The sequence below is a fragment of the Aegilops tauschii genome, chromosome 2, assembly GCF_002575655.3.
Source record: "Aegilops tauschii subsp. strangulata cultivar AL8/78 chromosome 2, Aet v6.0, whole genome shotgun sequence".
Taxonomy (NCBI): domain Eukaryota; kingdom Viridiplantae; phylum Streptophyta; class Magnoliopsida; order Poales; family Poaceae; genus Aegilops; species Aegilops tauschii.
The window spans coordinates 617,562,296-617,621,973 of record NC_053036.3 but is presented as its reverse complement, the minus strand read 5'-3'; the positions used below and the strand labels follow the sequence as shown (position 1 = coordinate 617,621,973).

The following is a 59,678-nucleotide window of genomic DNA, read 5'->3' as shown; positions in this document are numbered from 1 at the left end:
CACCAATTGAAGTGGAAGCTTATGATGGTGATCATGAAACTTCGGATCAAGTCACTACCAAACCTCGTAGGACGACGAGGATGCGCACTACTTCAGAGTAATGCGTGATCCTGTCTTGGAAGTCATGTTGCTAGACAAAAATGAACCTATGAGCTATGGAGAAGCGATGGTGGGCCCATATTCCGACGAATGGCTCGAGGCCATGAAATCCGAGATAGAATCCATGTATCAGAACAAAGCATGGACTTTGGTGAACTTGCCCGATGATCGGCAAGCCATTAAGATAAATGGATCTTTAAGAAGAAGACGGACATGGACGGTAAAGTTACTGTCTATGAAGCTCGACTTGTGGCAAAGAGTATTTTCACAAGTTCAAGGAGTTGACTACGATGAGTTTTTCTCATCCATAGCGATGCTTAGGTCCGTCGGAATCATGTTAGCATTAGCTACATTTATGAAATCTGGCAGATGGATGTCAAAACAAGTTTCCTTACCAGTTTTCGTAAGGAAAGGTTGTATGTGATACAATCAGAAAGGTTTTGTCGATCCTAAGGATGCTAAAAGGTATGCTAGCTCCAGCGATCCTTCCATGGATTGGGGCAAGCATCTCGGAGTCAGAATATACGCTTTGATGGGGTGATCAAAGTTTTTGGGTTTATACAAAGTTTGTTAGAAACTTGTATTTACAATAAAGTGAGTGGGAGCGCTACAACATTTCTGATAAGTATATGTGAATGACATATTGTTGATCCGAAATGATGTAAAATTTCTGGAAAGCATAAAGGGTTGTTTGAAAGGAGTTTTTCAAAGGAAGACCTGGATAAAGCTACTTACATATTGGGCATCAAGATCCATAGAGATAGATCAAGACGCCTGATGATACTTTCAAAAGACAGCACACCTTGACATGATTTTGAAAGAGTTCAAAATAGATCAGCAAAGAAGGAGTTCTTGGCTGTGTTACAAGGTGTGAGTATTGAGTAAGACTCAAGACCTGACCACAGCGGAAGATAGAGAAAGGACGAAGGTCGTCCCCTATGCTTTAGACATAGGCTCTATAGTATGCTATGCTGTGTACCGCACATGTAGTGTGCCTTGAGTTGGTCAAGAGGGTACAATGGTGATCCGGGAAAGGATCTCATGACAGCGGTCGAACTTATCCTTAGTACCTAGTGGATTAAGGAATTTTTCTCGATTATGGAGGTGGAAAGGAGTTCGTCGTAAAGGGTTACGTCGATGCGAACTTTGACACTAATCCGGATAACTCTGAGTAGTAAACCGGATTCGTATAGTAGAGCAATTATTTGAAATGGCTCCAAATAGCGCGTGGTAGCATCCACAAGATGACATAGATATTCGTAAAGCACACGGTTCTGAAAGGTTCAGACCCGTTGACTAATAACCTCTCTCACAAGCATAACATGACCAAACCAGAACACATTGAGTGATAATCACATAATGATGTGAACTAGATTGATGACTCTAGTAAACTCTTTAGATGTTGGTCACATGGTGATGTGACCAGTGAGTGTTAATCACATGGTGATGTGAACTAGATTATTGACTCTAGTGCAAGTGGGAGACTGTTGGAAATATGCCCTAGAGGCAATAATAAGTGGTTATTATTATATTTCTTTGTTCATGGTAATTGTCTATTATTCATGCTATAATTGTATTGTCCGGAAATCATAATACATGTGTGAATACATAGACCACAACCTGTCCCTAGTAAGCCTCTAGTTGACTAGCTCGTTGATCAACAGATAGTCATGGTTTCCTGACTATGGACATTGGATGTCATTGATAACGGGATCACATCATTAGGAGAATGATGTGATGGACAAGACCCAACTTAAGCATAGCATAAAAGATCGTGTAGTTTCGTTTGCTAGAGCTTTTCCAATGTCAAGTATCTTTTCCTTAGACCATGAGATCGTGCAACTCCCGGATACCGTAGGAGTGCTTTGGGTGTGCCAAACGTCACAACGTAACTGGGTGACTATAAAGGTGCATTACGGGTATCTCCGAAAGTGTCTGTTGGGTTGGCACGGATCGAGACTGGGATTTGTCACTCCGTGTAAACGGAGAGGTATCTCTGGGCCCACTCGGTAATGCATCATCATAATGAGCTCAATGTGACTAAGGCGTTAGTCACGGGATCATGCATTGCGGTACGAGTAAAGAGACTTGCCGGTAACGAGATTGAACAAGGTATTGGGATACCGACGATCGAATCTCGGGCAAGTAACATACCGATTGACAAAGGGAATTGCATACGGATTGATTGAATCCTCGACACCGTGGTTCATCCGATGATATCATCGTGGAACATGTGGGAGCCAACATGGGTATCCAGATCCCGCTGTTGGTTATTGACCGGAGAGGCGTCTCGGTCATGTCTGCATGTCTCCCGAACCCGTAGGGTCTACACACTTAAGGTCCGGTGACGCTAGGGTTGTAGAGATATATGTATGCGGAAACCCGAAAGTTGTTCGGAGTCCCGGATGAGATCCCGGACGTCATGAGAGGTTCCCGAATGGTCCGGAGGTAAAGATTTATATATGGGAAGTCTTATTTTGGTCGCCGGAAAAGTTTCGCGCTTTATCGGTATTGTACCGGGAGTGCCGAAAGGGGTCCGGGGGTCCACCAAGGGGGTCCACCAGCCCCGGGGGGCCACATGGGCTGTAAGGGGTGCGCCTTGGCCTATATGGGCCAAGGGCACCAGCCCCAAGAGGCCCATGCGCAAGAGATAAGAAAAAAGGGAGAGTCCTAAAGGGGGAAGGCACCTCCGAGGTGCCTTGGGGGGGGGGGGGGGAAGGACCCCCCCTGGCCGCACCCTTCCTTGGAGGAAGGGGCAAGCTGCGCCCCCCTCTCCCTTGGCCCTATATATAGTGGGGGGAAGGGAGGGCAGCAACCTACAGCCTTGGGTGCCTCCCTCCTCCCCTGCAACACCTCTCTCTCTCTCTCGCAGAAGCTCGGCGAAGCCCTGCCGGAGACCCGCTACATCCATCACCACGCCGTCGTGCTGTTGGATCTCCATCAACCTCTACTCCCCCTTGTTGGATCAAGAAGGAGGAGACGTCGCTGCACCGTACGTGTGTTGAACGCGGAGGTGCCGTACGTTCGGCACTCGGTCATCGGTGATTTGGATCACGGCGAGTACGACTCCGTCATCCACGTTCATTGGAACGCTTCCGCTCGCGATCTACAAGGGTATGTAGATCCACTCCTTTCCCCTCGTTGCTAGTAGACTCCATAGATGCATCTTGGTGAGCGTAGGAAAATTTTAAATTATGCTGCGATACCCAACATGAACCTCGTAGGTCAACCAGAGTAAGATCTACACCAGAGTGGTACGGTAATCCTGTTCTGGAGGTCATGTTACTTGACCATGACAAACCTACGAACTATGAGGAAGCGATGATGAGCCCAGATTCTGTGAAATGGCTTGAGGCCATGAAATCTGAGATAGGATCCATGTATCAAAATAAAGTATGGATTTTGGTGGAATTGCCCGATGATCGGCAAGCCATTGAGAATAAATGGATCTTCAAGAGGAAGACGGATGCTGATGGTAGTGTTACTATCTACAAAGCTCGACTTGTCGCAAAAGGTTTCGACAAGTTCAAGGTGTTGACTACGATGAGATTTTCTCACTCGTAGCGATGCTTAAGTCTGTCCGAATCATGTTAGCAATTGCCGCATTTTATAAAATCTGGCAAATGGATAACAAAACTGCATTCTTTAATGGATTTATTAAGGAAGAGTTGTATATGATGCAGCCAGAAGGTTTTGTCAATCCTAAAGGTGCTAACAAAATGTGCAAGCTCCAGCGATCCATCTATGGACTGGTGCAAGCATCTCGGAGTTGGAATATACGCTTTGATAAGTTGATTAAATCATATAGTTTAATACAGACTTGCGGTGAAGCCTGTATTTACAAGAAAGTGAGTGGGACCACTACAGCTTTTCTGATAAGTATATGTGTGTGACATATTGTTGATCGGAAATGATGTAGAATTTTCTGGAAAGCATAAAGGAGTGTTTGAAAGGAGTTTTTCAAAGAAAGACCTCGGTGAAGCTGCTTACATATTGAGCATCAAAATCTATAGAGATAGATCAAGACGCTTGATAATTTTTTTCAATGAGTACATACCTTGACAAGATTTTGAAGTAGTTCAAAATGGAAGAGTCAAAGAAGGAGTTCTTGCCTGTGTTGCTAGGTGTGAAGTTAAGTAAGACTCAAAGCCCGACCACGGCAGAAGATAGAGAGAGAATGAAAGTCATTCCCTATGCCTCAGCCATAGGTTCGATAAAAGTATGCCATGCTATGTACCAGACCTATTGTATACCCTGCCCTGAGTTTGGCAAGGGAGTACAATAGTGATCTAGGCGTAGATCACTGGACATTGGTCAAAATTATCCTTAGAGGACTAAGGAAATATTTCTTGGTTATGGAGGTGATAAAGAGTTTGTCGTAAAGAGTTACGTCGATGCAAGCTTTGACACCGATCTGGATGACTCTGAGTCTCGATCTAGATACATATTGAAAGTGGGAGCATTTGGCTAGAGTAGCTCCGTGCAGAGCATTGTAGACATAGAAATTTGCAAAATACGTACGGATCTAAATGTGGCAGACCTATTGACTAAACCTCTCTCACAAGCAAAACATGATCACACCTTAGTACTCTTTGGGTGTTAACCACATAGGCGATGTGAACTAGATTATTGACTCTAGTAAACCCTTTCGGTATTGGTCACATGGTGATGTGAACTATAGAGTGTTAAATCACATGACGATGTGAACTATTGGTGTTAAATCACATGGCGATGTGAACTAGATTATTGACTCTAGTGCAAGTGGGAGACTGAAGGAAATATGTCCTAGAGGCAATAATAAATTTATTATTTATTTCCTTATATCATGATAAATGTCTATTATTCATGCTAGAATTGTATTAACAGGAAACTTAGTACATGTGTGAATACATGGACAAACAGAGTGTCACCAGTATGCCTCTACTTGACAAGCTCGTTAATCACATGGCGATGGTTAAGTTTGCTAGCCATGGACAAAGAGTTGTCATTAGATAAACGAGATCACATCATTAGAGAATGATGTGGTTGACTTGACCCATTCCGTTAGCTTAGCACTTGATCGTTTAGTATGTTGCTATTGCTTTCTTCATGACTTATACATGTTCCTATGACTATGAGATTATGCAACTCCCGAATACCGGAGGAACACTTTGTGTGCTATCAAACGTCACAACGTAACTGGGTGATTATAAAGATGCTCTACAGGTGTCTCCAATGGTGTTTGTTGAGTTGGCATAGATCGAGATTAGGATTTGTCACTCCGATTGTCGGAGAGGTATCTCTGGGCCCTCTCGGTAATGCACATCACTATAAGCCTTGCGAGCAATGTGACTAATGAGTTAGTTACGAGATGATGCATTACGGAACGAGTAAAGAGACTTGGCGGTAATGAGATTGAACTAGGTATTGAGATACCGACGATCGAATCTCGGGCAAGTAACATACCGATGACAAAGGGAACACCGTATGTTGTTATGCGGTTTGACCGATAAAGATCTTCGTAGAATATGTGGGAGCCAATATGAGCATCCAGGTTCCACTATTGGTTATTGACCGAAGACGTGTCTCGGTCATGTCTACATAGTTCTCGAACCCGTAGGGTCCGCACGCTTAACGCTCGTTGACGATCGGTAGTATGAGTTTATGTGTTTTGATGTACCGAAGGTAGTTCGGAGTCCCGAATATGATCACGGACATGAAGAGGAGTCTCAAAATGGTCGAGATATAAAGATCGATATATTGGATGACTATGTTTGGACATCGGAATGGTATCGGGTGAGTTCGGGCATTTACCGGAGTACCGGGAGGTTACCGGAACCCCCCGGGAAGTATATGGGCCTTATTAGACCATAGTGGGAGAGAGGAGAAGGGAGCCTAGGAGGGGGCGCGGCCCCCCAAGCCCAATCCGAATTGGGTGGGGGGCCGGCCCCCTTTCTTTCCTCCTTCCTCCCCCTTCCTTCCTCTCCTAATCCAACTAGGGAGGGGGGGGGAATCCTACTCCCGGTGGGAGTAGGACTCCTCCAGGGCGCGCCATAGAGGGCCGGCCCTCCCCCCTCCTCCACTCCTTTATATACGGGGAGGGGGGGCACCCCATAGACACACAAGTTGACATTGTTTAGCCGTGTGCGGTGCCCCCCTCCACAGATTTCCACCTCGGTCATATCGTTGTAATGCTTAGGCGAAGCCCTGCGTCGGTAACTTCATCAACACCGTCACCACGCCTTCGTGCTGACGGAACTCTCCCTCGACCTTAGCTGGATCAAGAGTTCGAGCGACGTCACCGAGCTGAACGTGTGCAGATCGCGGAGGTGCCGTACTTTCGGTGCTAGGATCGGTTGGATCGCGAAGACGTTCGACTACATCAACCGCGTCACTTGACGCTTCCGCTTACGGTCTACGAGGGTACGTGGACAACACTCTCCCGCTCGTTGCTATGCATCACATAGATATTGTGTGTGCGTAGGAAGTTTTTTTGAAATTACTGCGTTCCCCAACACCTTCTAGATCTGTCGTTGGCTGGCATGGCTTGCCACGACGCGGGTTTTGGGGTCGTGGAGGTTGGGCTCGGTGGTGGGTGCTCTGGCGGTTACTGTGTGTGCTGACATTATGGTCGGTGTCATTGTCGACATGTTCTGGACTTTTGGTTGTGGCGTTGTGGTGTCTCTGGCAAGGCTAGGCAGCATGTGTGGTGTCATGTTGAGGTGTCGGGCGGTAGCTGGCTCTTTGTTCTAGTTTGCGTGGTTTGCCATAACCACCCCAGACTTGGCTATCTTCGGCTAGTTTGGTGTTGTTGGTGACTGAGTTTCCTCTCAAGAGGCTCATCAAGGTGGAGGGCCATTGGCCTCTGGGTGAAATTTTCGGTCGGAGGCCGTACCGGTGGCGAAGGCGTCCACGACTATCATTTTTCTCCTTGGAGGCATCGTCGAAGAGTTCACCCCGACACCAGATCTTTGTTGACTGGTTCTATTTACCGGTGGTTGTTGGCAGGGTCGGATCCCTTTCCACGGGGTTTAGTGGGGTGGTGGTGTGCGGCGCTCTAGGCGGAAGCTTTGTCCCAATCGGTGTCGGTGACGTTGAAACCTATGGGTGCAATTTTCTTCTTGGAGAGGTCGCCGAAAAGCATCTTCATTTCTACCCTAGGTCTTTTTGGCTCTCGGTCATTGGTTTGCGCTTCGTGATGGTGCCTAGTTTTGTCTGGGTTTTGGCATGGTTGTCCTCTAATCAATCATGCAGTTGTGTGGTTTTCGGCCTTTTTTCCCTTATAAACCGGGGTAATTCTTTACTTCTTAGTGAAATCGCGAAGCACCCAGCCCTCTGACGAGGTTACGTAAAAGTAAAAGATCAATGTAGTTTATATAGAATGGTATTTACGCTACTCAACGAGAAGGGTGTGTGGCAAGAATTAATTCAAACAAATATTTATATGGAAAACATTTATCGTGGTGTCCTGGAAGGCCAACAATTCTCTTGCTTGATTGGGCACTATGAAGGTTAAAATCCTTACTGTATCATCACAATTCAGACCTCTTTTGTTTCATATGGTAGGAATATTATAGAAATAGGAAAATCATAAGAAGTGAGATAGCGTGTATCTCAATTCCTATAGGAAAAGATATTTAATTTGATGCATAGGATAAAAAAAATTCAACGAGTCTAGGCTAATGTTTTTTTCCTTTGAAACGTGCAGGATTTATTCCTATCCTACGTAGGAATATGTATCCATCCCTACAAACCAAACGGCTCCAAAGGGATTTTTCCTACAGAATTTCTATCCTTTAGAATTCCTACCATATTCCTATAAACAAAGGAGACCTCATAGAATTTGAGATACATGACATCTCATTTCCTACAAATTTCCTATTCCTATGGCATTCCTATCGTATGAACCAAAGGAGGTCTTAGCTTGGTGAAGTGAAATATATGAAACATATGCAGAGCATGGTGAGCCATCTAGCCAGCCTATTCTTTACTTGCTTTTGGTAGTGCTCTGCCGACAACTTTCATATGATTGTTCGTCTCCTTGCTTCCTCCCAAGTTTTCTTCATGTCATGCTGCTTTCGCCATATTTATATGTATACCAAGTTGATCTTATTAGTCGTGACAATACCAAATTGATCATAATAGTGACAATTATCAGTTGCCACTTTCCGAGATCAAACTGACCAAGCTAGGCTGCTAGGTCAAGTGGTAGTTCACAGCTTAATTGGCATATTAGCTTGGCTAATTAAACTAAGATGCCACTACGTCAAGTGGTTCAACTTAACTCACATAGTAGCTTAATGTGTCTATGTTTTTTTCTCATCCTTTTTAAGGTACTGGTTGGAGGCCGAATAGAATATGATTTCTTTAGGTCTAGATATTTTTGGCAAAGGATAACATAAAACGGAAAATACGGTTTATTTGAATGGATATTCTTTGCACCCCAAGAGAACAAGGGGACTTCGTGTTTAATATTTCAGTAGTGAGATCAATGTATTTTAGATAAAAAGGATATTTACACCACTCAAAAGGAAGGAGGTGTGACAAGAATTAATCCAAACAAATATTTATGTGGCAAATATTTATTGGTGGTGTCCTCGAATGCCAATGATTCTCCTGTTTGATTAGGTCTTATGAAGGTAAAATCCTTATTTTATCATCACGACTCGTCTCGGGTTCAAAGTGGGGGAGGATACCTGGTTTTGGGAGGGCAAGTGGTTTGTGAACCCATTGTTAATTATTATTTTAGTTTCCACATCTTTTAAATGTTACCCTACATAAGCAAGTACTTATTGGAGAGGTGTTGGATGATGGGCATTATAAACTTGAATTTTCCCATCCTAATGTTGTTTCTAAAATAACGTCGTGGAATTCGTTGTCTGATGCTTTAGCATTAATTCAACTAAATGATGATAAACATGTCTTTAAATGGGATATTCATCGATTTAGGACTTTCACGGCTTGCGCGATGTACAAGGCAGTAATCACCCTTGGCATATTTGAGACCTCCATACACCTATCCAAGGTCAAGATTTCCCCTTGGTACCTGTTTCGAAGAATTGTTCTCAATAAACACAACTTAGTTGGGAAAACTAGATTGAGAACTAGTTTTGTTCATTTCGCAGATAGGAGAGACCATTCAACATATTTTCGCGATTGTAATTTCGCTCAAATTAATTGGTTACCCACTAGATTGCTTGTAAATTGAATTACCCTACTCATGAATATGTTCGGAAAATTGGTTAGAAGGGATCCTGGCTGGTGTTAGCGCTTTGTGTTTGCATATTTGTCTATATCGTAATGATGTTAATTTTTGATAAAAAGAATACCCTAACCTTTGGAGGTTATGTTGTTGTCTATAGTCTTGTAATGATCTTGGTAAATGTTGAAGTAAAGGAACAAACATGAATCGATGACAGAGGGCAACAACAAGTTGAATCAAGCTATCACAAGATTTACATTCTCACTTGAGTGGTGATTTAGCACTAAGCTTTGTAATGCACGGGTTCTCGGTGTCTCTTAATTATGCTCTGTTGGAAAAGGTGATGCCTAGGTGGTGCTTAGGCACACTTACGCGCTATGTGATGGTCGGGCGAGAAATCATTCCACATCACATCACATTGACAATCTAAATGGGCTATATTACAATGGACAGCAGGTACTAGTTTACCCATTTGCACACTCTAAGTTAATGTCTACATGCATATGATACCCCCAAATACACATTGATAGTTGAAATTGTACGACCACCTAAGTTGCACTTAGGCCACTTAAACGCCACGTAGGCACTTACTCCTAGCATTTTTTTTACCGTTTTTATCTTTTATTTCATTTGTGAGATTTGATAAACCGAATACTTGTGATAAATGATTGTGCGCATAGTGTAGGGACCGGGATAGTTACTCCTCCAATAAATAAATAAACACAATTTTGGATAAGTTGCACTCTGTGCCGTGCATCTAATTTTGACTAAATTTAATATTCAAGTTTCAGCAAAGTCAGCGTCTACGTCTGTACTGTTTAAAAAAAAAACTTTCAGCAAAGTCGTGATATTAACTATCCAAGTGAGCCCCCTCAACCCTCTCCGAAAACCCTAGATGCCATCGCTCTCACCGAGTAGGCCACGGGTCCACTCCTTCTTCACTGGAACTTGTGAAGTTATGTCTTCCCGGGTCTAGTCGGGTTTAAGGTTGTCGTCTAGCCCTCTTCATCGCCTTCTTCTTCGAAATGACGATATGTTTTTCAGATAATTGATTCCAGCAACTTCTGGCTTTGACAGATGACTTCTCGTCCGCTATGTCAATAACATGTACCTGGCTTCAATGTTTTTTAAGAGCTTCATAGGTGATATCAAGCTTCGCTCACTGCCTATGGCCGGTGACGTTGGACTGCAATCTAAGGGATCCTTCACCCATCAACTTATTGCATACATTTCACAAAGAAGTCCAAGTGCCTTGTGCAAAGTAATAACCAGTTCGTGCGGATGCTTGTATGCAAAAATGTGAGGTTCAATCAATAAACCATGTTTAAGTTTCCATGTTTCCATCGAGTTAATGGTTTCCACATTGATACTTTCTCGGAGGAAGATGACATCGTTTGGTTTGGAATTTAAAAAACTTAAAGAAACAAGTAAGAAAAAATATAGCATGAGGAATTGAGTGAAAAAAATATGACCGGATATTTCCTCTTCAACAATGAGTAACTAAAATTAAGTGATGACATGTGCTCTCGTTCTCCTCCCCTAACCCTAGATGTCTAGAGTAAACTCTCCCCTCCAGGCTTCACCCGCGAGCCTGTGAATTGCCTCCCCTCTGCCTGCCGCTCCGGTGGCCGGTGGCGAGGCGGGAATTCCGGTGCCTCTGTTGTGGTTAGTAGTTTAGGTCAGGTTTTTTTAGTCCTCACAGATGCGGCGCTCGGAAAGATGGCAACGTTTCTTCTTCGAATTTGTCTTCCGGGTTTCGATCCTCCTCAAGTTCGTCCGTCTGGACATAGTCGACGGAGCTCCGGAGTAGATTCTTTGTCGTCTCCTTTGGGCGGTGATGTTAGGGTTTCTCGTCATGTGGCGAGATTTGGTCTCAGTTGCTTCAGATCTATCCAAGGGTTCAATGGCGACGTGTGCGGCTCCAGGGCGCTGATCCATAGTGGCACATGTACGAAGACTTCCTGTCTGTCATCGACAAGGTCTAAGCTGGCCCGGTAGGGGAGCGACAACATCAACACGTTCTGACAACAATGCTGGCCGTTCAGTGGTCTTGGAATCTCGATGTAATTTTATTATGGTTGAGATGCTTTGTATTTCCGGTGAACTTTGACAATAGATATGATTTGTTTTCAAAAATAAAAACAACAACAAGTAACTAAACCTTTTTTTATTCCAAAAGAAAAAAACTAAACCTTTTTTTTAACCGGAAAAATGGGTAACTGAAGGTTGAGAGAAAACTCTGGCCTAACATCTTCACCCTGCCGGCCGCCGCCGCCGCCGTCGCAGGTTGGCGAGGGAACCCTACCCACGACTGCAAATTCTCCAACCATCAGGCAAGTAATCACCTCTCCCGATCAATCTACAGTTTTATCTGCACTCCCAGACTCAGCGTCCCAAATCAATCTGACGACGGCAGGCCATAAATCTCCCCCTGAATCGTACACAAACATGATGAACACCGAAAAGGGCGGGACGGGCAAAAGGGCAAGAACGACGACGACGGGAAAGAAGGGGAGCAAGGCCGGCCGATCGAAGCCCAAAAGGAATGGTCCGGCGATCAATGGCGTTGATCTCAGCCGGAAAACAAAACAGAGAAATGCAGCGGGACAGCGACGCCCACGAACGAGCAGCTTCGCTTCAATCAATAATAATTCCAGCGGCTGCCATCAGCGAGGGGCCCCCGTCTTAAGGTAATGTTTTCTTGTTAATTGGTTTTGGATGCACCGCAACGGAGACCGCATCGATCGTCACCGTCAGCTTAGCTTAATCACACCGCCACTAACCAATTCGATTGATTAACCGATGGATCCGCCATTGCTGCTGCTGCTGCTAGTGCTTTTATCTTATCTTCTTCTTCCTTTAGGTTGGCCGTCGAAAGGTTCCCCGTCTTTTGGCGCCTTTATGGCAAAGCGGGAATTCTTCGTCGTCACGCACCACCCTTACGCCATTCACAAAAGAGGTGGCGAGTAGGTGCATGCACGCCCCCACCACGCATCAACATAATCTATCTAATGTGTGCGTGTGTGCAGTGTGCACACACATATATTCCCTTCTTCGATCGTCTCCGTTTCTCAATCAGGGGTTTTTTCAGAGTCACCAGTGTATTCCCTTCTTGCTTTCGGGCAAAGATGATGATACGTGGAGACAATGATTGCCCGGCGACGGGGCGACTTCGAATGGGTCTACGAAAACTGGGCAAAATTTCGAACGAATTTCTGAAAAGGCTTACATGTGATTGCACTCTGACTGAATTTTACGGTGCCACTTTGCTTTGTGTTGATGTGATAGGCGTGGCTACCGCTCAATTATGCAGGGAAACAAGAGCTTCAAGATATCCAAAGACCGGTTAAGTGATTAGCATCATGTGTCCTTCCCGATGGAGAACGGAACCATCGAGATGACACGGGTGATCAAAAGAAGATGTCGATGCACCGGCAAATAATTAAGCAGCTATGGCTAGGAGAAATGACGAGAGGTAGCAGAGGAGGCAGGTTTCTTTTTTTAGGAGGCTTAGAGGTTTGGTGATCAGGAGGGGGATACCCCAGAAATGGCAAGTTCCGCCATGTACACAATTAGGTGAATCTCTAGTGATGATGTCCCTCAATTGCATCATGGAATCTAACATGACCCCCATTATAGGGTCATCACTCATCACGAGATGTGTGTATTACTTAAATCCTCCTTGCCTTAATCAGACCCCACCACACCACATCCAAAATCGCACCCTAACACAGATAGTTACTGATGGAAGTTCAGTTTATGGCAAACAATTCTGCTTGATAGTGCTGCAAGCTTGTATCTAGCACTCTCTGTCTGGATACCTGTGGGCTGTGGGTAAAACAGCCTATGACAATTTTAGGGGGTTTAGCCTGGGGGTCTCTTCTGCACAATCAGTAGTGAACTAGTGACAATGAATCTGGCGTAATATTTAACCATCTTTGCTCGGTGGTTTCGTAGTATAATGTTCTAGGAAGCTTCTTGATGCCATGCCTTTCCATGGCAGTTCCAATCACCCGCGCAACCTGAAATTATTGAGCCGCCAATGTGTCGATCCGTCCGGGCAACCAAGTGTGTATATATGTGTACCTGCGAGAAAAAAACACAGGCTTAAAAAAGCTCTCAAGCTTCTTTTTACACCTGAAAGTTACCATCTTTCCCCTCTGTCAGAATCATGAGCACACTTTCTCCTCCCTAGGCTGGCCGGTTAGGTGATCGATCGATGATGTGTGCGCTGAAGTAATCTAAGAGTCCCAGTGTGCAAGCAACTCTGCACAAAGCCAACTAGTTTACGGAAAGAATAATTAGTGCATCCTTAAGCATGAGAGAGGAGGCCCAGGTGATAATATTAGATACTCAAGGGCTCTTTATACTTTGGCTCCCCCTTTCCAACAGGAGGCAGCCGGCTCGGCTCTTTGCCTCTTTATATAACGCCGCATCACTCCATCTGCCCAACTTGGTGCCCTCTCGAGCTCGGCTAGACCACATCTGTGGAGGAGTCTGTCTCCCTCTTGTGTTCCGAAGCTCGCCGTTCGAGTTTTTCGCTGCGGGTTTGGAGGAAGCCATCCTCCTCTGTCGACGACGAGAAGACCGCAGCCGGGTACTGAATTTCTCAGCCTTCTTTGTCCGTTTATTTTGTTTGCTTGTTTGCTCCTTGAGTATGCTTCTGATATAGTCAAGATCAAGCTCAAGCTCAGTCCTACTTCTTGGCTGCTATTACTATGGGCTATGATTAATGATAAGCAAGGTCTTCTTATCCAAATAATGATAAGTAAGGTGATCAAAGGAAGATGTCGGAGTTACTACTATCTTAGTGGCAAGAAAAAACATCATAGTACAGCCTGCAAATACATGGCTTGTGTGTCTATCTAGTTCTTGCTGTAGTGGAAGAAAGGCATGATAGTCCTTGGTGCCCAGACAGATTTCATCTCCTCATCGACAGCCGTACCGCCTAAGTCATGCTTAATACTTATTTAAAGCCCTGTTAGTCTTGTCTAATTTGTTGCTTCTTTTGCTTACTCTGAAAGTCTGAATAGGACTGCAAATTGTTAGTACAATGGTACAGAAGTAACCATATTCGCTTCTCCAATAACTCTGGAATAGCTCTCCTAAGCCATGCGTTGGTGGGAATCTTTACATAGCCGGAATAAAGTGGCTCGAACAATTGCTCAAATTTCTATATGTTATCTCCGGAGGAACGTATCCTCGTCAGAGTATTTTTCTATGACCATATCTTCCTCCATGTTCCTGCAGCACTAGACAACCTTAGAGACCGCATAATAGCTTTCAGTACTCGTGAGTCACACAACTCGTATTCGACTTCCCCTTTTCGGTAAATGAATTCTTGTTCTCCATATGACAGATATGAGCTGGTGATCAATTCAGGTATATCATCTAAAAGGGAGATCAAACCAAGTAGCATGATATAAGGGCACAATGGAGCTCTACCCTGGGTACCTGGAAGACCACTTCAACATCCACAAGCTCAGGTGTGTATCTATCTCCCTCAATCCATTCCTTCCCCCCTTGATATGCTCTGAATTTCTCCATCTGATTGGATTCTCCTCTTTTTGAATTCATAAATAGTGTAGTCACAGCTGTTGCATTAATAGTGCGTCTGAACTCTGCAATAGAAAAAACAGGGTGGCAGGCAGAGGGGAGACTTAGCAACTAGTGTCGCTTAATAATTAATTAACGCGCACTTGCACCGCAATTTGCATTAGATTTGGCACTGGTTGATGATGATGCAAACTGATCAACGGTCTCCGGTGGGAGCTGGCAAGTGGGCTGGTGCATCCTCCAAAGTGAGATCATGTCAGTTTAATAATAGTGTTAACAAAGCGAAGCGAAGCAAATCATAGAGTAAGCACCGTCGAAAGGAAAGGAAAAAAGAATGGTAGGATCGAAATGGTGCATCAAGCTAGAGAGATACCTTGTGCCAATTCTTCTCTGAAAGGTATAATACAGGAGAAGGAGATGCCCTGCTTTGTTCCCCCGCCTAACAGCCGTTGAAACCCCGTGACGTGCCGCGCCATTTTCTGCAAAGGGCGCGTCAACGGTCGACCGACGATCGGTGCGAGCCCTGTTAGAGCCATTAGCTTGGCATCGGGTAAAGCGGTGAGCAGTGGTTCAGCGAGTGTTATGTGTTATAGCAAAGCAAAGCCCGCAGTGCCAAGTGCTAACCACCTTGGTTTGGGGGGCATTGAAAAGGAAAGAAGAAAGAAGAAGAAAGAATCACCATGTGTTAGGAACTTAGGATCGAAATGGCACATCGAAGTAGCAAGAGGGAGATACCCCTTGTGCGGATTCTCTGAAGGCATAAGGGGGAGGCGAGATGCTCCCTTGTGCTTTGTTCCTCCCTCGGCCCGACGACGACCGTAGAAACGAACGCTCGGGCAGAGCTTTCCTCCTTGAGCCCCCGGGTTACGCCGAATTCGCTTCGGCGGCGGAGTAGCTTGTCTCTCGACAGGACACGTCGCCGGCCGGTGATCTGAACTCTGCACTTGAGGCCATAGTATGTTGTTAGTCTGGAACTCTGAATCTGTGCTTTTTCTGAACTTGTGAAGAGTGATCGAGTGGCCTTGTGATGACTGGGAGCCATGGGATTGGCATCGGGTCTCTCTGGTGTGGTGGGGATGCTCATAGATAGTTGACTCTCGGACCCGACGGACGGATGACACGACACGACACGGCGAGGCCGGCCATGCATGGTGTCGTTGATTTCTGTCAAAATGGTGCGGGGTGCACTGGGAGAGGAGAGGAGAGGAGAAAGAGTCGTCCCGTCCCGCGTCATCACCAACCGAACCCAACCACAGCTAGGATATGTCAAGGCGGAGGTGATGGAGGCCACTCCGGCGGCACTGCTCCTTGCTCTGGATCCTAAAGCAGCGAGCAGCGAGCAGTCCCGGTGTGCGAGTGCGTCGCCATTCGATCAGCACCAACTCACCGACTACCCAATCACACATCCCCTTCCCGTCGTCTTCCCGGGACACGTGTTGCGGTTTGGCATCATATGCCGCAGGGAACCTAGGCTGCACGTGAGGACGGCGGTGAACCTGGACGCAACACCGGCCGGGGGTCTGCGTTCGTGCTCGTGCGCGGTGGCCGGTGGGGCTCGCCGGCCGGGCATGGAGATAGATAGATAGATAGATACGTTTGCGTCGTGCGCTGGAGTGGCGGATAGGCAGGCGGACAGGCCTAACTCGAGCCTCGGCTTTTGCCGCGAAAGCCAGGGGGTGGGGAAGAGGGCCCCGCTCCCGCTCCCGCTCCCGCGCCAATTATTGGAGCACCATTGTTGATTGATTCCTCCTCCTTTCTCTTTCCTTCTTTCTTTCTCCCGGTGTGTGCTGGCCCGGCCGGTAGTAGCAGCAGCAGTACTGTAAAAAATCCTCCACTACTCGTGGAGCTCCTGCATGCCAAGTAGTGGTAGACATCCCTCCACCGTGCATGCCTCGCCCCGGCCGCCGATGAATCATGGCAGCCTTGACTAGTACTACCTACCATCATCATCGACCCCATGGACTCGGGTTGGCGACCGGACTGGTGCTTTGTTTGGAACGACAGAACAAAAAATTCACCTACGTTCGGTTAACGGGAGATGCATTGATTTGTAGTGCCAGGACAAAGGGCTATGGCTGGTGTGCTTTTCCGCGACGTGACGTCAACGGCGATGAACGGACCGGACCGGTCGCCGTCGCCGTCGCCGCTCTGGGCACGTAAGTGAAGGGAACCCTCGGCAAGTGGCGTCGTTTTATTTGTCCCGGGGCGCACAGGGAAGAGGCCAAAGCCACCTCACGGCCGCCTTTGCAAGCGCCAAAAGCCAAGACAGAAACAAAAGGGCCGGGCCGGCCGGCCGCGGGGCGCGCCCACTCCCCGTCCGTCGCGCTGGCTCTCCTCCTGTCCACGCCACGCTACGCGCCCCCGGATTCCTTCCCCAGATTCCGCTCGGGCTCCATCCTCCACCACTCCAGCCCGCCGGTGGCCAGTGGCCACTCCTCAGCTCGGATTCCCTCGTGCGCGCATTCCCTCTCCTCCCTCCACCGACAGATCGGAGCATCGTCGTCAGGTCACCGGCCCAGCAGCATATATCATCTGTTGCGTACGCTGTCAGCTCGGCCGCACCGGCGGGCCGGCCGGCGCTGCTGCCTGTGTGTGCCGCTCGGCTCGGGTCAGCTCGCTCCGAGAGCATATCTATCTGCCGCTCTGCGCCTGCCACCTACCGGCCTAGCCCCCAGTTGTAGCTTAGAGCTGTAGTACCTAGTACCCACGCACATCCACCCCCAGTTCACCTGCTGTGCATCCAACTCCTGTGTCCCGATTCTTCTTCTTCTTCTGATTCTTATCTTGGTTGTTCAGCGGCACCGGCGGCGCGTCCCCGCCGGAGTACATGACCTCGGCGGCGGCGGCGCAGTACGCGCCGGCGCCCCTCCGGATGGCCATGTACGAGCGCGCCCCGCCGCAACAACACCAGCAGCAGCAGCAGCCCCAGCTGCAGCCGGCGCTGGGCATGTGGAGCAGCGAGCCCTACAAGGTGGACAGCGGCGGCCAGGCCACCAGCGGGTCCAGCATCATGGAGCCCGACGCCAAGTTCGACCACGCAGGGGTACGCGACAGATTCATATTCCCGCTGGCTCCTCCTCAGCTGCTGGTTCGCTCTTTCTCTCTACTCATTTAAGTCATTTTGGTGTGGTCTCTGCAGCTAGACGAGGATCCACAGATGGACGAACTGGAGACGGCGGGGGACGCCGATCAGGGAGCGAGCAAGCCCAAGGAAAAGGTAACCATCAATCACTCCATCACATCTTAAACTGCATGCTACTGTATGCTTGGACTTCCTTGAATGTGCTGGGCAATGGAGATTACTGTTCTCCAAAGTGCAATTCGCTTCAGCTGTCCATTTCCCAGCCTAATCTGATTGATTCTTGCTAGAGCAAAATGACACTGTTCCACCTATAAATTACTAATAAGAGATGATTTTGTTCAGGTCATGAGAAGACTTGCACAGAACAGAGAGGCTGCCCGGAAAAGTCGCCTCCGAAAAAAGGTACAGTACCTATAAGCATTCTGATCATCTTCAGTGTGCAAGATTAAACATCGGAAGCCTCACCAGTGACTGACTGACTGATTGACTGACGCCATTGTTGTGCTCCTTCCTTCGCCACAGGCCTACATCCAGCAGCTGGAGTCGAGCCGGATAAAGCTGGCGCAGCTGGAGCAGGAGCTGCAGCGCACCAGGCAGCAGCAAGGGGTGTACGGGGGGAGCAACCCGGGGACGAGCCTGCAGCGTCATCACGGCGGGGGCTCGGCCGGCCACTTCGGGTTCGCGGCCGCGGGGCAGATGATGGACCCCGGCGTGGCGGCGTTCGAGATCGACTACGGGCGCTGGGTGGACGAGCAGAAGCGGCACACGGAGGAGCTGCGGAACGCGCTACAGCCGGGGCAGGCCACGTCGGAGCTGGAGCTGGAGGTGATGGTGCAGACCGGGCTCGCCAACTACGACAACCTCTTCCAGATCAAGGGCGCCGCCGCGCAGGCCGACGTCTTCTGCGTCATGTCGGGGCTCTGGCGGTCCCCCGCCGAGCGCTTCTTCCTCTGGATCGGCGGCTTCCGGCCCTCCGAGGTCCTCAAGGTACGTGTTAGTATTCTTATTCAGTCAGTCAGAGGACGGAATGATGATCGCCGGCGTTGTCGACGGGGGTTTACCGGTTGAGTGATGTTGCGTGCGTGTGTGGCTGGCAGATCTTGAGCCCGCAGCTGGAGCCGATGACGGACCCGCAGTCGGTGGCGGTGTACGCGCTGCAGCTGACGTCGGCGCAGGCGGAGGACGCGCTGTCGCAGGGCATGCAGAAGCTGCAGCAGACGCTGGCCGAGTCCCTCACGGACCCCTTCGCCGCCCCCGACGCCTACATGGTCGGCGCCGTCGAGAAGCTCAAGGGCCTCGTCGGCTTCGTGCAGCAGGTACCCACCCACCCCACCCAGCCGATCAGCGCCGCGCCGGCGACCCATCCATGATCTGAAACTCTGAATGAAGATTTACTTACTCACCGCATGCATTGTCGTCGTGGGTGTTGCAGGCGGACCATCTCCGGCTGGAGACGCTGCAGAACATGCACAGGATCCTGACGACGCGGCAGGCGGCCAAGGGCCTGCTCGTGCTGGGGGACTACTTCCAGCGCCTTCGCGCGCTCAGCACGCTCTGGGCGGCCCGCCCGCGCGAGTCCGCCATAAGCTAAACTGTGCTCGATCACGTAGCAATGGCGGAAGCAGAGAGAGATCGATGATGGCGCAGAAGAAGTTAGTACGTACGTACGTAGTAATCCATCCATCTGCTGGCCAGCGGAGGACGAAGAGATCCATCTCGCTGGGTCCAAGGGAGAAGAGGTAGGCATTCAGAGCCGCGCCGTAGGTGCGTGCGTGCTTGCATGTTTTCCGGACGATGACAGAGTAAAACAGGGTAATTAAGGTCGATCAGGTGGCCGGGTCAAGGGATCAAGGATGTGTAAATACATGTTTTGGTGTGATGATGATGATGGTGTAGCGATGAAATTGCTATAAGAAAACAGGGAGAAATTGTAGCGCTGGTGATCCGGTATATATCATGTGTAATTGTTTGTGATTAGTGTTGATCGTATTGTGTATGAAGGAAATGTGTTGCTAAAGCACATCTAGATTTGCTCTAAGAATTGCACGTCTAAATCCTATGCCATTCAGTTTAGGTGAAGATTCATGCGGGTATTTTCTTCTTCCTTTTTATGTTTGATTGGGCCTTTTAGATGTAAAATAACTGAGGCACATCTAAATGTGCCTAAACATGCCCATGGAGGAAAGTGAACTAGCCGGTTCACTTTGTTTCCGAATAATGTAGGAGCTTGTACTCCCAATTTCATTTTGGTAGAGTCATGTTGTGTCCCCAATTTATATTGTAAGGAAAGGAGGGGGGAGGGCCGGAGGAGGAACCGTGCCCATGCTATAGCCAAGATTGTTGAAGTGATGGCCATGATACTGGTGCCTTTCATGAACAGCCTTCATCGAGACCCAAAAAGTGTTCATAATAACTTTATGTATGTCTGGAATTATGCAACGTGGTTGTGAAGAACAAACACCCCCCCCCCCCCCCCACTCTTTGAGAGTTGGATACTGAGAGAGCTTTTGACTCAGTTAGATGGGAGTATTTACTGGACCTAATGCATATAAGAGGGTTCCCACTAAGATTTATGGATTGGTTGGTGACTCTTTTTTCACACTTCATCCTCCCATACTCTGTTAGTGGGTTCCTGAAAACCCGATTTAACATGGCAGAGGGTCACATCAGGGAGAACACTTATCTTTTTTTTGCGTGAATACGCAAAGCTTGCATATCATTCATAGGAAGAAGAGAGTACAATTGTGAAAATAGGTGGCGCTAGGGCACAGTGTGTGCAAGGATGGTGCCATCCCTAGTGTGAGCAGAACAGAATGTTGGGTTGCTCAGCCCAACCACAGCAGCGAACTAGCTACGGAAGGAAATTTGTAAGCCCCTTGGCACCCGCGTTTGACCAAGTTTTGGCCTCCTCCTTGATCCCGTGCGAGAGGCGGTTGACTGACGGTTGTAGTCTGTTGAACACACATGCGTTTCGGTGGGTCCAGATGGACCAGGCGATGAGCAGGATCATCGAGGAGAGACCTTTCTTCTGAGAGCTTGCAGCGGACGAGATAGATGCAACCGACCAACCGAGGAAATCATCGTCTGGTGCTAGAGTGGTAGCAGAGGAGTTGCACCAGGAAGCAGATCGAACCAGAGTTGCCGGGAAAACGGGCAGCCAACAAGGAGGTGATGCATTGATTCGGGCGCCTGGTCGCAGAGCACGCAAAGGGCGTTGTGTGGCAGCCCGTGTCGAGCAAGACGAGCAGTGGGCCGGCAGCGATCCCGCAGGGCGAGCCAAGCGAAGAACTTAACGCGCAAGGGCGCCCAGGATCTCCAAGTTAGCTGCCAGTGGGAGGCCGCGGTCGATCCCTGGAAGAGTGTGATGTAGCACGATTTGGCCGAGTAGGTACCGCTGTCCGTCCAACGCCAACGCAAGCAGACAGGCTCGAAAGAGAGATCTGGCACCAGAGGTCGATGTATTCCACCATCGCGGTGGGGGACAAGGCGCCCTAGATGTCCCCGATCCAGGATCGCTGGTGGAGGCACTCGCCAACAGTTCGCTTTAAGCGGCGCCAGCGAGAGACGAGAGCAACGATGGTTGGAGCAAACTCCTGAATCGCCATGTCGTCCAGCCAATGATCTTCCCAAAACCGGCAGGAGCGGCCATCCCCAAACACCCAGGTAGTCGAGGCGCGAAAGATGGCCCGAGCTTCAGGGTCCGGCGGGATCTGCATGTGCCTCCAAGGGCGAGAAGGGTCAGTTCGTTGTAGCCAGCACCAGCGGGTGCAGAGAGCGATGCCAAAGCGGTGGAGATCAAGAATCCCCAGACCGCCAAGGGCGAGGGGCCGGCTAACCTTCTGCCAGTTTTTAGATTTCGGGACAACCAATGGGGATTTTCATAGATTGAGAGGTCTGAGTGTGAAAGTTCGCACCTCGCTCTATGTCGACGATGCGACGACCTTCATCACATCTATTAAAGAGGATATTAGTATGCTTGCAAACATTTTACAGAGCTTTGGCGATGTCATTCGTCTTGTTACCAACGTGCATAAGAGTTCATTGCCCCCCATCAAATGCTCTCATATTAACTTAGATGTCATCGTTTGTGTTCGGTTGACTTTCAACACTTTCTGGACAAATTGCGGGCAAGGTTATGTCTGGACATGGGAAATTTAAGACGATGGCAGAAAGGGGCACATTTACTAGACCGGTAATTACGTCTCTATCTATCTATCACCTCGCATCGCTTGTGTTACTTGAAGGTACCTTCAAGTCTATTACCAAATTACAATGAGCTCTCCTTTGGGTCGGATCCAATAAGGTGTTAGGAGCAAAATGTAAGTGGGACTTTGTATGCAAACGGATGGCTATGGGTGGTCTCGACATCCTGAACAGGTACAAATTTGAGTGAGCATTGCGACTCCGATTGTTGTGGCTTTCTAGGGGGGAGGGGGGTAAGGGGGTATGAGTAGAGCTTGGGGGAGAGGGGTCGGCCTCCCCGTTAACCTATTACTACCAATCATACTTTTCTGTCCTTGTGGATTCATGGTATTGCGATACTCTCCAACTCCATGAAAGAGAAGTGGTGTGTCTCGGTTATGATAAATTGATAATCTCCCGCTTCTCATTGAAAGAGCACAACTCTTGAATCTTCCAACTCTAAAGCGGCTTCAGTGGCTATGACCTTCGAGGCCATCCCCGCTAAACTCATTTTATGGCTTTATGCGGGATGAAGGTGACTAAATGCTTCCACCCCCACCCACCTCCACCATTATTCTTAGTTCTTTGGCCGCAACTTAGTCTTAGTTGTTACACCTTTGTATAGATTTTCTCTTAGCTTAATTACTACTCCCTCCGTATCGAAAAGGGATTAGATTTTTTTTTTCCTTCTCCACTCGGTCATCGTAAAAAAACACTAATGAATGAGCACAATGTTGCATCTCATAAAAGACACTGTACCAAAACTACCATCGATTTGGCCGTAGAAGTACAATGAAACAAATTTGGTTCACCCATAAAAAGAAAAAAGAAGCACTGCCGTTTCTTACCTATTTGTGGTTGGATGCATCAGTTGCATTGTTTTCCTTTTTTTGAGTGAAGCATCAGTTGCACTGTTGCAGTAATGACAGGGCTGCTGCTTGTAAGAAGAAAACAATTTAATAGATTGCTGAAATGAAAATTAAAAAAGAAACCGAATTTGTTCAGGGATTGAACCCTACGTGAATCGAACACGCAACCTTCTGATCTGGAGTCAGACGCGCTACCATTGCGCCAAGGATCCGGTTGGTGTTACTTTGAGTTCCATAACTTACTTATACAATGTTAAAAACGTTCTTCAATTGTTACTACAATGGCACGCCAAGCCTACTGGTACTCTTGCACGAGAATACTAGTACTAATCTACGGTGGCTTTGGGCATAGACATGTATACGAACCATTACTTTAATGTTCATTTTTATGAAGTTGATAAATATAATCTACATGCCCGATGATGTTACGATCTTCCTCAAGCGCGAGGAGGGCGAGCTCCAGCTGTGTCTATCTATCCTTGACACCTTCGGGTATATGCATCGGGATTGAGAGTGAATCTGGTTAAGACTATGGTCGTGCCAATAAGATGCTCCGAGGACCAGACCCGGATAATCACGGAAGCCGTGGGTTGCCCGATCGGGCGTTTCCCTAGAAATACCTTGGCCTCCCCTTGAGCGTCCGCAAGCTGTCGGCGGCCCAGCTACACGTTTGGTGCAGCAAGTAGCGAACAAGTTACCCACTGGAAGGGGGTCACCCTGCCGAAAATCCCTCCCAAGACGCTCAAGGCCATAGCCAAAAATTGTCGGGGATTCTTATGGTGTGGTAAAAGCGAGGCTAACGGTGGACAGGGCACGGTCGCCTGGAGCTTGGTATGCACACCGACCTGCGCCGGAGGCCTAGGCATCCCGGAGCTGTCGTGGCTGAACTTTGCACTTCAGGCCCGATGGCCGTGGCTGCAACGCACGGACGCCACAAGATCATGGGCAGGCTTTGATATACAGGTCCCAACTGAGCCTTGTAACATCTTCTAGGTGGCAACAGTGACACGCCTCGGCAATGGTCGATCAACACTGTTTTGGGAGGATTGGTGGATGCAGGGGCTCAGGGTCGAAGACATCGCTCTTAGCCTATATCATCGGGTCCGCAAAGGGATACACACCTCTCGATCGGTAGAGGGGGCACTACACAACAGGACTTGGGCCAGCGACGTTGAGCCCAACATTGACCAGACCCTACTTCTGGAGGTTTTTGAACTTTGGGACAGGACGGAGGCCATTGAACTTGAGCCTTATAGGGAGCACTTGACAAGGTGGGCGTGGGAGGAAAATGGTGCATACTCAGCGCGCTCGGCCTACGCAGCGAAATTTTGGGGCATGGAGGCAGCCCCGTACGCGGACATGGCATGGAAATCAAGGGCACCGCAGTAGTGCCGTTTTTTCTCTTGGCTTGCAGGCAGGAACGGATGCTGGACCTCGGATCGCTTGGCTCGCCGTGGGCTGCCCCATCAAAGCCTCATGCCCACTCTGCGACCAGGCGGAAGAGATGCCGAACCACATCCTTATTGAGTGTGTTATGGCGAGAACGGTTTGGCACCACGTACTCACGGCATTAGGCACGCCTGATTGGGCACCAACATCCGATCGAAAGTTGGATGATTGGTGCAATTTGTGCACCTCTACGGGTCTTAGAGGCAAGGATATACGGACAATTCTATCGCTTGTGATGTGGGAGCTTTGGAAGCACCGGAATGTGGTGGTTTTCGATAGTGTGGCACCTTCGGCTAACGCCGTGATCGACAGGGTGGCGAGCGAAGGCCGAGCGTGGAAGACCGTGGAACTCATCAAGATGGACCTTGGACCCTTCTTTGGATACTTGGCTAGGTGGGTAGTCGGGAATAGTTAGCGCCTTGTATTCTCTAGGTGGCCGGAGTGCCTTTGTGTAATCACATGTAAGCCACTCGTGGAAGGGGCTCTTTACCCTCTCTCTTTCTTTAATGCATGATACGCGCGCTCGTGCATATTCCCAAAAAAATCTACATAGTAAAAAAACAAGAATTTTTCAAGGAACCATGAAAGCCCCTGTTCTAGGTTTGGATATAATTTATTTCCACCTTGAGATATGCTCCATTCATATGCATTTGGTTAACCATCCTTAGTCACCTACGCAAAATATTTTAAATTCAAGGGGAGGTGAACTTTAGAGACTACAATGCAAAGGGAGACATATGCCCTCGCCTTGTCAAAAATAGTTTGCATATTTATTAGACTTGCTACTCGAGCTATTCTAAGATTTCAAAGCTCTGATCATGGACATGTCACTCTTGATGGTATTCCTTTTCGTTCACCTAGTTCACACATCAAACATAGATATAACTATGCTCCAACCCAGAGGTACCCCAACACCTAAGCTCTGGAGCAATTCCTCTCGCTTTGGAATACACTTCAAACTTTCCACTTCACCCCTTTGACCAGGCTTCTTATCATGGAAAATAACATCTCTAAGGCACCTACTCTAGTAGCTCAGCTCCCTCTTACAAATTGTAAGTTTAGTTCACCGCTCATTCCCAGAGATTAGTGGGAGATAAAAAATCATGTGACATGCCAATTCTTTTCATGGCTTGCTATCTGGGACAAATGCTTGACAACATAGCTAAGCGAGGCTCGCGTCATAATCCATCTGCCCCTTTTGCCACTTGCCACCTCATGGTTAACCGATCTTACTCCATTGATATCTAGTATCCAATCATCACAACCTCTCACATGTCGGCCTCTCCATGTGGATTCATGGTAATGCGCTACTACGAACTCTATGAAAGAGAAGTGGTGTGTCCGGTTATGATAACCCCCTGGTTCTCATTGGAAGAGCGCACAACTCTTGAATCTTCCAACTCTAAAGCGGCTTCCAACTCATTTTATGGCGTTACGCGGGATGAAGGTGACTAAATGGTTCGACCCCCCCCCCCCCCCCCCCCCCACCGCCATTATTCATAACTCTTTTAGTGTTAGTTGTTGCACATTTGTATAGATTTTCTTGTAGCTTAGTTACTAGGTATGTTGTTTTCTTCACTCGGTCATTGTAAAAAAAACACTAATGAATGAGCACAGTGTTGCATTTCATAATAAAAAAACGTACCGAAACTACCATCGATTAGCATTAGAACTACAAAAGGAAACAAATTGGTTCACCCATAAAAAGCAAAAATAAATAAAAATTAGAACTGTCGTTTCTTACCTCTTTATAGTTGGATGCATCAGTTGCAGGTTTTGAGAAATGGCAGGATTGTTGCTTGTAAGAAGAAAACAATTTAACAGGTTGCCGAAGTAAAAAAAAACATAAAAGAAATCCGGATTTGTTCAGGGATTGAACCCTACGTGAATCGAACACGCAACCTTCTGATCTGGAGTCAGACGCGCTACCATTGCGCCAAGGATCCGGTTGGTGTAGGAATGAGTACTATACCATACATATAAAGTATTGAAAACGTTCTTCAGTTGTACAAAGTACGTCAAGGCGACGGCACTCTTTGCACGAAAATCAGTAGGAGTAATCATGGGCGCCTTCATTTTTTTTACTCCTACTGATTACTAATAATCTACGGTGGTCTTCGGCATGCCCATGTATACGAGCCGATTAGTTGGGGCCGTCAGTTGGATTTCTGCGTGGGAAACCACGAAAACCTGAGATGCATCCATTTCCACTCTCGTCCTCCATGCCAAGAACTGAACCTGATTATTCCCTGCTTTTCTCATAACATAACAGTTAGCTGTTGTGGACCATCGCCCGGCGGCCAACACTTCACTCTCTCTACTCACGGATGGATAACCATATTAACTGATCCATCAGCAGGTCCTGTTCCACTCCAGTTGTAGCCAAAGCCTGTCCAGACGTACGCGCACAGTCTCTCTCAGAGCGCAGAGGACGGCAGGCAGAGCTCATGAGGGTCACGCGCGCGCGGTGGGTCGTCGACGGACACGGGGGCGCGGGCGAAAGCAGAGTAAATGAGCTCGGCTTCATTCAAGGCTCCCGCGCGGTCACGACGACGGTGGGCCGGCCGTCGACGCTGGCTAGAGGGCTCGCCGTGAAATGAAATTCAAACGAACGAGCACTCGGCGGTTTTCCCACCGCGCGCCGTGGCGGCGTGGCCATGCCCGTGCGCCATAAATGAAGGCGCTCTGCGCGTATCCGCGCCAGGAGGCGAACCGTTTAATGGCTTCTCTCTCTCTCTCTCTCTGACTGCCTCGCCCGCCTGCGAAATTGTCCCGGCGCAGCGGTGGCAGGCAGGGCAGCGGGTCACTGGATCCGTGTGATGGAATTCGAGCCGCCGGGGGCGTGCCGGGGATCATGTGACGCACAATCAAAGATCCCCGCGGCTGCCGCTGCGTGCATCCCGCATCAATGGCCGCACCCGACGCGGGTATATAGGTGCGCGGGGCGCGTCCTCCGTGTACTCCCCCGCAGCCTGCTCCTGCTCTAGAGTACGTCGCGTTGCACCGTGCCCTCCAAAGCAGACAGCTCTTGAGCGTCACCGTGCACCGGCGCAAGCTCTTCCTTGGTGCCTACGCGCGCATTCCTGGTCGTGATGATGAAGACGAGCGGTCTCGCCGCCCGAGTTCACCACGCTCGTCTTCTTCTCCTCCTCGCGGCCGTCTTGCTGCTCGCCGCCACGGCTGATGGCATCAGACCAGGCCCCCGTAAGTTCAACCTCATGATCTCTATGTGCAATGCCATCTTCTTCGCATGGGGATCTGACGCTAACTTCCATCTCCTCCTGGCAGATGACCATGCACGGCCGGGGCAGGCGCCTGGTGCGGCGACGGCGACGGAGGAGAAGGGGTTCCTGCAGGAGGAGGTGTACGGGACGGGGTCGAGCCTGCCGGACTGCACGCACGCGTGCGGCGCCTGCAAGCCGTGCAACCGCGTGATGGTCAGCTTCAAGTGCTCCATCGCCGAGCCCTGCCCCATGGTCTACCGCTGCATGTGCAAGGGCAAGTGCTACCCCGTGCCCTCCAGCTAGCTCATCTCAGCTCAGATGATTTCCCCCGCGCACGCACACACGGCTGATGCAGATCGATGGAGGGAGCAGACAGCAGAGTGATATGCGGATCTTGTTATGCGTGGATTTTGTATGCTGGTGTTCTATCACCATGGTATGATGCATCTCTTTTGTAAATTATTATGACTCGGGGGACTAGCTGGCTGGCTAGTCCGTGCACTGAGAAGGTTGATTTCTCAGCTAGTGGTTTTGGAGCACATGAAACACTTGTTATATCTACGAAATTTTTCGTTGATTGTTGGTTTTAAGATAGCTAACCCCTCACGCGAATCGGTTTATATCTAGCGCACGCTAAGTTGCAATTTTTGGAAATGTATGAAAAGAATATCAATCAACTCAAACATATAGATGAACCTAAAAATAGTTGTCTTCATATGTGGTTTTACTAAGTCTTTTCTTTTGGTTGACTGTAAGTTTCTGCAGGATAATACCAAAACACTGTCAGTAGTGGGTTAAGCCGAAAACCTGCACCTAACATTGCAAACCTAAAACTACCTTAGGCTATTTTTTTCTTCCAATAAACATAGTAGGGGTGAGGTTCGGACCCCAAACTTACGATAAAAATAATTGTTGATTCATGTGTTGTGGAAAGAGGATACCCTTTCTAACATAAAGTCTTATAAACCATACTCTTCCCACGAACTAAATATTTTTTCTCTCAAAACTTAGAATGTACGAACTTTGACGTGGGTCGTACATAAGCATGTGACTATTTATAACCTGGCTTGATTCTATATATGAAAGGAAAAAAGTACATTTTGGCCCTTCAAATATTGGCAGAGTCTAAGTTTGGTCTTTCTACTTCAACACTATAAATATTGGTCTCTCAAGTGTCAAACCATTTGGATGTGACCCTTTAAAGCAGTTTTGATGATGACAATCCCCTGATTTTACAAATGGTTTTTTAGTAATAAAGAAAATTGAAGCAAAATGAAAATTACAAAGCTCTCAAACTTTGTGGGGGGGGGGGGGGATATAAAATTCCAGTAAAGTTATTATGAACTTTGCAAATTCACGACAATCAGGAATATTCTAGAAAACCCATGGAATTCTATAAAACTGCTAACTATTTCTTGTTACACTAATCCTCCTACATGTTAGGTGTTTTGTGGTTTCTCTGTAATTTTCTTGTTATACTTTATATTGCCCTTCAAGCTCATTATTTGCCTTACGCTATATTTTTCCTTGTAAATATTCATTTACATTTTTATATTTATTTTCCTGAAATTCATTTTTGTATTCATTTCCTTTATTAACTTTTATCCCTTTTCCTTATAAAACTGACTTACATATAAAAACTATCTCCCCCTCTATTTTCTCGTCATTTTTTTATGTTGAACCGTCATTATGAAAACACTTTCAATTTGGGAAATGGGATCTAGATGGTTTTGACACTAAGTTATGAGACCAAATATGTTGGTAGACCAAAAATAACAATATCATATATTGGTCCAATATTAAAATAAGTTTGTCATTTTGTAGCGAAAGTGATGACTGTTTGGTGCTACTTATATATCTGCCAACAATTGGTATGGCATTTCAAGTCATCGGTGATGCCTATACATTTTTCGCTAATTATTATTTGATCGTGATGTTTCTTAAAATCTTACCAACCGATAATGCATTACCAAGATTTTTTCCAGGCTCCATGAAAAATGGCCATGTGAAACTCGTGTCATCCATATTAAGAAGCACAAACATACAAAAGCTCTAAAAAACCTCGATGCACACACTAAATCATCTAAAAAGACAGAAATATTCCCAACAACCAGAAATATCCTAGAAAACCATGGAAATCGATAGAGTTACTACCCGTTTTAACAAGAAATCTCATATATTACTAGAGTTTTATGTGTGATTATTTTTCTTCTAAATTCTTGTTAATCTTTATGTTTTTCTTCACTTCATAAAATTCATTACCCTAGATGTCTAGGTCTTTCTTGTAAAACTTCATTTGTATTTTTCATAATTCATATCATTTTCCCAGTAAAAATCATTTTCTTATTTGTTTTATTTTGGTTGTTTTAAGATATCCCCCCTTCCTTCTATAACCAGTTGAGTTACCAAACAAAACTCAAACTATCATCCTGGCAGTTTTTTTATTTTCCCGTCAAATTAAATATTAGATGGACCAAAAAATAAATGAAAAGTACATGACCCTATAACAAAAATAAGGGTTGACGGTTTTATGGCAAGAGTGGTGGATGTTTGGGACTACTCATATATGTACCGAACAACTGGCACAACATTTCAAGTCAGCCGCGATGCATAGGGAGTTGTCTTTAACTATTATTTGCACATGCCCATTCCTAATCTTACCGAATTGTACGCAATACAATCACAATATTTCCACAAAAAAGTTGCACATTTTTTTTTGCGAAACATAACATGGCACGTTGCTTGACACTAAAAGGAATAAATCCGTTATATTCTGAAGTAAATTAAGGAAAGTGCTAGCCACCATGTCACAAGGAACCTGACCAACTGAGTCATGATCATATCACAACACATCTTTTTACTAGATACACATGTCACGCTCACAGACGCGTTTAATGAATTCCAAAAGGACAGAGGAGAGCATGCATGATCCAATCGAGCCAGTCATACAAATCCATTTTACGCACGGATTGCCGTGTTGGAGACGGCTGGTCATACAACTCCTAATAAGCAAGGAAGCCGAATTTGGAGCGGGCCAGCCCTGCATCATATATATTCTATCGGTGAACCTCGTGTCATCCGGATTAAGAAACACAACCATCCAAAAATGTCACGTTGTTTCATTTATCTTTACGAATTCAAAATTGACAAAACGACCAATCAACCGCGACACCCCCATCCAAAGAACATGGCACACTCAATCATCCACCATTCCACCACCACTAAACTAATGCTCCAAACATCCAATGCCACCCACTAAAACCCTCTTAAAAAACCACGACGCACACACTAAAAAGCCACAACGGCCCCATCACAAACACCTAGAGCACAAACACACGGAAAAGAACAAGATTGGGAGCCATATTTGTGTGCCGCGAGCGTGTGCACGTAGAGGCGGCATAGGAAAAAAAGGGGGGGGGGGGGGGGGGGGGGGGGGGCCGAGGACACCGCGGCAGCGCTGACGCTGTCCCCGCTTCGCAGCCACAGCGGCCACAGATACGGGGTGGATTCCCCCCGCCCTCGCGCGGCCGTAAACCCTGCGCTCCCCCTCCCCTCCCCTATCCCCCAGCCCCCAAACCCCCGCCCCCTCTCCTCCTCCCCTCGCTCGCCGCCGCTACTCCGCTCCCCTGCTCGCCCGCGTCTCCCTCGCAGGCCCCGAAGGGACGGCGGCTTGTTGATGCCCGCGCGCGCCGCCGCCTGCCCATAGCCGAGGTTGCCCAACACGGCGCCCTGCGGCTTCGGTTGCGGCGGCGGGGGAGCGGGAGGGCTCGGCGGAGGGGGCGGGGGCAGGCTGAGGCGGCTCGTCAGCTCCCTGGCCATGGCCGCGCCGGCGCCCGTGCCCGCGCAGCTCCGGAGGTGCCCCTGCTCTGCGCCCCTCTGGCCGCCCTCCCCCCTCCTCCGCCGCCACCGCCGCGCCTCGCCCTTCGTCGGCGGCAGGAGGTACTACCCCTCGCCCTCGTCCCCCCTGTTCCCGTAGCATTTTTTTGTTTTTAATTAATTACTGCTGCTGCCTATTTATTGAATTAATTATTCCTGTAAAGTTCGCGCTTATTGGCTGCATATGCTTGTGCCATGGTGCGATATGGTGCGATGGTGGTGGGCGTCAATCAATTACTGCTGGGTAGTACGCGATGCTTAGGGTGATTGGACTGGGTGTTGCTTTAGGTTAGGCCGATGCTGGTGCTGACGGCGATGCATTGATGGTTGTGTGGTGTTTCTGCTGGAAGGGTAGCGTGTCATTTTCTGAGTTAACGCTAATTATTTTTTACGAACAAATGCAGAGATGACCGAGAGAGTGAGCTACCATTCGGTGCTCCTTGTTGTACATATATCTTTTTTCTAGCCTGTATCGGTTTGAATTGAACTATTGCATTGCATCTGTCCCCCCTGGGGTGACGTTTGAGCTATTTGAGCTGTTGCATCTTCCCCTCTGGGCTGACATTCGACCCAGAGGAGAACAGTGAGCTAGCATTTGGTACCCCATGCTGTACATAGTTTTTGTAGTCTGCATGGGGTTTTAACTGAACTACTGCATTGCATCTGTCGCCCCTGGGGTGACGTTTGAGCTATTTGAACTGTTGGATCTTCTCCTTTGGGACTGACATTTGAACTATTATTAAGTTTGATGCATTGCCCTGGTGTTCTGTCCCTGACTTCAGAAATGATTATGACTGGCAGGCAGGGATACTCTCACAGTTCTGGCCTTGGAATAAATGACAATAGCGCCTTCAGGCCTGGAGTATATCTCAACTTCAACGTGCAAAGCAGTGCACAAGAATGGAAAGAGGAGAGCAAGAGGATATGTTCTATCAAAACCACCAATGCTGTCATGAACAACGTTTATAATGGTTACGCTCTGCGATCAGGAAATCTTCATCATGATCCCTTGGAAGATTGCAAGACCTCCAATCAGTCTTCATTGTACAGTGTAAGAGAAAGAATGGCTCCTAACTCTCTTGCAAATAGGCACGCCAATATGGAACTGGCAAAGCATCATGTGACGAGTCCCACTGCAGGTGCCGTGTCAGCACTGACCAGTGCTGTTAATTATGACATCAAACCGCTAAACAGGTCTAGTGGCTCCGAAGTGGAAATCCAATGGCCTAATGGTTCCAAAATTGATGCTTCTCTGCCAAATATTCATCAAGTCAAAAAGGGCCTGCAGTTTGATGGCAAGGCCGATGGTTATGATGAAGTTGAGCTTGAATGCACAGCCAAAACTGTGGTTAATGATGACATCAAACTGCCAAACAGGCCAAGTGACTCTGAGGTGGAGATGCATTGGCCTAATGGCTCTGAGATTGATGATTCTCTGCTAAATACTGGTAAAGTCAAAAAGAGCCCTAAGATTCGTAAAGTCAAGAAGAGCCCTCAGTTTAATGACTTGGCTATGGATGGCTATAATGAAGCTGAGCATGAATGCATAGCCAAGACAGCGTTACAGCCTCCTCCAGCTAAAGCCCCCTTGTCCGAGGAGGCTAAAGAGGCACGGAAGGCTCTTGCTACCATCTACGACAAAGTTCTTGTGGTCGACACTGTCGAATCAGCTAGGAGTGTTGTTCAGCTACTTACCACAAAGTACAAGAGCTTTATTCATGCATGTGACACAGAGGTAAAGCATAAAAACCACTCGTGACTACATTGGTTATGTTCACGTTTATCTGTAATTACTTGTTGCCTAATATTAACTCAACTGGACACTAGATACTAGTTTTACCTGAAACTGCATCCCTTTACTATGTGGTGTCATGGTTCTGCATATGATTCCGCACCCCCCACGGCCACACCAGATATTTCAGATGCAGTTATGCTACTTCTTAGTTCTCACTATCCACGCCAAACAAAGGGCAAAAGTCATAGGTGTCCTCATTAATCATAAACGGCATTAGTTGGTCCCCAGTCTCCTTGATTCAATGATATACAATAGTACAAGAAACTGAGCTATATTGAAAAGTTCTTGCATTTTGACGCATCCTGGTTTCTAACTAGCATCATAATTCATGAGAGCACAATGCTATGCAGGTGTCAAATATTGATGTTAAACAAGAGACACCAGTTGGCCATGGAGATGTTACATGCTTTAGCATCTATTCTGCCAGCTCTGATGCTGAAGCTGATTTTGGAAATGGTAAAACATGCATTTGGGTGGATGTACTGGATGGCGAAAGGGATGTCCTCATGGAGTTTGTTCCCTTTTTTGAAGATTCAGCGATCCGGAAGGTGCATCTTTCTTGCTTGCTTTTTTTTTCTGGTGCAAGGAGATGCATTGGGGCTTGTTTGCTCTCCTTTTATACGCATAATGCTTTACAAATGGAGAAAATAACAAGATTATTATCGCAAGTTGGCAATTACAGAACTAGTTGTGGAAATGTGTGATTGCCTCACGATCAGCTGTTTAAGCTAAATGCACAGATCATTTTGTTGAATATTAAATGTGCTGCCTCACTCTAGACTGATGTTACTTTCTTTTATTGTTCGTAGCTAACCTTACTACTTATATGAACTTATGTGATTGCACATCTACATTTTTAGCTTCTTCTTGAGTTTTCTAAAGCAAACATCTTGTTTTCCTCATCTAGGTATGGCACAACTATAGTTTCGATAAACACGTAATTGAGAACTATGGAATCAAAGTTGCTGGATTTCATGCCGATACAATGCATCTCGCACGGCTTTGGGACTCTTCGAGAAGACTTGATGGAGGATATTCACTCGAAGGACTCACAAATGATAGCAGAGTCATGGGTGTGGTCCCAAAGGAACTACAAAAGATTGGAAAGAGATCAATGAAAACCATCTTTGGCAGGAAAAAGATTAAAAAAGATGGCTCTGAAGGAAAAATTACTACCATAGAGTCCGTTGAGGTTTTGCAAAGAGAGGATAGAGAGCTGTGGATCAGCTATTCTTCTTTAGATTCAATGAGTACCTTGAGGCTTTATGAAAGCTTGAAAAGTAAGCTTGAAAAGAAGCACTGGACTTTTGATGGTTGCCCCAGAGGTTCATTGTATGATTTCTATGAGGAGTACTGGCGTCCTTTTGGCGCTATTCTTGTAAAAATGGAAACAGCTGGAATGCTTGTTGACCGTGCTTACCTGTCAGAGGTTGAAAAAGTTGCTGTTGCACAGCGAAAAGTAGCTGCAGATAAATTTCAGAAATGGGCATCTAAATATTGCCCTGATGCAAAGTACATGAATGTTAATAGTGATACCCAGATTCGCCAACTCTTTTTTGGTGGCATAGAAAATAGGTACAATAATTACCCTGTTCTCGTCTCTTTGTTGATATATTTGTTTTTGATGTATAAATAATGCCATGATTCTCTGCAAATATCTGACATAAGGATCTTTGTCAGGACGTAGTTAAAGTAGGCACTGACCCATTGTTTAGTCAATTTATTCATGTAGACATGTTTATCATCTCACATGTGTTTGAACTCTGATTAGGTATGGGCCACTAGACATTTTTTTTTGCATGCAACCCTTGTTCTTACTAAATCATTCTGCAGACGCAACCCTGGTGAATTTTTGCCAAAGAGTAGGGCTTTGAAAGTCCCAAATGATGTCAACACAGTTACAGAGGGCAAGAAGGCTCCAAAATATCGCACGATTGAAATTTGCAGTATTGTGGAAGGTCTAAAACCTGAGGTATTCACTGCAAGCGGCTGGCCTTCAGTCAGTGGGGATGCTTTGAGAAGTTTGGCTGGGAAACTGAAAACTGATCTTTACACAACGGAGGATGCAGAGGATGATGAATATGTCAGTGATTCAGAAATTTCTGTGGATGATGTAGAAGACGCTACCTCGTATGGCACTGCATACAAAGCATTTGGAGGTGGAAAGGAAGGAAAGGAAGCATGTTATGCCATTGCAGCTCTCTGCGAGATTTGCTCTATAGATTCGTTGATATCAAATTTTATTCTTCCCTTACAGGTGAGGTGGCTCCACTTATTGTAATGTGGATTGCTGTAGTTGTCCCTCTTCAGTGACAATATGTGCCAGTTTGGTTATAGTGGCTACTGTCATCCTACTTGTCTGTCTGGTTGTTAATGATAAATATCTTTCTTGTCCGCACAGGGAAATCGTATATCATGTAAGGAGGGGAGGATCCACTGTTCCTTAAATATCAACACTGAAACTGGACGTTTGTCAGCAAGGGCGCCGAATTTACAGGTTACTGTCTTTTGCATTTTGTCGGCGGTGTTTTTGCATGCCCGTGTTATATAATGTAGTTCTCGAGGTCAAGACTTAGTCTGAATATTTATAGTCTATCTGCATATTTACAATATGGAAGTAAATTTTCAGAATAGGGCTTCAATATGTGATAGTTATACTTCATGTATGGTTCTGTAGTTCAAATTGTGTCAGTTTCTGATACTCCAATGCGGCACTGCAAGGTTAGCAAAGTTCTGATGTTGTTAATTACTGCGGTCCGATATGCAGATGGATGACCAAGCAGATATTTGAAGTTTCACCTGCTACAATTGTTTATAGATTTTTTTTTTCATGATGATTAGTGTGTCCATTCAGGCACTCCTCAAGTAACTAAACAATTGCTAAATAGAACTTTCCCAATCAAGCTAGCTCTGTGGCCATTGGGCCTTTTTATTCATTAACTGAGCTGTATCAAAAGTAAGCATGTGTCAGCTGATCATGCTGCATCATTTGATGTCATATCTAAGAGATGGTTTTAGATGCTGTAAATTCTAGGGCAGTTATTGTAGATGTTGGTAGTATTTACAATAGACCACCCAAATAAGTTACTGAACTCTCGATGATTCCTTCATGGCAGAATCAACCTGCACTTGAAAAGGATCGGTACAAAATCCGCCAAGCTTTTGTTGCAGCTCCGGGGAACTCTCTTATTGTTGCTGATTATGGTCAGGTATGTTAGTATCACTCAAAAAATATTAGCAAACGTTTTAAAACCGATCCAGTTAAAAAGACATACTTCTGTTCCCTGCAGCTGGAGCTCAGGATCCTGGCACATCTTGCTAATTGTAGAAGTATGTTAGATGCCTTCAAAGCTGGCGGTGACTTCCATTCCAGGACAGCCATGAATATGTACCAGCATATTCGTGAGGCTGTTGAAGAAAAGAGAGTACTTCTTGAGTGGGATCCTCAACCTGGTCAAGAGAAACCTCCTGTGCCATTGTTGAAGGTACTCCAGTTCCAATAATATTTCTAAAAGTTAAAGTGCTAGCACTAAGAAAAGTTCACTTTTCAACCCTAACTTTAAAACCGTCTAGAACTGTTTTCAAGTCTGGAAAGTAAAATTTTGCTGAATTCACGATTGAAAAGTGGACTGTTCTCTTATCTTAAGATTAATTATTAGCAGGCATCCATATTTTTTATTTGTTTTCCTTCCCTCTTTCACTTTCCCCATCATTCAGTAGCAGTGTGATTACCCTCCTTCAATGGTGAATCAGAATCCATAACTCGTATCCCTTGGAATTTACTATAATTAGCTTCACCTTTGGGATTTATATTTTGTGATTGCTCAATTCCATTATTAATATTAAATTGGTGTACATCTATGTGAACACTCTTAATGATTGCTCTGTTTTTAGTTTTGTACATGTCGTGTGTCTGTCTTACACTCATCGTTCGATGCTTTTTTCACTTTCCCTTTTTGGGGATTGTACAAGTGTGGCATCTGTTTGCAGCCCGAATTTAGCTTTAGTTTTTGTTACAAATAGATGGTGTTTTATGTAGCATCTGTTTTGCACCTCATTTTCTTCTTTTTGCATTGTATCTTAAATTGAATACCTCGAACTGTGTTAACTTTAATCTGTTTCAGTTCACACGATGCTCTATTTAATGTTGTGTCATTTCTATGGATCTGGATACAGAAAGTGTAAGGCTTGGACTACTTGTCTGGATTTGAACAGAGTTTGATGTCTTGTGATTTAGGATGCATTTGGTGCTGAGAGGAGGAAAGCTAAGATGCTCAATTTCTCCATTGCATACGGAAAAACAGCTGCTGGGCTTGCTCGGGATTGGAAGGTACATATTTGACAAACATACCTCTCAGTTAATAGCAAGAAATTAAACTTCAGTTCATGCACCAGCTTATTAGAGCCTTAGGCTACTGGGTTCATATTTCATACTGACCAAATCAGAGACCTTAAATAGTGACTAGTCATGTTCAGTAGATTCACTGTTGAAACTCCTCACATTTTCAACGATTTTAATAGTTATCTCATTAACATAATGCAGCTATAAATTATCTCTCATTAATGGAACAGAACCGTGGTCTTTTCCTTGTAGCTTTCCTAAGGGTATTGTGCAAGTTTTTATCTGTCACTGCCTTTGCAGGTATCAAAAAGGGAAGCAGATGATACACTGGATCTCTGGTACAGCGACAGAAAAGAAGTTAAGTCATGGCAAAGGGAACAGAAAGAATTAGCGTATGAGAAGTCTGAAGTTTATACTTTGCTTGGGCGATCGCGCCGTTTCCCCAACATTGCTTCTGTATCCTCTAAACAATGGAAGCACATCGAGCGTGCTGCCATCAATGCTCCTGTACAGGTAAGTACTGTCTAGATTGCAAATTAAAAAAAATTCAAGCTTGAATTAACTGAAATTGTATTTTATTTAACATCACAGGGCAGTGCAGCAGATGTTGCGATGTGTGCAATGATTGAGATAGAAAGGAATACCCGTCTTAAGGAGCTCGGTTGGACCCTCCTGTTGCAGGTATATATAATAATGCATGAACTTTCATAGTACTGGAGGGTTTTCATCAGTTTTGTTTTCCTTTGATACTAAACATAATAATATGTATGGTATATGTTATGCCTATGCCACTTCACTGTTGGTATTTCGTCTACTCAAACCGGGATGCATTTGATGATCTCAAAATAGGTGTCTGTTCTCAAGCAAGTTGACTGCGAGAACATGCCGCACCTACTTCCAGTTCTTGCCTCTTATCTGGCAGCTGTTTTTTTCTTCTTCTCAAATGCAACATCTAGAATTGACAGATACATCTTTCAGGTGCACGATGAGGTGATACTGGAAGGACCTTCGGAGTCGGCCGACGTGGCCAAGGCAATAGTGGTTGAGTGCATGTCTAAGCCCTTCTACGGCACCAACATCCTGTCGGTTGACCTCGCTGTTGATGCAAAATGCGCACAGAACTGGTATGCGGCCAAGTAGACTCCCAGCGTCGTTACCCCCTCCGTCGACTCCCCAACATGGTGTAGTTGCGCCCCAGATGCGCACATACTCCAGCCAATTTTGGTCCTTCTTGAACTGGTGTCAACTGCTGCCTACGAGCAGGGCATGCATAAGGCTCATCCTGCCATGGCAGCAGAAAAGTGAGATTAGCAGCGAAGGCATTGTAACTACCACTTAGGCTGGATAGCTGGATTCCCACACCCTTTCTAGTAGGAACTCTGAATCGAGCTAGAGGGATTGTAGTTAAGATTGGCATGCATTTTGTGTATAAGTTTCCTTCAGTGTGCTAATGTATTAGGTTAGATGACATATTCTGGTGATGTGGACACGATCATGGCGATATGACTTTGTTCTGATCAATCGAGAAACGCTGTTCATGATGAGCTTTCCCTCTAGGATCTCATATTTTTTTATGGCAATTGCCAGATCCAACCAGCTTTGCAGCAAGTGAATCATGTTTGAACATGGTAACTCTCCCTCTCCGGTTCCGATGGACTTCTGTGTTATGCCACATTCAGTTATTTCTTAAACTTGACCGGTGTCGGGATGGTGGATACAGACGATGGAATTTGAAAATTCAGGTGAATGCCAGTTAATAGTTGCATAATTGTAAATCGGTGTATGTTCAAACCCCACACAAAATGCAGAACGATGGATCAGACACTAGGGGAGTATATCAGAGTGAAACGTTGATGTTAATGAAATGGCTGGGCACAAGTTCTGCCCTAAACATGGTGGCAGAACGAAATGGTGATAACAGACACCCCTGTTTTATGTTGTGGCTTAAACTCGAGCTTGAGGATACAGCTCGAGGAGTTCAGGCACATCTCCCTTGTATTTCAGAATGTACCTCTCCACGAAAATGGCCTCCGGCAGTCTCACTACGCTCACCATCTTCGTCTTCCCGATGTCCACGCCCTTGGACCGCAGGGCCTCGATGGCGCGGCACCGCGGCGCCATCCGCTCGTCGAGGCTCAGCGTCAGCAGCAGGGGGTTCCTGACGATGCACCCGGCGCTGCACCCCACGGTGGCCTGCAGGAACTCCACCTTGCGCCGCAGCAGCGCCTCGGGGGCGAACACGAAGCACGGCGCGCGCCGGAACATGCCGGCGAACTCCTCGTCCGTGCACCCGAGGGCGCGCGTCACGGCCGCCTTCTTGGCCCGGAAGGCGCGATCGCCGACGTTGTGCAGCGCGAAGAGGCACCACGAGTACATCCCGGGGCTGGGCGGCACCCCGCCGCACGCCTCCTCCACGCGGCCGACCAGCGCCCGGAGCTTGTCCGGCGACTGCATGATGAGCGTCGGCCGCAGCCGGACGGCGGCCGTGAGGCGGCCGTCCGGGATGCCGAGGCGGCGGAGCGCGGCGAGGTTCCGCAGGAGCAGGTCGACGGAGTACTTGAGCAGCCACGTCTTGGCCAGCCATTTCATCAGCAAGGTGGTGGACCCGAGGAGGTCGAGCCAGAAGAGCACCCGCGGGAGCAGGTTGGAGCGGACGCCGTAGGTGAGCGCCGCCGGGAAGAGCGCGAAGAGCCGCGCGGCGTCGGCGCGGCGGAGGCCGAGCGCGCGCACGGCGGTGAATTTGGGGGAGAGGGTGGCGTCCACGTCGCTGAGGAGCAGCGCCGGCTTCCGGGCCACGATCGCGCGCACCTGCGCCTTGCCCAGCCCCTGCGAGCAGAGGAAGGCAAGCACGGCGTCGGGCCGCTCCGGGGAGCCCAGGTGCGCGAACCGAGGGGCGGCCTTGGCGGCCGCCGCCGGCGAGAGGCCGCAGGTGGAGACGAGGTACTCGGCCATGAAGTGCGGCGGCTCCTTTTCCCCGATGGAGAAGAGGCGGAGGTGGCCGGGGGTGGGGAGTGGGAGGAGCCGCGGCGGGAACGGAACCGGCGCGAGGCGGCGGGCGAGGCGCCGCAGCGCCATGGGTGCGGCGGAGGACGGGCGGACACACGGGTCAGTAGTACTAGCCAGGCAGGGGCCTACCCGAAGATCTGATATAGGGCCAGTTCTTTCGGCAGGAATAGCCCCATCCTCAGCTTCTCTCATGATTGTCCAAAAAACCGGAGAAACTGGGAGGCGTCCAAAAAAAAACTGGCCCATAATATACTTCTGAAATATAAAATCGTTTAGATCACTATATATTTTTAGTGATATAAATGATCTTACATTTTTTAATAATCTAAATGAACTTGTTATATTTATACAAAGAGTAGGCTCTGTTTGATAGCAAAGTACTGAAAAAAACAAAGTATAAAAAACTACAGTAATTTAGCATGCATGTACAAAATACCATGGTTTTAATATAACAACATTTTTTAAAGTATTCACAATGCAAAGGACCTGTTTGGTTACACCATGTAATGCTGTAAAATTTACCAGCTAGCTGTTGGTCGTGCATCCATTCGTAGCTAGTAGCTAGCAATGCTTTTAGTGGTGATTAGTAGTAGTACTCGTTAAGCGAGATGAGATCGCCTCTCCGGACCTTGGCTGATCTCTAAAGGATAGTTATGGATTGCTTCGGATCCTTTCTATGATCAACATATCCAGCCTAGCTATCTCATTTACATTAGGGAACACGCAGGACAGGGGATCGAGCGGCGGCTTGATAGCCAGATGAGTTTGTTGACAATATCTAGCGGCCGACTCGTTTCTATCACTTGCTCTGTTAAAAAAAAAGAGGTTTAGGGATCTTTTTATTATGCAGAGAAATTACTACAGTTTTGTAAATACTCTAGTTTTAGTAACACAGTTTTTGGCGTTTGCCAAACATGTCGCAGTAAATAAAACCGTGCTATCTGAAAAAACTGTAGTATTCTTAAAATACTTAGAAAATACTTTGCAATCAAACAGGGCCTAATTTGTAAAAATATCTGATATAATGTAATGGCTTTTAAAAACAATATCGATAAAACCATATGCCCAACGATTCTATTCCTACGTTTCTTTCAGGGCATGAGCTATGGTGGCATAATTCACCCAGGAATTAAAAAAAAAATCTAAAACCACCATATAAATTTTCTATTGCCCAATGCAAGCTATAGCTGTGGCCTATGCAGCATCAGGAATCTCCATGCAGCCAAGAAAGTGCAGCGCGATCAGCCAGGCCCTTTCTTTTCCTCTTTAACTTTTTTTTTCATTTTCTAAACTGAAAAGGCCGTCTCGCCTGCAAGCTGCGACTGTCATCACCAAGCTACACCTGTACTACCACCGTGGCATACGAACCTAGTTGGCCCATGGGGCAGCCGGTTTAGGGCTACGCGATGGCCATGCCCTTAGAGGGCGATGCTTTCCTACGTCAGCTTGGAAATCTTGGCCTGCCGAGATGGTTTGCTATTATGTTGAGAACCCATCTATGGTTTCTCTCTTCCTCCCCTATCCTTTGGCGGCTAGGGTAAACTCTCCCCTCCAGACTTCGTCGGCGAGCCCGTGGATTCACCTCCCTTCTAACTGCCGCTCCGGCGGTCGGTGGCGAGAAGGGGAATCCCGGTGCCTCCGCTCCTGTTAGTAGTTTAGGTTAGGGTTGTTTAGTCCTTGCAGGTGCGGCGCTCGGACGGATGGCGGCGTTTCTTCTTCGAGTTTGTCTTCCGGGCTCTGATCCTCCTCGAGTTCGTTCATCTGGACGTAGTCGACGGAGCTCTGACGTAGATTCGTGCTGTCTCCTTTGGACGATGAGGTTAGGCTTTCTCATCATGCAACGAGATTTGGTGCCAGGTGTTTCAGATGTATTCAGGGGTTCAACGACGACGAATGCAGCTCGAGGGCGCTGGTCCTTAGGGACACGTGCACGAGGACTTCCCTGCTGTCATCGACAAGGTCAAGCCGGCTCCGGAAGGGGAGCGGCGACAATGATCGGCGGCTCGTTTTGACGGCGGTAATGGTCGTTTGGTGCTCTCAGAATCTTAATATAATTTTTATTATGTTTGAGATGCTTTGTACTTCCGGTGAACTTTGATAATAGTTCTGAATCATTTTCGTAAAAAAGATGGTTTGCTATTAGCGAAAGAAAAAGGCTACCGGTCTGTCATCATTGAAACAAACTGCCTGAATGCTAAGAGCCTATGGAGGCCTTAAAAAAGGAGAGCCTGTGGGAGGCAAGGAGTCGAGGACAACCGATGGGTGTTCACATTCTGAAGGAGATACATGACGAGGTATCTAGCTTTCAGGGGTTTGAGTTTCAGTATGTTAGCTGAATTGCAAATAGTGTACTTCCCCGTCTCAGTTTACAGGGCATGCAGGTCTTTCTAGGTTAAGAATTTAACTAGCTATATATGTATTATATGTGATGAAAAATATATGTTTAGAAACTACATCCGCTTAAGAATCTAATGATATATTTTTGGTGACATATAACTTATATTTAGTTAGTCAAATAAATGACCTAGAACTACGCGCACGCCCTGTAAACCAAGACGGAGGGAGTAGCTCATTGTTGCGCTAAAGAAGCTCTAGTCATAGGAGGTGTTGCCACATATATACTCTTTGTAATCCCTGGCCTCATGAGTGATATTTTGCACTTAGATAGGCTGCTGCTGGTTAAATAAATTCCAGAGAGCGGAGCTTAAAAAAAGACTTTAGAAACGGAACCGCGTCACGTACGACGAAAGCTGGTCCGTTTTTGGTATAATAGTTTTCAAAATGCTTTCTTTACAATCCACTACGACCAGCCATCCGTACGTAATGTTTGTTAATTTAAAGTTGGGCATAAGTATGTACAACAAAATTGGGGCCGTTCTCCTTATCTCTTTGTCTTATGTATGGAAAAATTAACTGCATTTACTTAATAAGATAAAAGGAAGGCAAACCGTCCACTGTAGGTCTTGGTGGTTTTGGCCAGGAGGAGCCGCCAACCGCCTGTGGAGTCCTCTATCACCGCGAGAGCCATGAGGCTGCTCCCGCGTGAGGTCATGGGGAGGAGGCCCGAGACCTTGCTGTCCTCCGGCGCCGCGAAGGAAAGGTGGCGGCCACCGGCGCTGGAGTTGGTGGTGGGGGTGGCCAACGGGCAGGAGCACGGCCCCGACAGTAGTCACGGCGGACGAGGAAAGGAGACACGCCATGGCTATGGCTTGGGGTTTTTGTGCTAGTTTGGGTGTACATATATGTTTAAAAAATCAAGTTATCAATTTCAATTTCGTATATTGCCCCGCTCCTCTTAAGTATATACCTATCTTATACTAAAATTTTATACTTACTATATTATTGTATGAAGGAGTGTAATTTTTCTTTACTTATTTGGCATAGTTAACAACATAATCAAATGGTGACTTCGTAAATTTAAGATAATATGCCAGCTCAGTTTTTTGGAGGTGCTAATAGGGGTAGAGTGTGCTTGTGTGCGTTCATAGGGGTGAATGTATGCGCGTGTATATGAGCACTTGTGTATGTACTGATGTTAAAAAAAAACCAACACAACCAAGTTAAATATTAGTTTTATTATTTATTTATTATATATTTATAATGTATATCACTGAAAAATACTCATGCATTGCGCTGAATTCAATTTCTACATTGTAACAAAAAACTGATACATGTGTGCATTATGAAGTTTATACATATCTAAGTTAGATATCTAAAACATATAAAATTGTAATAGTAGTTGTACTATATAATTAGGAAAACATATCTGTAGAGAATTCTAGAGTACAAATATAATTATCTGTGAGGGACTGCTTTAGATATTCTCATTTTTGGAGCACCGATGTATAAATTTAACCATATAGTCTTTACCTAATAATAATAATAATAATAATAATAATAATAATAATAATAATAATAATAATAATAATAATAATAAAGATAATTGGCTTTCTGGTCGTCCGTCGTCGCTAGCGATTTTGCATAAAAGTTCCTCTGTTTATGAGAATTTAACGCGCAGTCCTATTTTAAGTGGGTAACGTTTCGTTTTTTGTCCAGAAAAAACACCCGACCACAAACGGAGCACGGGCTCGTGCTTGCCTCCTCTCCCTCTCGCGTAGAAGTCCTCACCGCCATTCTTTTCTAGTCCGTCCCTACGGGTGGCGGTTGGCGTAAATCACGGTGTGGCGATTGCGGGGCAATCCTGCTCTCGCTAGGTTTCTCTGACCTCGAGCGTCTTCGATCTCGGGCTGGCGCCGCCACGCTGCCCAGATCGTAGATCCCAACCGCAATTCATCACACCCACCGTAAGCCTGTCGCTTCACCGGATCGTTTCCTAGAGTTCCTAGAGGCAGGCGGGAGGGAGAGTAGGAGGGAGATGGAGGATGTTGAAGGTCTGATGAGGGGGCTGAAGCTATCGGCGGCGGAGAGGAGGGGGCTAAGGATCGGGCAAGCGAAGAAGGGGAAGGACTGTGTATGGGCACTTGATGATCCACAAGCAGTAGGGAAACTACTCTCTGAGAAACCGGCACATGCAGGCGTGTTGGGACAAACGCTTGGAAGAATCTGGTTCCCTATCAAGGGGCTTGAGTGTAAGGAACTGGAAACCAATGTGTTCCTCTTCACCTTTCGCTAGGTGTATGGATGGAAGCGGGCCATCGAGGAAGGGTCGTGGTGGTTCGACAAGGAGCTCCTTGTGATGGAGGAGTTTGATCCAGAGAAGACGGTGGATGAGTACGAGTTTAATTTGATCCCCATGTGGATCCGTGTGTTCGGTCTGCCACTCGGATATATGAACCGGGCGACTGGAGAGCGTATTGGTGCTGACTTTCACGATCTAGTTGATGTGGATGTGGGACATGATGGAAAGGCTGTGGGGAAGTATTTGCGCGTGAAGGTCAAGCTGGATATTAAGGAACCACTGATGAGAGGATTCGTGTTGGATCGAGGGGAGAAGAAGGGAAGTGATGATGTAGAGGAAATGGAGGTTACGGGTGACATCAAGAAGAAGAAGAAAAAAAGACCTTTTTGTGGTGTCGATTTGAGTACGAATACTTGCCGGACTTCTGTTATACGTGTGGTGTAATTGGACATGGTGAGAAGGACTGTAGTATGAAACCAATCAGAGGAGAAGCGCCCTAATATGGCCCGTGGATGAGAGCTGAGGATAGCAGAATGGGGAGGTAGGCCATGAGGTGCGGGGAGGAAGTGGAAGTAGGAGCTGGAGTGGAGGTAAAGGAGGCAATCGTTACCAAAACCCGGGTGGCAGGGGACAACACACTTGGGGAAGAGGATCAAGAAGCTCGAGAAGTGATGCCCCAACTTGGAAGAAAGATGATTTGGTGCCCAGAAGCGATGGCAAGAACATGGGAGGAGGGGAACAGGAGGTGACGAGCCCCTTGAAGATCACAGAGAAGGTTGACAAAGTGAGGGTTAGTACAGCCGCAAAAACACTCCAGTTTGATCAGGCACCTGAAAAGAGTAAAGCACACCAGGAAGGTAAAGGAGGCAGAAGACACAGGAGTGCAGAGGGACCGACTAGTGAAAGCAGCAAGGCTGTTGGGGGAAGTGAGAAGGGGGGCAGTGATGAGCCGAGCAAAAATAGTAAGGAGACAACCAGAGAGAATGAGGGAAGGAAGGGAGTCCCAACTGAAATAGATGGAGGATAGAAGGGTGGTAAGAAGTTCCGGAGGAAGCATCGTGAGTCAATCTCAGAAGTGCAGGAGGGGTTAGATGTTCAGCTAGGGAAGAGAGGCGGCGATGATATGGACATTGATGCCACCAATAACTTGAAGACGAGTCAAACTCTTGAAGAGCCGGGGCGAGGAGGGGAGCAGCTTGGGGAAGTAGCAACCGTATCTAACGGGGGCACTGACAACACAACATGCATATCGGCCGGGCTGTCCGAGCAGCCCCGCCGGGCCCAATGAAAATTATCAGCTGGAACTACCGGGGGCTCCGGAATGGCTCGGCAGTTCGGAGCCTCCTCGATTTGGGGAGGGCGGAGGATCCTGATGTGCTTTTTCTAGCGAAGACAAGACTGACGATAAAGGAGTTGGACTACCTAAGGTGGTCACTGGGGCTCGTTCACTTGCTTGCTTGGGACCCGGAGGGTAGAAGTAGAGGTATTGCGATGTTTTGGAGGAGGGGAGTGGAATGATACGTCTCCGTCGTATCTACTTTTCCAAACACTTTTGCCCTTGTTTTGGACTCTAACTTGTATGATTTGAATGAAACTAACCCGGACTGACGCTGTTTTCAGCAGAATTGCCATGATGTTGTTTTATGTGCAGAAAACAAAAGTTCTCGGAATGACCTGAAACTCCACGGAACATCTTAGAAAAAATAATAAAAAATTCTCGCCAAAGAAGAAGACCAGGGGGCCCACACCCTGTCCACGAGGGTGGGGGGCGCTCCCCCCTCTAGGGCGCGCCCCCTACCTCGTGGGCCCCCTGGAGCTCCTCCGACGCCAACTCCAACTCTATATATTCGCTTTCGGAGAGAAAAAAAATCAGAGAGAAGAAATCATCGCGTTTTACGATACGAAGCCGCCGCCAAGCCCTAAAACCTCTCGGGAGGGCTGATCTGGAGTCCGTTCGGGGCTCCGGAGAGGGGGATTCGTCGTCGTCGTCATCATCAACCATCCTCCATCACCAATTTCATGATGCTCACCGCCGTGCGTGAGTAATTCCATCGTAGGCTTGCTGGACGGTGATGGGTTGGATGAGATTTATCATGTAATCGAGTTAGTTTTGTTTGGGTTTGATCCCTAGTGTCCATTATGTTCTGAGATTGATGTTGCTATGGCTTTGCTATGCTTAATGCTTGTCACTAGGGCCCGAGTGCCATGATTTCAGATCTGAACCTATTATGTTTTCATGAAATATGTGAGTTCTTGATCCTATCTTGCAAGTCTATAGTCACCTATTATGTGTTATGATCCGACAACCCCGAAGTGACAATAATCGGGATACTTCTCGGTGATGACCATAGTTTGAGGAGTTCATGTATTCACTATGTGCTAATGCTTTGTTCCGGTTCTCTATTAAAAGGAGGCCTTAATATCCCTTAGTTTGCATTAGGACCCCGCTGCCACGGGAGGGTAGGACAAAAGATGTCATGCAAGTTCTTTTCCATAAGCACGTATGACTATATTCGGAATACATGCCTACATTACATTGATGAATTGGAGCTAGTTCTGTGTCACCCTATGTTATGACTGTTACATGATGAACCGCATCTGGCATAATTATCCATCACCGATCCAATGCCTACGAGCTTTCCATCTACTGGTTTACGCTTATTTACTTTCCCGTTGCTATTGTTACAATCACTACAAAATACCAAAAATATTACTTTTGCTTTCATTACTCTTTTATTGCCGTTACCACTACTATCATACTACTTTGCTACTAAATACTTTATTGCAGATATTAAGTTATCCAGGTGTGGCTGAATTGACAACTCAGTTGCTAATACTTGAGAATATTCTTTGGCTCCCCTTGTGTCGAATCAATAAATTTGGGTTGAATACTTTACCCTCGAAAGCTGTTGCGATCCCCTACACTTGTGGGTTATCAAGACTAATTTCTGGCGCCGTTGGCGGGGAGCATAGCTCTATTCTTTGAGTCACTTGGGATTTATATCTGCTGGACACTATGAAGAATTTGAAAGACGCTAAGACAAAAATTTATCCCTCAACTACGAGGGGAGGTAAGGAACTGCCATCTAGCTCTGCACTTGATTCACCTTCTGTTATGAGTAAGCTTGCGACACCTAAACCTGCTTCTGCTATTCGTTCTGATATGGCGCATGTTATTGATGACGCCACTTCTGCTATGCATGATTCTTATGATGAAACTACTTCTATGCTTGATACTACTGTGCCCCTTGGCGAGTTTCTTGATGAACAAATTTCTAGGGCTAGAGAGAAAGAAACTATTGAAACTGATAATGTTGATGATATTGATGATGAAGATATGCCTGTTATTCCTGAGGGTTATGTTTTTGATATGGAATCTTCTGCAGCTATTTTTGCCTGCCAAGATAGAAACGAACTTAAAAGGCTATTAGTTAAATGGAGTAAAGAATCTCTTAGAGATAGAATGAAACTTGACCCTGCTTTTGCTACTTCACCTATTTGTGTTCCCGATAAGGATTATGAATTCTCTGTTGATCCTGATATAATTACTTTGGTTGAATCTGATCCTTTTCATGGTTATGAATCTGAAACTGTTGTGGCACATCTTACTAAATTAAATGATATAGCCACCCTGTTCACTAATGATGAGAGATCTCGCTACTTTTATATTCTTAAAATATTTCCATTCTCATTAAAGGGTGATGCTAAGATATGGTTTAATTCTCTAGATCCTGGTTGTGTGCGTAGTCCCCAGGATATGATTTATTACTTTTTTGCTAAATATTTCCCTGCTCATAAGAAACAAGCTGCTTTAAAGGAAATATACAACTTTGTGCAAATTGAAGAAGAGAGTCTCCCACAAGCTTGGGGGAGGCTTCTCAAGTTACTTAATGCTTTGCCTGATCATCCTCTTAAGAAAAATTAAATACTTGATATCTTTTATAATGGACTAACCGATGCTTCCAGAGATTACCTGAATAGTTGTGCTGGTTCTCTTTTCAGGGAAAGAACACCGGATGAAGTTGAAATTCTATTGAATAATATGTTGACAAATGAAAATAATTGGACACTTCCTGAGCCAGCTCCTGAGCCTATTTCTAAACCAACTCCGAAGAAGAGAGGTGTTCTATTTCTCAGTCTTGAAGATATGCAAGAGGCAAAGAAATCTATGAAGGAAAAAGGTATTAAAGCTGAAGATGTTAAGAATTTACCTCCTATTGAAGAAATACATGGCCTTAATTTACCGCCTGTTGGAGAAACATATGATCGTGATCCATTACCTATTGAAGAACCTCCTGATCCCGATAACCCGACACAGGTAGTAAAGGTAAATTCTCTCTATAGATTTGATGAAGGTGATATTCCTCACTATATGTCTGCTAGACAATGCTTGGATGAGTTTGATAACTTTATTGTCAAACAAGAAAATTTCAATGCTTATTTTGGTAGACAATTGAAACAAAATACCTACATGATTAAACACTTGGGTGATTATATGGCTAATGTTAGATGTGAACTTAAACTCATTAGCAAACATGCTTCTATGGTTACCACTCAAGTAGAACAAGTACTTAAGGCTCAAGATGATTTGCTCAATGAAAGGAATAGTAACAAAAATGATTATGCTGTTAGAGTGGCTACTAGAACTGGTAGAATGACTCAGGAACCTTTGTATCCTGAAGGCCACCCGAAGAGAATTGAGCAAGATTCTCAGAGAAATAATACTAATGTGCCTAGTTCTTCTAAAAAGAAGAAAAAGAAAAATGATAGGACTTTGCAAACTTCTAGCGAACCTATTGCTGAACCATCTGAGAATCCAAATGATATATCTATTTCTGATGCTGAAACACAATCTGGTAATGAACATGAACCTAGCAAAAATAATAATAATGATGATGATGCTCAACCTAGTAATGATAATGATGTAGAGGCTGAACCTGCTGTTGATCTTGATAACCCACAATCAAAGAATCAACGTTATGATAAGAGAGACTCTGTTGCTAGGAAACATGGTAAAGAAAGAGAACCATGGGTTCAGAAACCCATGCCTTTTCCTCCCAAACCATCCAAGAAAAAGGATGATGAGGATTTTGAGCGCTTTGCTAAAATGATTAGACCTATCTTTTTGCGTATGCGATTAACTGATGTGCTCAAAACAAATCCTTATGCTAAGTATATGAAGGATATCATTACCAATAAGAGAAAGATACCGGAAGCTGAAATTTCCACCATGCTTGCTAATTATACTTTTAAGGGTGGAATACCAAAGAAACTTGGAGATCCAGGAGTACCCACTATACCATGCTCCATTAAAAGAAATTATATTAAAACTGCTTTATGTGATCTTGGAGCCGGTGTTTGTGTTATGCCTCTCTCTTTATACCGTAGACTTGATTTGAATAAGTTGACACCTACTGAAATATCTTTGCAAATGGCTAATAAATCAACTGCTATACCTGTCGGTATTTGTGAGGATGTGCCTGTTGTGGTTGCAAACATTACTATTTTAACGAACTTTGTTATTCTTGATATTCCCGAGGACGATAGTATGTCTATTATTCTTGGAAGACCCTTTCTGAATACTGCAAGGGCTGTTATTGATTGCAACAAAGGCAATGTCACTTTTCATGTTAATGGTAATGAGCATACGGTACACTTTCCGAGGAAACAACCTCAAGTCCACAGTATCAATTCTATTGGAAAAATTCCATCGATTATTTTTGGAGGTTTTGAATTTCCTCTTCCTACTGTCAAGAAGAAATATGATATACTTATTATAGGGGATGTGCATATCCCCGTTGAGGTAACATAGTGTTATTCGAAATTTCTCCGGTTCCATGTTAATCTGAATGAGTTTGTTAACAAGACCTGATCAACCTTGTTAGTGGATTCCTTTTGATGATCATGAGACGGATGAAACTAGAAGGCACAACCTTCTGTACCCTCTTTATACTTTCTGTTATTTAGTTGAAATAAAGTAAAATAGTATTTTTCTGTCTGTTTCCTGATTTATTCGTGCAATATAAAAATATCCCGAAAATAAAAGTCCTCAGAATGCCATGCCAATTTAATATGATTTTTTCGGGAATATTTGAGGATTTATGGTGCAAAAATTACCACGGGGGGAGCTGCCACCTGGCCACGAGGGTGGAGGGCGCGCCCTACCCCCCAGGGCGCGCCCCCTGCCTCGTGGGCCCATGGTGGCCCTCCTCCACTTATTCCTGCACCCATCCTCTTCTTCTTCCTCCCACAAACACGAATATCTGGCTCAAACACGAGTTCCAGCCCCCGTTGCTGTGATTTTCGATCTCCTTGCTCAAAACACCTCTCACAAAACTGCTTGGGGAGATTGCTCCTTGGTATGTGACTCCTCCATTGGTCCAATTAGTTTTTGTTCTAGTGTTCTATTCTTTGCAAATTTGTGCTGCATAGGTGACCATGTTCTTGAGCTTGCATGTCAAATTTATATGGTTCCAAGTAGTTCTAATGCTTGATATAGGCTCTAGGCACTTGTAGGAGTAGTTGCTATCAATTTTATTGAAGTTGGTTCACTTTTGTTTGAAGTTACTAAAAATTTCAGAAATTTTTCAGAGAAAACAATATGTTGAGGAAGATGTTCCAAGGTGGTTCTTCAAGGAAGCAAGGCCCCAGGCTTGCTATGCGTGATGCTGACGAGGAACCACCAAGAGACGCTCTAGGGCGGCCTTGTGAGTGGCCTTCGGAAAATTTTATGGATCAAGCGGGAATTAAAGAGGAATTTAACGCATATTTGTGTAACGCCGGTCTTGAGGACTTTGAAGCAGACAAATGCCCACAGTATCATGATCTCACTAATTCATTTGTGAGGAGGTTTGAGTTTTCATCTTCGCGTAATTCTCCTTCTGTCATGTTTGATCTTTATGATAAATCTTATACCATGGACTTAGAGGATTTTACTTTTGCTTGCAAACTCCCACAATGGGGTAGTACTGTCGATCCTCGTAAATCTGAATTTAGAGACTTTCTGGCTAGTATAACTGTGGGTGAATCTAGAGATATAACGCAAGCCACTATAGGGAGCATTCACTTTCCTACTATACATTATTTTGCTCTCTTCATCGGTAGGTGCATAAATGCTAAAGATGAAGCATGTCACATGTGTGTCCTTGATCTCAGCATTCTCAGGAGTGCTGTGTTGGGAGACCAATCTTATCATATGGGAGCCATTGTAGCTCGTAGGTTGCATCATAATAGATATAACGGAGATTTCTTTGGAGGAATTTATGCAACCCGCTTAGCTAATTTTCTTGAAATAGTTATTCGTGAGGGTGATATGGAGTTGCCCCCTACTCATTTAGATTTTGATTCTATGGTTTCCCACCATTTCGTCGAGAGGACTGAATCACCTCTCTAGTATCGACTAATCTTTAACAAACGACATGTTGTTCGTATTACTCTTCCTGCTCCTACCTTCTTTGATTCTCAGACAAAAGGAAGATATGTTATCACCAGAGAGGAGGCAGATGAGTACGAGAGGAGAGCGGAGGCGGCTCGCCGCCACGCTGCAGCTCAGGAGGCGATAGCCGCTGCATCACAGTACGACCCCAGCTACACCTACGTATCAGCCAGGCTATCCCTGGCAATAGACCAACTTAGGCCAAAAGCCTAAGCTTGGGGGAGTACGTATTTCCCACCGACATTACATTTATGTTCACACACACTCATTGCTAGGTGTCGGTGCTCATACTCTTTCACTGTAATATCCATGCTAGTTTATTTTCTTTTTCCTGCTTTCTTCTTGTGTGTTTGTTAAACTTTAAGAAAACAACAAAAAATTAGTGTAGCTTCTAGTTAGTTTACTTTTCCTGCTGTAGTAGTAATAATTAAAAAGAAAACCCAAAAATATTTCCCGTTCTTCTTTTTACTTGTTGGGAGCTTTCCCGTGTAAATAGTTTTTATTTCTTTTCTTTTCTTTGGGGATCGATAGGAGAAGACCATGATTAAATTGTTGAAGTGGCTTTTATATGCATTATTGTTGATTTAACCAAGAGCCCATATTGCCTTGTCTTCTCCTGTTTATTGAATACTCGCAGATTCCAGCTTAGTCCAATGCACGTGCACTCTTATTATTATTCACATCGTTCGGTCGTGCAAGTGAAAGGCAATTATGATGATATATGATGGACTGACTGAGATAGGAAAAGCTGGTATGAACTCGACCTCTCTTGTTTTTGTAAATATGATGAGTTCATAGTTCTTGATTCGGCTTACTATGAATAAACATGTTTGCAATGACAATTAGAGATCATAGTTGCTTATGCCATGCTTGATTAGCTATGAGTTATAATGGTTTACCTTGCGTGCCAAAATGCTATTGAAATGGTTGTGATGTGGTATAATGGAGTGATATCCTCCTTTGAATGATTTAAGTGACTTGACTTGGCACATGTTCACACATGTAGTTGAAACAAATCAACATAGCCTTCACGATATTTATGTTCATGGTGGATTATATCCTACTCATGCTTGCATCCAATGTTTATTAATTTTAATGCATGTTCATGACTGTTGTCGCTTTCTAGTTGGTCGCTTCCCAGTCTTTTGCTAGCCTCCACTTGTACTAAACGGGAATACTGCTTGTGCATCCAATCCCTTAAACCCCAAAGTTATTCCATATGAGTCCACTATACCTTCCTATATGCGGTATTTACCTGCCGTTCTAAGTAAATTTGTATGTGCCAAACTCTAAACCTTCAAATAAACATTCTGTTTTGTATGCTCGAATAGCTCATGTATCAACTAGGGCTGCCCTTATCTTCCATGTTAGGCGGGTTATTCTCAAGAGGAGTGGACTCTGCTCCTCACTCACGAGAAAATGGCTGGTCACCGGGATGCCCAGTCCCATGCTTTATGCAAACTAAATCAAAATAATTGCAAACAAAACTCCCCCTGGGACCTGTTGATTGTTGGAGGCACTCGTTGTTTCGAGCAAGCCATGGATTGATGCTTGTTGGTGGAGGGGGAGTATAAACTTTACCATTCTGTTTGGGAACCGCCTATAATGTGTGTAGCATGGAAGATCTCGCCATCTCTTAGTTGTTATGTTGACAATGAAAGTATGCCGCTCAAAATATTATTTATCTTTATTTCAAAACCGAGCTCTGGCACTGATACGTCTCCGTCGTATCTATAATTTTTGATTGTTCCATGCCAATATTATGCAACTTTCATATACTTTTTGGCAACTTTTTATATTATTTTTGGGACTAACATATTGATCCAGTGCCCAGTGCTAGTCCCTGTCTGTTGCATGTTTTTGGTTTCGCAGAATATCCATATCAAACGGAGTCCAAACGGGATAAAAACGGACGGAGCTTATTTTTGGAAAATATGGAAAATTTGGAAGGAAAATCAACGCGAACCAGTGCCCGAGGTGGTCACGAGGCAGGGGGCGCGCCTGCCCCCCTGGGCGCGCCCCTACCCCCGTGAGCCCACCGTAAGGCGGTTGACGCTCTTCTTTTCCCGCAAGAAAGCTAATATTCGGAAAAAATTCACGGCGAAGGTTTCAGGCCAATCAGAGTTACAGATCTCCATATATACGCGAAACGGTGAAACAGAGCCAGAACAGAACGCAGAAACAGAGAGATAGATCCAATCTCGGAGGGGCTCTCGCCCCTCCCAAGCCATGGGAGCCAAGGACTAGAGGGGAAACCCTTCTCCCATCTAGGGAGAAGGTCAAGGAAGAAGAAGAAGAAGGGGGCCTCTCCCCCCCTTGCTTCCGGTGGCGCCGGAGCGCTGCCGGGGGCCATCATCATCACCGCGATCTTCACCAACACCGCCGTCATCTTCACCAACATCTCCATCACCTTCCCCCTTCTATATTCAGCGGTCCACTCTCCTGCAACCCGCTGTACCCTCTACTTGAACATGGTGCTTTATGCTTCATATTATTTTCCAATGATGTGTCGCCATCCTATGATGTCTGAGTAGATTTTCGTTGTCCTACCGGTGATTGATGAATTGCTATGATTGGTTTAATTTGCTTGTGGTTATGTTGCTGTCCTATTGTGCCCTCCGTGTCGCGCAAGTGTGAGGGATTCCTGCTGTAGGGTGTTGCAATACGTTCATGATTCTTTTATGGTGGGTTGCTAGAGTGACAGAAGCTTAAACCCGAGTAAGGGGATTGTTGCGTATGGGATAAAAGGGGACTTGATGCTTTAATGCTATGGTTGGGTTTTACCTTAATGCATCTTTAGTAGTTGCGGATGCTTGCTAGAGTTTCAATCATAAGTGCATATGATCCAAGTAGAGAAAGTATGTTAGCTTATGCCTCTCCCACATAAAACTTGCTATCGGTCTAGTAACGTAGTCAATTGCTTAGGGACAATTCCACAACTCCTATCACCACTTTTCCACACTCGTTATATTTACTTTGTTTGCATCTTTATCTAAACAGCCCCTACTCTTTATTTACTTGTTCTTTATTATCTTGCAAACCTTTCCTGTCACACCTACAAAGTACTTCTAGTTTCATACTTGTTCTAGGTAAAGCGAACGTCAAGCGTGCGTAGGGTCGTATCAGTGGCCGATAGGACTTGAGAGAGTATTTGTTCTACCTTTAGCTCCTCGTTGGGTTCGACACTCTTACTTATCGAAAGAGGCTACAACTATCCCGTATACTTGCGGGTTATCAAGACCTTTTTCTGGCGCGTGGGGTGAATATTCTCGTGTGTGCTTGTTTGCTTTATCACTAAGTAATTTTTATTTGCTGTTCTTAGTTGTTTTCTATCTTTAGTCATGGGTAGGAAACACAAAATACCAAAAAAATTAGTTGTACCTGCTGAACCAATGGTTGAAGAACCACTCAAAATCTATCACACTGCTGAAGCTTATTACTTGGATCATCTTCGATCCCTATGTGCTCGTGCTGAAACCCCAACTAGCTTAGTTGAGGGCAAATCTTTAGATGAGCATGCTTGTTATGTGCGACACCGTATATCTGAAAAAGGGAAACTATTATGGGGTCAAATTCAACGTTTACAAGGCTATGCTTGGAATTTATGTTGGGAATATGATTTTACTTGTTGTTCTGAAAACCCTAAAGAACACCTTCCCTACCAATGTGAGTTTATTGATAATGGGATCTTATCTTCGTATGCTAAGGGTGTTTATAGTTACTATGATGTTCAACAAATTGAAGAATTTGTTGCTTTTAAGGGTGCTTTTGAAATTGCTTCTTTGATTGAAAAGTATGATGCTACTCTCCACAAATCTGAAATTTTTGCCATACTTGAATATTGTTATGATAATTATGCTTCTAATGCCTATGTTAAACTATATATTGAGAAAGTCTCCGCTGTCCAAGAAGAGACTAATATTTTGCAGGAAGCTATGGAAGAAGAAATCGATGAAATTGTGAGCTCATTGGATGAAAAAGATGATGAGGAGAGCGAAGAACAAAAGGAGGAAGAGCGGATTGATCACCCGTGCCCACCTTCTAATGAGAGTAACTCTTCAACTCATACATTGTTTAATTCCCCTTCGTGCTTACCGAAGGATGACTGCTATGATGATTGCTATGATCCCATTGATTCTCTTAAAATATCCCTTTTTGATGATACTTGCTATGTTTGTGGCCAAGATGCCAATATGAATGATGCTTATGGAGATGAACTTGCTATAGTTCCTTATGTTAAACATGAAATTGTTGCTATTGCACCCACGCATGATAGTCCTATTATCTTTTTGAATTCTCCAAACTACACTTTATCGGAGAAGTTTGTGCTTATTAAGGATTATATTGATGGGTTGCCTTTTACCGTTGCACATGATAATTTTGATAGATATAATATGCATGTGCTTGCTACTCCTACTTGCAATTATTATGAGAGAGGAACTTGTTGGGGATCGTAGCAGAATTTTAAAATTTTCTACGCATCACCAAGATACATCTATGGAGTTTACTAGCAACGAGAGGGAAGGAGTGCATCTACATACCCTTGTAGATCGCGAGCGGAAGCGTTCAAGTGAGCGGGGTTGATGGAGTCGTACTCGTCGTGATCCAAATCACCGATGACCGAGCGCCGAACGGACGGCACCTCCGCGTTCAACACACGTACGGAGCAGCGACGTCTCCTCCTTCTTGATCCAGCAAGGGGGAAGGAGAGGTTGATGGAGATCCAGCAGCACGACGGCGTGGTGGTGGAAGTAGCGGGATCCCGGCAGGGCTTCGCCAAGTGCAAGCGGGAGGGAGAGGTGTTGCAGGGGGAGAGGGAGGCGCCAGGAGCTGTAGTACTGCTGCCCTCCCTCCCCCCACTATTTATAGGGGCCCTGGGGGGGGGGGGCGCCGGCCCCCCTGGAGATCCCATCTGAGGGGGGGCGGCGGCCAAGGGGGTGGCTTGCCCCCCAAGGCAAGTGGGGCGCCCCCCACCCCCAGGGTTTCCAACCCTAGGCGCAGGGGGAGGCCCAAGGGGGGGCTCCCCAGCCCACTAGGGGCTGGTTCCCTTCCCACTTCAGCCCATGGGGCCCTCCGAGATAGGTGGCCCCACCCGGTGGACCCTCGGGACCCTTCCGGTGGTCCCGGTACAATACCGGTAACCCCCAAAACTTTCCCGGTGGCCGAAACTGGACTTCCTATATATAATTCTTCACCTCCGGACCATTCCGGAACTCCTCGTGACGTCCGGGATCTCATCGGGGACTCCGAACAACTTCGGGTTTCCGCATACTAATATCTCTACAACCCTAGCGTCACCGAACCTTAAGTGTGTAGACCCTACGGGTTCGGGAGACATGCAGACATGACCGAGACGCATCTCCGGTCAATAACCAACAGCGGGATCTGGATACCCATGTTGGCTCCCACATGTTCCACGATGATCTCATCGGATGAACCACGATGTCGAGGATTCAATCAATCCCGTATACAATTCCCTTTGTCAATCGGTATGTTACTTGCCCGAGATTCGATCGTCGGTATCCCAATACCTTGTTCAATCTCGTTACCGGTAAGTCTCTTTACTCGTACCGTAATGCATGATCCCGTGGCTAACTCCTTAGTCACATTGAGCTCATTATGATGATGCATTACCGAGTGGGCCAGAGATACCTCTCCGTCACACGGAGTGACAAATCCCAGTCTCGATCCGTGTCAACCCAACAGACACTTTCAGAGATACCTGTAGTGTACCTTTATAGTCACCCAGTTACGTTGTGACGTTTGGTACACCCAAAGCACTCCTACGGTATCCGGGAGTTACACGATCTCATAGTCTAAGGAAAAGATACTTGACATTGGAAAAGCTCTAGCAAACGAACTACACGATCTTTGTGCTATGCTTAGGATTGGGTCTTGTCCATCACATCATTCTCCTAATGACATCATTCTCCTAATGATGTGATCCCGTTATCAATGACATCCAATGTCCATAGTCAGGAAACCATGACTATCTGTTGATCAACGAGCTAGTCAACTAGAGGCTCACTAGGGACACGTTGTGGTCTATGTATTCACACATGTATTACGATTTCCGGATAACACAATTATAGCATGAACAATAGACAATTATCATGAACAAGGAAATATAATAATAACCATTTTATTATTGCCTCTAGGGCATATTTCCAACAGTCTCCCACTTGCACTAGAGTCAATAATATGTCATCCACACAGGCTTCTCCATAAGTCTATGTAAACCCAAACGCTTTGATCATCTCATCAAAGCGAATGTTCCAACTCCGAGATGCTTGCACAAGCCCATAGATTGAGCGCTGGAGCTTGCATACTTTGTCAGCATTCTTAGGATCGACAAAACCTTCCGACTGCATCATATACAATTCTTCCTTAAGAAAGCCGTTAAGGAATGCCATTTTGACGTCCATTGCCATATCTCATAATCATAGAATGCGGCAATTGCTAACATGATTCGGACGGACTTCAGCTTCGCTACGGGTGAGAAAGTCTCATCGTAGTCAACCCCTTGAACTTGTCGATAACCCTTAGCGACAAGTCGAGCCTTATAGATGGTCACATTACCATCCGCGTCTGTCTTCTTCTTAAAGATCCATTTATTTTCTATGGCTCGCCGATCATCGGGCAAGTCAGTCAAAGTCCATACTTCGTTTTCATACATGGATCCTATCTCGGATTGGATGGCTTCAAGCCATTTGCTGGAATCCGGGCCCGCCATCGCTTCTTCATAGTTCGAAGGTTCACCGTTGTCTAACAACATGATTTCCAGGACAGGGTTGCCGTACCACTCTGGTGCGGAACGTGTCCTTGTGGACCTACGAAGTTCAGCAGTAACTTGATCCGAAGCTTCATGATCATCATCATTAACTTCCTCCCCATTCGGTGTAGGCACCACAGGAACATCTTCCCGCGCTGCGCTACTTTCTGA

The 59,678-nt window shown here is 46.0% G+C and overlaps 4 protein-coding genes and 2 non-coding genes across 11 annotated transcripts; 3 read left to right on the top strand and 3 right to left on the bottom strand.

Annotated features, from left to right (window-relative positions):
* Window positions 1-13,383: 13,383 nt before the first annotated feature.
* LOC109751562 (transcription factor TGAL6) lies at window positions 13,384-19,956 on the top strand. Of its 5 annotated transcripts, none has more exons than XM_020310443.4 (8): window positions 13,384-13,877; window positions 14,640-14,766; window positions 17,633-17,879; window positions 17,976-18,053; window positions 18,261-18,320; window positions 18,441-18,905; window positions 19,016-19,234; window positions 19,351-19,956. In XM_020310443.4, the coding sequence occupies exons 2-8, from the start codon at window positions 14,714-14,716 to the stop codon at window positions 19,507-19,509; spliced, it is 1,281 nt and encodes a 426-aa protein (XP_020166032.1). In that variant the 5' UTR covers window positions 13,384-13,877; window positions 14,640-14,713; the 3' UTR covers window positions 19,510-19,956. The 5 variants fall into 5 exon arrangements, with proteins under 5 accessions (XP_020166032.1, XP_045089340.1, XP_073365387.1 ...); XM_045233405.2 differs by having other exon boundaries at window positions 13,614-13,877; window positions 14,663-14,766; XM_073509286.1 differs by having other exon boundaries at window positions 13,731-14,572; window positions 14,663-14,766.
* A 3,153-nt stretch (window positions 19,957-23,109) lies between these two features.
* Window positions 23,110-23,181, bottom strand: TRNAW-CCA (transfer RNA tryptophan (anticodon CCA)). Its single transcript has one exon. It is a non-coding gene; the product is annotated as a tRNA-Trp (tRNA).
* A 3,111-nt stretch (window positions 23,182-26,292) lies between these two features.
* TRNAW-CCA (transfer RNA tryptophan (anticodon CCA)) lies at window positions 26,293-26,364 on the bottom strand. The gene has a single exon. It is a non-coding gene; the product is annotated as a tRNA-Trp (tRNA).
* A 938-nt stretch (window positions 26,365-27,302) lies between these two features.
* On the top strand, window positions 27,303-28,188 carry LOC109751565 (protein EPIDERMAL PATTERNING FACTOR 2). Of its 2 annotated transcripts, XM_020310448.3 has the most exons (2): window positions 27,364-27,622; window positions 27,707-28,188. In XM_020310448.3, the coding sequence occupies exons 1-2, from the start codon at window positions 27,511-27,513 to the stop codon at window positions 27,943-27,945; spliced, it is 351 nt and encodes a 116-aa protein (XP_020166037.1). In that variant the 5' UTR covers window positions 27,364-27,510; the 3' UTR covers window positions 27,946-28,188. The 2 variants fall into 2 exon arrangements, with proteins under 2 accessions (XP_073365767.1, XP_020166037.1); XM_073509666.1 differs by having other exon boundaries at window positions 27,303-28,188.
* A 2,886-nt stretch (window positions 28,189-31,074) lies between these two features.
* On the top strand, window positions 31,075-39,196 carry LOC109751561 (DNA polymerase I A, chloroplastic). Its single transcript, XM_020310442.4, has 12 exons — window positions 31,075-31,581; window positions 32,320-33,253; window positions 33,664-33,861; window positions 34,221-34,888; window positions 35,147-35,570; window positions 35,715-35,810; window positions 36,430-36,522; window positions 36,604-36,798; window positions 37,551-37,643; window positions 37,956-38,168; window positions 38,247-38,336; window positions 38,634-39,196. Exons 1-12 carry the CDS (start codon window positions 31,460-31,462, stop codon window positions 38,793-38,795), a joined length of 3,288 nt encoding a protein of 1,095 aa, XP_020166031.1. The 5' UTR covers window positions 31,075-31,459; the 3' UTR covers window positions 38,796-39,196.
* A 196-nt stretch (window positions 39,197-39,392) lies between these two features.
* Window positions 39,393-40,833, bottom strand: LOC109751560 (uncharacterized). Its single transcript, XM_020310441.4, has one exon. It carries the CDS (start codon window positions 40,728-40,730, stop codon window positions 39,600-39,602), a length of 1,131 nt encoding a protein of 376 aa, XP_020166030.3. The 5' UTR covers window positions 40,731-40,833; the 3' UTR covers window positions 39,393-39,599.
* Between the last annotated feature and the right edge of the window lie 18,845 nt (window positions 40,834-59,678).

Bases quoted from the DNA above. Each gene is read 5' to 3' on its own strand.
- LOC109751565 (XM_073509666.1), top strand. From the start codon at position 27,511: ATGATGAAGACGAGCGGTCTCGCCGCCCGAGTTCACCACGCTCGTCTT.
- LOC109751560 (XM_020310441.4), bottom strand. From the start codon at position 40,730: ATGGCGCTGCGGCGCCTCGCCCGCCGCCTCGCGCCGGTTCCGTTCCCG.
- LOC109751561 (XM_020310442.4), top strand. From the start codon at position 31,460: ATGGCCGCGCCGGCGCCCGTGCCCGCGCAGCTCCGGAGGTGCCCCTGC. The intron at 34,889-35,146 runs GTACAATAATTA...ATCATTCTGCAG, and splicing joins TTTGGTGGCATAGAAAATAG to ACGCAACCCTGGTGAATTTT. The intron at 35,811-36,429 runs GTTACTGTCTTT...CCTTCATGGCAG, and splicing joins CAAGGGCGCCGAATTTACAG to AATCAACCTGCACTTGAAAA.
- LOC109751562 (XM_073509287.1), top strand. From the start codon at position 15,985: ATGGTGTCGTTGATTTCTGTCAAAATGGTGCGGGGTGCACTGGGAGAG. The intron at 16,993-17,632 runs GTAAGTGAAGGG...TTGGTTGTTCAG, and splicing joins GCCGTCGCCGCTCTGGGCAC to CGGCACCGGCGGCGCGTCCC. The intron at 18,054-18,260 runs GTAACCATCAAT...GATTTTGTTCAG, and splicing joins CGAGCAAGCCCAAGGAAAAG to GTCATGAGAAGACTTGCACA.